Source organism: Camelus bactrianus, chromosome 8 (assembly GCF_048773025.1).
Source record: "Camelus bactrianus isolate YW-2024 breed Bactrian camel chromosome 8, ASM4877302v1, whole genome shotgun sequence".
Classification (NCBI taxonomy): Eukaryota; Metazoa; Chordata; class Mammalia; order Artiodactyla; family Camelidae; genus Camelus; species Camelus bactrianus.
The window spans coordinates 82,282,831-82,354,919 of NC_133546.1; the positions used below are offsets into that span (position 1 = coordinate 82,282,831).

At 38.3% G+C, this 72,089-nt stretch overlaps 2 long non-coding RNA genes across 5 annotated transcripts; both read left to right on the forward strand.

Annotated features, from left to right (window-relative positions):
- The first annotated feature begins 28,222 nt into the window (after positions 1–28,222).
- Positions 28,223–34,161, forward strand: LOC141578407 (uncharacterized). 2 transcript variants are annotated; one of them, XR_012508790.1, is made up of 7 exons: positions 28,223–28,363; positions 29,842–29,927; positions 30,214–30,329; positions 30,435–30,513; positions 31,814–31,879; positions 32,681–32,744; positions 34,108–34,161. It is a non-coding gene; the product is annotated as an uncharacterized LOC141578407 (long non-coding RNA). The 2 variants fall into 2 exon arrangements; XR_012508789.1 differs by lacking the exon at positions 34,108–34,161 and having other exon boundaries at positions 32,681–32,934.
- A 995-nt stretch (positions 34,162–35,156) lies between these two features.
- LOC141578408 (uncharacterized) lies at positions 35,157–43,381 on the forward strand. Of its 3 annotated transcripts, none has more exons than XR_012508793.1 (4): positions 35,157–36,319; positions 37,649–37,756; positions 39,616–39,730; positions 42,406–43,381. It is a non-coding gene; the product is annotated as an uncharacterized LOC141578408 (long non-coding RNA). The 3 variants fall into 3 exon arrangements; XR_012508792.1 differs by having other exon boundaries at positions 35,158–36,357; positions 42,406–43,380; XR_012508791.1 differs by lacking the exon at positions 35,157–36,319 and having other exon boundaries at positions 36,801–37,756; positions 42,406–43,375.
- The last annotated feature ends 28,708 nt before the right edge of the window (positions 43,382–72,089 follow it).

Here is a 72,089-nt window from a genome sequence, read left to right on the forward strand (position 1 = left end):
AAATCACTAACTCAGCTTGTTTTGCTCCTTTCACTAAGTAATAAATAAAGAAGGTACAAAAATTAGAGGAGCACTTCTCAGTACTGAAAATTTTGCTGTTTGAAAATAAAAGTTAGAATATATTAAGGTACAGATTTTAAGCCATAGGCCATAGTTTATAAAATTCAAGTGTTAGATACAAACCTTCTACATCCCAGAAACAACATTGTAAGGCAATAAAGTCCATCAGGAAATTTTCTAGAGAATCAAGCACAACAGGCTGGTACATATTGTTAGATTTCAAATAACAGAAGACTCCAAAACAACTTGCATTTAACTGTATGTATATTATTTGTATACAAGACATTTAGAGACAGGACATTATGAAACTGTATTTGTTGACATGCAGTGACATCAACAAAGACCCAGTTCTTCTCATCTTTCTTCTCTGCCATTCTCAGAGTGTTTGATTTGTCCAGCCCTCAGATGAGGCTAATGGCTGATGAACAGGAAGGAAGTTGCTGCATACTGATGTAGCCAAGGTGGGTAAATTCATCCTGCAGTAAGAATTTCTTTTTCTGAAGACAAAGTCAATGAATTTACCTAGAACAAAGTCCACAAGCTGGGATTAATAGCCCAGTGGCCTGCATTATCAAAAACTCATGAAAATGATCCCATAGTGCATTTCACAGCCAAATAAGCATATGAAAAACTGGACTAGACTAAGAATTTCAATGAGATTTGTGTCTTGAATGGATGAATTTTTTTTTCCCCAACAGGGATTCCTACAGAATTGAGTATTTTCTTAACAAATCTGAATAAGAATAATCAGCTTTCTCATCTAGTGTGATACTGGAGGCCATGAATGTGGTCATTCTTTGATTCTTATGTTTTCAATTCTGCTTTACAGATTTTTTGGTTGGCAAATTTTTGAAGCTGGCTTTACTTGTTTTTGTCTGGGAGTAATTTTTCAAATGTCAAATCTGTGAGTAAATTTTAATCTATTTTGCTGATAGAAAATTTTCTTATTTTATATGTCTTGATGATTTCATTAGAAATGTTGGAGACTAATCTTGTGGGGGGGGAACACATCCGATTTCAATATGTTTTAATCTTTACATGATACCATGTGAGCATTTCTATTTTATGCATATGGACATTAATACATTAAAAATATTTTGCATCATTATGAACATTTTGATCAGCTGTTTTATCTTAAATTACTTTATAGAAAAAAATGAACTGTCATTGATGGCAGTACTATAGGATAGGTAATTATTGCTATTCATATAATTCATTAACAGGAAAAGATAACAAATTAGTTTAATGAGTCTCCCAGACATAAATTTGTTTCAATCTACAAACTCATTTATGGTTTTGTGGTATATCCAAATTAAATTGTCACTCTCTGATATTCTCAGAATTGTTCTTTCTTGTAAAGTAATAAACATAGAATATAGATCAAAACATTTTCTTTACTCAAGTGTTATAGCACTTCCAGAAAATTATTAACACTTCTGGCAAACCTTCTACTTATGATTTTAAAAAACAATATCATTTTCCATTCAATATGTTAAACTCAGACATCACTATATGATTAAGTGCAGTAGAACCATGAACAGCCACTTATATAAAGAATCTTATTTAAAATATTTCTAAATTATTTTATCCAAACAATTGCAGCTATCACTACATAAATGTACAAATGTTTAAAATAGTAAACTCTAGAGTAAACTGCGTGGATTGGAATTCTGGCTCAGGCATGTTCTAGATATAATCAAGTAACTTAAAGCCTTTATGCTTTAGTTTCCTTATCTGTAAAACTAAGGATTAAAATAGTACTTTCCAAATGAGTGATTATGGCAATTGATACTACAATATAAGTAAAATGCTCATTGAAGGCATATTATTTTAATTATTAAATATATTTTCTTATCTTGAATATATGAATATATGTGAAACATAGGATATATATTTGGTCTCTGCCACCAATTTCTGACACAGAGCTTCTAAATCTCTTGTAACTTCCTGGATGATGAGAATATCTTTTGTTCTAATGAGTAAATTCTTGGTGGGCTTTTGGATAGCTTCAGCATCAGAGCTGGTCACCAGGCCAAGCCATTATCAGAAGTTTGGAACTTTCAGCCTCATCCCCTGTTCTCCAGGGAGGAGAGAGAGGCCAAAAATTGAGTTAATAATCAGTGATTTCTACCTGTACCTCAGCACCTCCCTGTGTCTCAGGGCTGACAGCTTTTCCTTTTCTATGTGAAAAGAAGTGTTTCCTATGTTCTGTGCATTCTCTGAAAGGCAGAGAAGGGCTTCTTGTTTCCTTTTTTCTGGACCACTACTTATCATCTGCTTCTAAGCAAAGATAACTCATGCTATTTAAACTTGAAAAGATTCAGTTCTACTATCTTTAAGATGTTAATAAGAAAGAAAAAAAAAGAAAAAAGACAAAGATGGAGAGGACAAAAGAGAAATAAGCAAAGAGAAGAAAAGGAAGGAAAGGAAAGGAAAGGAAGGAAGGAAGAATGATATATGGAAAATGATAGGCAACAAAAATAACATTTAACATTGTTTTGTTAGCTAAACTATAGAATATAGGATGCAATAGAAACATCAGAATTCTTTGATATGACCCTTTAACATCAGATGAGAAAACTGAAGAACTGCTGTGCTTGGTATCCTTGAGTTCATTCATCAGTGTTTATTTAGTGCTAATGAAAGTCAGGCTTTGGTCTAGATGCTAGAACACCGCAGTAAATAAAAGAAAGTCTGGGGATTTTCTTAGCAGAATTAAGGTTCTTGTTCTGATTTCCCAATTCCTAATTACTCTGCCTACCTCATTTCACCCATGCCCTATTGAAAGTGACCTCACTGATGCCATGAGCCTGGTGTGTATTTTTGGAAGAACTGGCTACATTTAGCATTTTAACATGCTAAGAATCTCTGGTCCTAAAAGTAATTATTTAAAACACCAAATTATTAATTAGAAAATTATTTCCATAACATGTATTCTACTGAATGTGTGCTGGCCTCACTAAAAAAAGAATAAATGACATGTGGTTGGTAGATAAAAACAGCAAAGGGATCATTCTTAGAAAGTTACTTTATTCTTTGTTTATGTTTCCAGGCTTTTAGTGTGCCAGTTATTCTGGCAAACAAACAAGCAGCCCTTAAATATTTTTACAACACAGAAAACATGCTTAGGAAAAGATAAAGGCTATATTAGAGAGGATTTAAAAATACTTGGAAATATTGCATGTGCAAAACAGATAGAGGAGTTGCAGAAAATGCTACATTTTTACTTGTCTTGATTGGCATAGGTAGGGGAATGTAAATTGCTTGGGGTCCATCAAAACATGGCAGGTGACTCAAAATGCCCCATGTGACATTGTACAAGCTAGACAATTTGTCACTAGAAACCTCTTTTCATTTTTGGGTGTGTCTTTGTTTGGAATCATATTGTTGAGTTATCACATTTTATAGTGCATTCAGTATGCATTTATGTAAAAAATAAACATTATTCTGCAAAAAATGTTTTCTGAGAAGAGATAAAAAAATGTTTAAGAGCTTTGTAGCAGGAAAGCATAAGCTGAACAGTCCTATGTCAGGGAGGTCTACAACCTTCTCCTGGTTTTACCTTCTTTTCTTCTTTATCAAAGTCTCTGCCTTTTCTTTTCATTTTTTACCCCCATGGGGAAATGTCTGTCTCTTTATCAAGGTCAAATTTAAATGTCAGCACATTGTGAGGCTGGTCTCACCTCCAGTTCTGTCTTTCTTTTATCAATCTCTTCCTTTTCTGCCATTCTGAATCCTTCACATTTACTTCCTTTATAGTAGTTTAGAAAGATCAGTCCTGCAGTGTTGATAGGATTAGAGTAATGAGATGAGGAGGCAGGAACACTAGTTAAAAATCTGATTGCATAATCCAAGTAAGAATTGATGCTGACCTGATATAAAATAATGTGGTGGAGATGAACAGAAAACAATAAGACAGGTATTAGGAAATATAAAATAAAAATATGAAATTAAACAAAGTAAAGCACAAAACCAAAAAACAAAATAAAAGCAAAAACAGAAAACCAGATGAAATAAACTAATAAAAAAAAACCCCTTGATTCATCAGACTAAAGAAAAACAGTAGAATAATTTGGGTGAATATATAATTTATCATCTGAATAAGGAAAGAGTTTAGGGTGAAAAGGAGCACTATTGATAATTAAATCAAACAAGAAACTTCTAACTAAAGCAGGCTGTGAAAACCTGGGCATCTGGTCACCCTGAGGATAATGGAATCATTGCTGAATTATACATTGAAATGTATTTAAATCCTAATCTTAATTAATCACTACTTTTCTGGGAAAATTTTTGAAAATTAGCTAAATGATTTGATGGTTAGTTTTATCTTGCCAAAATTTGTCTAGATGTACTGAAAATTGTGGGTGAAAAGGACTGAAATCTAAGCATCTAGCTATTTTTCTAAGATTGTATGAAAACAAAGAGGATAAAAGCTCTCATTCCTCTCCCTTCCTTCCTCACCCATCCTCCAACTCCTGAACACAAATAAGCAAACCAGACCTCCTCTGAAGAAGCCAGGTGCTCACCATGGTCACATTGTCAACCCATAGGAAGATGTTACTCCTTGCTAACCAAACACACTCTTTAATCAAATCATTAATTTCCAAAGCTTCAACACCATGTTTTTACTGATGCTTTCAAAATGCGTATCTCCAATCTCAATATCTCTAATGAGTGGAAGACAATATATTTAATGGGGTACTCACCTCAAATCTTTGAAAACTAGCATGTATTTTACACTTAAAAGATATCCCAATTCAGATACTAGATTTTCATCAATTACTTGATCTGTATTTGGATTTTATAAAATTTGCAATTCAGAAAGTAGAGTCACAAGCTAAGTTGATCCAAATACAAGGAAAATTTTTCAGTGAGTTGAGTAGCAGCTTTAAATTTAAGTTTAACTTCAGTAGATTAAATAAAATGTAAAATTTGTTCTCTGCTAAATACCAGAGGCTACCATATAAAACAATGTAGGAAAAAGAGGTGTCTCAAAGTTACAGATTCACAAATTGCATGTTTACCCTACCCTCAAATCTGCTTCTCTCCTAGGCTTCCCGACTACAGTACCTGGCACTGTCATTTGCCTGTGGGCTAAGGTCAAAAAACTTGAAGTCAGACTTAACTCTAGGCTATTTCCACCCCTCATATCCAGTGTCCAGGAAATTGTGATACAAATGTAAAAAAAAAAAAAACAACTGACCACCATTCACCACCTCTGCTGTTAAAGCTCAAATATTTATTGATTCTTCTTCTTTCACTTTTAGTGCCTATATGGTATTTCCCAGGCTAACTAATCCTTTTCATCTGAATGTGCTGCTTAGTTGCTCAGAGTTCCTCAAAATGTTTTCATTAATCATAAAAAACATACTGCAATCAAAAGTCTGACATGATCTGGTCATTTCTCGCTCTGTTGACTCATCCGCCATCTGCAGATCATCCAAGGTGTTTTCTTGATTATGCCCTGACCACAGGAAGCACATCCCACAGTAAGGCTTTACCTTTGCAGACCCCTTTGAAGTTCCTTCTCATCTAGTTACTTGGCTAACTCCCTTATCTTCTCATTGAGGCTCTCCTATTATTTTTTTATTTTATTTCATTTTTTTAATTGAAGTATAGTCAGTTACAATGTATCAGTTTCTGGTGTACAGCATCATGTCCCAGTCATGCATATATACATACCTATATTCATTTTCATATTCTTTTCCATTAAAGGTTATTGCAAAATATTGACTATAGTTCCTTGTGCTATATAGAAGAAATTTGTTTTTAATCTATCTTTATATATAATTGTTAACATTTGCAAGTCTCAAACTTCCAAATATATCCCTTCCTAACCCATTTCCCCCAGTAATCATAAGATTGTTTACTATGTCTGAGAATCTGTTTCTGTTTTGTAGATGAGTCCATTAGTGCCCTCTTTTTCTTTTCTTTTCTTTTCTTTTCTTTTTTTTTTTAGATTCCTCATATGAGTAATATCATATGGTATTTTTCTTTCTCTTTCTGGCTTACTTCACTTAGAATGACAACCTCCAGATCCATCCATGTTGCTGCAAATGGTATTATTTTATTCTTTATTTTTAATCACTGAGTAGCATTCCATTGTGTAAATATACCACAACTTCTTTATCTAGTCATCTATCAATGGACATTTAGGTTGCTTCCATGTCTTGACTGTTGTATATATTGCTGCTATGTACATTGGGGTGCATTTATCTATTTCCTTAACTAAAAACTCTCTCATCTTTCACACATTCATGCTATTTTCTCTTAACAAGTTACACTCTAATTTGTTTTCAGAACTCTTCTTACATGGAGAACTGTCATAGCATAGTGATTAAGAGTACAGATTTTGGAGCCATATTTCCTCGGTTTTACTTCTTAGTAGTTATGTGACCTTGAGCAATTTTACCTACCACTCTGTGCTCTGGTTTCCATAACCCTAAAAATGAGGCTAATAATAGTACCTTGATAGTGATAATGTTACTTTATCTAAGGGGCTAAAAACAGTGCCTGGCACATGGAAAATACCCAATGTTAGGTTATATATTTGTTTGTTATTATTTATTTCTCACATTAGAGTGAAAGATACGTGAGAAGGGGCAATTTGTCAGATTATTTACACAATCTTTCTAGATCCTAGAAAAAATGCCTGGCCTATACATGAATAGAAAGACCAGAGTTAAAAAATATACATACAGATGCAAGAAGATATCAACAAATAATTATAATTAAATAAGATAATGTCCAGAAGAAATATTCAAACAGGGGAATTGGGAGAAGAGAGGATTAAAAAGAAAATCTATCTGTACTGTTTTGAATTAAATTAAATTGTTCTTTTAGCTTCACTCTTGTTAGCTCATTTCTGCATCCATCCTTCATTTAATATTTTACATAGGTAAGGCTAACTTGCCTTGGCTTATCAACAGGGCAAATCATGTGACATCCAAGATGCTCCATTTGAAAGCATGCCATGTAATGCAATTAAGAGAGGATCATGTCAGTAAATAGGAACCTGGATTCATTTCTTGACTATACCACCACAAGGGATTGATACTGCTTTGTGTCTCTCATCTTAGTTTTATCATGAATGGAACTGGATTAAGTAGTTACTATTAACCTTCTAGCTTTCTAATTTGTTGCATTTTTGTGGTATGCTCTGACTTTTTCCTGAATGTTTTCTATTTTTGCCCTCTCTCTGTCCTCAATTGGATATCATGGTAAACAGAGCATAATTGCAAAGATAAACATAAGGCACAAAATTATATGCTATACATGTGTACTCACTGATAGTTGAATGTTATGCTATTTGGATTAGCATGGGTAATAATTTCTTATCTTGCCCAACCAAATATGGTAATATGAATTGATGTCAATTGATAGGATAAAGCACATGAAAATGAAGCAGTAAAAGTAAGTGAAATAGAGAAAAGAAGGGTACCAGATAAAATTACAAGTGGACAAAATGAGGGCAAGCAGATTCTATAGCCATCATAATTTATATATTTCCTATGGCTTCAAATTCCTTCTGGTTTCACAAATTAACCAAAACTGCTTCCTAGTGGAATAAGAGAATGGAGAAAATCAACAAATATGTGTAATCCTGAATCTGATTTCCAAGTCGGCATCTGATTCAGTGAGGATGTGTTGTCTTCAAGTTGCAGAAAATCTGAATAATTTTGGCTTCTACTGTAGGCACTTGTGTGCTTTCCTTTAATAGAAATTCTAGAAAAAGAGAATATCAAAAACGGTGTTCCAGTGATGGAATGATGGAATCCTTTTCAAGCATTCTGCTGAGTATTCGGTCTACTCCCCCATTCATCAGATGGTGCTGGGGTTTCAGTATCACATCCTCAGTTAACAACATCTGAAAGCAGCAAGGAAGAAGTGTGTGGAGGAGATCTTTCTTACTACGCTCCCTTTTCATCAGGAAGAAATAATGTTCCCTGAAACACCAAGTATTTTCTCTTATGTTCTCTTTGAAGACAATCCCTGACAAACTAAGCCAATTGGGCTGAATATTGGTCATTTCCTGAGTTTAAGGTGTCATCTGAAAACACTGATAACCTTATTAAGTTTATTGGTGGTTTTTAACAGAGACGTGGGAAGGAAAGACAGGCTTTTGGGATCAAAGGGTGTTTGTTTATCTGTAGTTGTTCTTGCTTTTCACACGTCCTTTAATAGGTAATAGTTCTAAACAAGGTCTATATTATTTTTGGCCTTGTATAAGGTTGTGCTCCATTTCTTTACCTTTTATTTTAATATGATTGGCCCCTCAGGCTGAATATCCCCACCGCCTTCCCAGGAGCAGGAGGTGAAAAGATGGAGTCCTTCTTTGGAGTTTTGCTGTAGGCTTTTGTATAAGTAAAGCTGATAAACACACATGGGAACATTCCTGGACCTACTATGTGGTGGTGCACTTAATGCTTTTTAGATTTGTAAGTATCATAACTGCTGACTTCCATTGATCTTCACAAAATGAAAAATAGAAATAAGTTGTGAACAAATCACTCATAAACTCTTTAGCCACAGTTGAATCAGTCATTTCCTTGTGATGGCATTTTGGGGAGAGAGGGTTACCAATAAAGCAAAGTCCCGACTGGGAGAGTTTCAACCACCAAAACAACAAATCAAGTGTTAGATATGACACTTTCTTCTTAAGAAGGTGCCCTTAATATTGGCCAGTATATGATTTTTGTGTGTTAGTGTCAGTGTATGTGTGTCTGCATGTGAGTGTATGGACTAAATTATTAAATATCAGGGCTGCTGTTAATTCTTAGAATTATTTGTATTACTAGGAATAAAGAAGTATTCCATAAGGGCAAAGCATTTGCTATAATTTTTTGTGTCCTTTATTATAGTATTTTAATAATTTGTCAGAAAACTATATACCTATATATTTTTATTAATTATATAATTTATTGTAACTTCATAAAGAGTAACTATATAATTTATTACAATAATATTTATAATAACATTAGAACAGTTTAAGGTGCTCAAATATTTTATTATTTTGATATATAACAGAAATATGTGAGAAATTATCATTTAATATATTAAAAAATCAAATAAGGATAAAAATTAAAATAAATTCTTAAATGCTAAGTAGTACACACATTTCATGTTGTCGTGGCAACCTAAATATCAGCGATCAACTGGAGCATCAGGCAGAATGGCAGACAGCTTTAATGCATTTGTTTTAGAATCTTTGCCTCCTGTAGTGATAGTTTATGCATTTAACTACGATTTCATTCATGTATTATCATCTAATGAGTAGTATAAATGACTGTCAATGAACCAGATATGTTACTGTAGAAAATATATTTTTAAAAGACATGAAATCAAAGTGAATATTGTACAAGTACCATAAATGCAGACTTCCTTCTCATCACACATTAATTACAATATTATTATTAAAATTCTCTCAGTACAATGATTTTCAAACAGAATAACGTATATTCAGCTCTTAAAATCATCTTTATATGAGTGTCCTGTTTTCCTGTGGAGTTTCAAGTTAAGTGACCATTTCTTCCTCTTTTGCTGTTGTCAATCAGCCGCATATTCATAACATAGAGCTTACACAGTCATTGTCAAATGAAGGGCCAATCCGAAGGAAAATAAAGAAAAATAATTATCACGGACATCCTTTGAAAGCAGAATCTAAATAGCCAAAACTAATGCCAAGTAAATGCAAGGGGTTTTTTTATTTTTTTCTCTCTCTCATTACTGCTGTGTTTCCTCTGAGAGTAAAATTCTTTTTAAAACTGCTATATAATTTTAGTTTTATTGAAAAGTCTCCAATTGATTCTAAATACATGAGAATTTACATCAACCTATCTGAGACTGGCCTTTGGGGGCAGGAAAATGGATATTTCAGCCTCTTGAGGTCTTCAGGATTTTTACGAGTGACAAGATGACAAATGCTAATGTCATTGTCCTGGATGAGCATATCAGTGATTTGATATATGACATTCTGTTTTGAACCACTTGTTTGGGATATTGAGATTGAATGCTATTGCATCTATGTGATTGAAATTTTATTAAACTTTATTCTCCACCCCCCATATTCACAATCAAATAACAGGGGAAATATTAAATCCGTGGTTATAGACTATTTCATTATGATTCTTTGATGGATTTCAGACAAACACATAATCCTGATACTTATCACAATTAAGTCTCGATAAATGCTCTATCCTTGGTCACACTTTGGGGAAAAAATATCAAAGTATTGTGAGAGAAGTCCTTAGTGTTTATGAATACTAGCTTTACAATTGGTAGCCTCCACTCCAGTGTTTGTGTTTTGGTGCCAGTCTAGCAGTTGTACATTCTTAAATAATGTGCTAGGATTTAAATTTCCTAATGTCCAAAATTACTAATTTTTTGGCTTCAATCACCAAATATGTACTGATGCATCTCTCATCTTTATTTCCAGATTAAAGAATCTTTGCATTCATCTTAATTTAATGTTAAAATAAATAGCAAGGTGAGTTTTTAGATTTACCAAATTCTCTGTAACTTACAGGTTACTATTTTAGTGGGTCATTTTAGGATAAAGAATAAGAGACTTTGTTCCATTCTAAAGAATGTGTTACTAACCCTTTAAAATAATAGAAAAATTTCAGTCTTTTCTCTTTAGAGCTTGAACTGAATGTAGGCATTAAGAAATAAAGAAATTGTGGTAACAATAGAAGTTACATATAGAAAAGTAAAGAAAATGATCACTTTTAATTCCTAATTTTAATGACTTTGATAATGATAATAACATAAAACTATAGTATAAAAGTCTAGATGTTCTAATAATTTAATGTATTTTATCCTTTAAAGCCTCCCTGATAATTCCATGAGCTAGGTTTCATTATTAATCCAATATTACAATCAAGAAAACAGATATTAAGAATTTAAGTTACTTGTCCAAGATCACACTACTTAGAAATGACAAACTTAGTATTAGAGCCAAAGGAGACCCGGCTTTTTACACTAGGTTGATACTTCTTTCTCATAAATTTCAGACATCTTTGGTGTCCAAACATCACAAATTTCTCCCTGTTTCTTCTTAGTCTATACATTGCTTTTATCCTGCTACCTTTTGAATATATATGAACCAGAGTTTAGTTCTAAGATTTTATATTCTCACCTTGTACCTAGTTAACTTGTTAATGTAACTAGAGTAATTTACTTCACAAGGCAGCAATCTTTTGGAGATTAAGACATTTTTACTCCATATTATTCAGTGGCTGCTGGAGGCGTATTTCCAATGATATTAAATCTTAAATGCGATTGAGCTCTGCAGTCATCACATAAGGTAATACAGGCAGACTTCCAAGTTTTCATGCTGTTGGGTTTAAGCCTCCTGGGAACCATGTGATAGCTCTGCCCTGTTTGCCATCAAGTAGAATCTCATACAAATCAAACCCTTCTTGCATTTCATCCAAGAAAATTTGCAAAGACTTGTATACAAAAATTTTTCCCTTTAATGCATCAAGCTTGTAAATATCTTGTGAACTTGTTTGATGGCAAGTTGTTTTCCAAGGCAGGGCAAACTTCTTCCATGAGGAAAATTCATTTTTCAAAAAAAAAAGCATAAAGCAATAAAAAAGATCAACTTATATCACCTTTAACAAATGGAACTAGGGGACTTAAAGTTTTTCCTGAATGTTTTTCCTTTGATGAATGTGGTTAAATTGTATGTCACATATCTAATTACAAAATGATGAGTTTTCATTCTTTGATTTACAAAGGCCTCTCATCTACTTCTGCTCTTCAACACACATGCCACTTTCCCCTTCATAGGACAGTAGGGAAGAGAGTTCTGGATTTAGAAATAAGAGATCATGGAGTAATAGTCCTATTTAAAAAAAAGATCAACAATCGCTTAGGCTCCTACATATGGATATGTGTAATGCAGTCTTTCTTATACGCATAATGTGTTTTAAAAATAAGATACCAAGTGCATAGTTCACACATAAAAAAGGAAGTCCTCTATATAAGTTTACAAATATATATAATGGATATTTTGTATGTTTGCTTGTGGGTGTGTGGATGTGAAACTAAGTAAATGTATTCATATACACATATATATATATATATATACACATACATATATATACACATATACATATATATATTTATTTACACACATATACATATATATATTCAGTGCTGTTCCAGAAGGTAGATTATTACCTACATTTTTCAGACATACTGGAGGTACAAATACACTAATAAACATTTTTCAAAGACATTAATCCATGCATAAAGTCTCTACCAGTTTAGCTATTTGCTTAGTTTCATCATTTATATTATAGTGGGCCTCATGATGTTAGATGTGAATGCAATATGGTCTATTATGTCAGGCCCCAGGTTGTTAAACACTCCCAGTGAGCTGGTAACCTTTTCAGAAAATTGCATTGTCATAATACTTGTCAACCACAAGCAAATATTAAGAACTTACTTCTTCATTGTGCATTGCTAATTGCAGGATAATTATTTGAAGGGTTTTGTGACTTACAGAAGCAAAGTCCGTGATCTCTCTGGTATCATAGACACAGTTACATAACAGCCTTAGGAAATAGAGATAGGAAATGTTAATTAAAAATGAATATTTGGATAAGTACTAGAACAATATAAAACAGACATCCAGGAAGCTTTTCATATAGAAACACCAGAGAAGAATGCCATAGAGGTTTGAAAGATTTGGAAAAAATTTGTAAAGTGAGCTGGAAATTAGACATATGTTTTTAAAGGAGGAAGGGATATTGATTTGGAATTGGATCAAACATCTACCTTCTTTATGTGATTTAAAGGACTTTTCAAACATTTCTTCTTCAATGATTTGATGAACTTAACAACCACAAGACAAGTTTTCAGTAATTCCTGTTAATCCACTGAAGAACTTCATTCTAACTCAACTATCCACATATATATGAGTTTTATGTTGTTATTAGCTTGTACTAGCAACCATCACCCATAGCTGAATAAATAATTGTACAACTATTTTGATGTCACAATTTACAATATTCTCACTCTTACATTTGAACCTGAATATAATGTGAGTTAAGGAGGACATGGTATATATTTTTTCAATTTTGCAGATGAGAAAAATGAGCATGGCATCTTGAATCAGATATACTTGATTTCAAATTGTGGCTTTATAACTTACCATCAATTTGCATTCCCATGCATTCTTCAGTATTTTTTAAATAAAATTGTTTTGAACAGTTAAATTAAATAGGGGAGGTAAAGCTGTTAGTACAGTCTAACAGATTAAGAAATGGTAGTTATTTTGTTTTAAATTTAAAGCGAACATTTTCTCACTCTGTCAAGTTGAATGCTAAATCTCAATCATTGATGTATTTTAGAATTTTTGTATTCTAGACAGTGTATTCATAAATATTCATGCAATTTAACTTTTAAACCCTGAGCTGTATGTTTTGGCACATATTCTATTCCCTATGTAATGACAAAGACATGTGAGTCCCAGTCATTAAGTGGAGTTAGGTGAGGCAGAAAGAAGAAATGACACTGATAAATAATTCCAGGCCATTTCTGTGAACCACAGATGTTTACATCAAGCTGATTAATATTTTCATAATTCACAATAGATTAATTTATTGTGGGTTGCCACCTCCAGCTCTTTTATAAATCAAATTATTAAAATTGTATTTAATAAATCATTTTCATTTTCTAAAAATATGTAAAAAATTTAGCTGTCATATTAACATATATTGTGAGTCCACAAAGGAAGATTTTTTGAACTCTAACTCTCATAATACAGAAAGAGATTTCATATATTGAAATACAGACAGCCTTTGAAAATATTTGTACATCATTATTAGATAATAAGTTTAAGGCAGGTGTCATCTTTTCATCTTTATCAATCTGATCAAGTTTGTCCAAATATTGGTCAAAAGAAGAATCTGAGTCTATAATCTTATTCCTGTCTCCTGCCCTGACAAAGGTTTAGTTTAGTTTCTTTAGAGACCTCTGTTGGAGGTACATATTTCTTGTTAACAACCTTCTTTCATCTCTCTATATATTTTCTTCTCTCACATTTTATGATTATAGTTTTCATATTATCTTTAAAATTATAAGCAGATTATTCAGAATGAATTTGTAATCAAGTAAGTTAACTATTCATACTTGACCCTAACTAGAAGCAAATCTATAAACTAAAAATACTATTAAATAATTGATTTCCTGTCTTGTTTTAAGCGACCTGTTCAAACTGTGATTGTTAATTTTGCTGGAAATTTCAATTTAATCTCCTCTAAGATAGCATGAAGTTATTTTACTAGTTTCTTCTCTCCCCATCATGTTTTTAAAACAATTTTCTAAATGTATTATTGATGAACTTTACCTACCTATCTATCCATCTATCCCTTCCCTTCCTCAGGATTTAACTCATTTCTCATCTCCACCCTTCTGCTTATCTGTTGTGGACTGAATTGTGTCTTTCTAAAATTCATATGATGTCATATGATGTCCTAACCCCCAATGTGATTGTGGCCATACATAGGACACTTATGAGGTAATTAGTTAAATTAAGTCATTAGGGTAGGACCCTAATACCACAGGACTTCTGTCTTTATCAAAAGAGGAAAAGATACAGGTTCTCTCTCCATGTACATACAAAAAAGGGGACATATGAAGACACAGAGAGCAGATCATCATCTACAAGGCAGAAAGAGAGGTCTCCCAGAGACCAACCTGTTGGCAGCTATATATCAGACTGCCAGCCTTCAGAATGGTATGGAAATAAGTGTGCCTGTTGTTTAATCCACCCAGTCTGTGGTATCTTGTTATAGCAGCCTGAGCAGTCTCAACCTAAGCAACCAATTTCTATCACCCTTTCAGATTTCTGTGTAAATATCACCTTTTCCAAAGCCCTTTCTATCACATCCATTTTCATCAACACCACATTACTAGGCTTGCTGCATTTTTATATGTTCTAGCTAATACTGTTTTGGATTTCTGTCACCTGTGACTGGTTTAGAAGCTTCTTCAGTTTAGAGACTGTTTCCCACCAATTAAACATCCTTAAGACCTATCACAGTGAGTGGTGAATGTTAGGCTACAAGAAATATTTGTTGAAGTGCATTTTTGGAGACATATCAGTACCTGGAAGGCTAGCTATCATAAAGTTGTCAAACAATTGCACATGTTCAATTTAACTTGAATTGAAATTCTAAAGACCTTTTTTATGTGATAAAATCATGGGGTTCTTCCCTCCAGTGAAGTAAAATAGCTACCAATGAGACTATTAATTATATTATGCTATATCAACTCAATATACATTTAAGTGGCCTCTAAAAATAATGATTATGAACTCTGTGTAGCATTGTGGAAACATTATAATAAAATGTATGTGAATTGCATGTAACATAATAGAAACATTATAATAAAATGGAAAAGACAGGAGGTGAAATTGCTCATGAACTATGATTCCAAGTGTTAACAGATTGAAACATGAGAATATTTAGAGAATAATAGTTATAACATGGTGTCAATATGAATATTTTCTCCATTTTCCAAATTTCTGTGTTGTTTTCTATTTTCACCATTAAAATATTAAATTTACTTAAAAACGCAAGGAAACATGTGAGTAGCATAGATAATACGTATTAGAAGAATATGTGTTAAAAAGGTGAAATAGCATGGCAGCTGGACTCGTGGGCATGGGCAAACTGGATGGGGTTAAATCTCATATTTAATGCTTACTAGCTTGATGATCTTGAAGAAGTGATTTGCATGCTCTGAGACTTCATCTCCTTGTCCTTTGAATGAGAAATGATATTAACATAATGCCCACCAAAGAACTAAGACTGCTGGAGTATCAGGAGTGCTCTTAAACGCCAGCTAATAATTTCCAATACAGTGTAAACTCTGTGAGGCTAGGGACCTGTGAATTCACTACTATAGATTACTGCCTGGCATTTGGTAATTTTATAATACAACTTTACTTATAGATAAATGAATAAAAGGGTGAATGTAATGAAGCTAATAGAAAAGACTTCATAGAAAGTCTAGGAATTTTGAAGAAAAGAAGAGCAGGACTTTATATACATATACGTGCATATCTATCTATAATTTCATTATATGCCTGATGTCTAAGCAGATAACTAAATAAACACTTTTTGCTTCCTGAAGAGAATTAATCCAATTTTCCTTTAAGTTGTTTCCTGAGTAAGATAGTTTTTTTCATAAACTGCTTTAACACATAGCTTGTGATAATTTACTGTGTCTCTGTTCAGAATGATTTTCTTGTGATAGGTTAACTCAGGTTCTAGTAGAATCAGCCATGGTAAATATGTAAAATAAAATTACTGTAAGAAAGATGAATAACATTGGTAAGATCATTTAATATTTTTGGAAGAGAAAAAAAGCAGAAACTGCCTAAAACTTAGAATGCCCCTAGGAACAAGCTGCATTCCCTGCTTTCAAAATCCTTCTTGCTATTTCTGCTCAGTGATGGCACTGAAATTCACTGATGCCTCTGCACACAGTTTTCTTTTTTCAACCTCAGGTCATATCACATTTACAGTTTACTGTCTTAAAAACACATCTGGAATGATCCCAGTGTATTGATTATCTCTCATATTTAAATTGAAAAATATAATGGACTTGGAAGGGAATAAACCAAGCGGTGGCCAGCTTTCTCTATCACTTTTTCTGTGTGTAGCACAGCAGATATATCTAAACATTTTCAGGATAAAAGGAGATTCAAGTGAGCCACTCAGTGATGTCATAATAAACTTCCTCCCCACGCACACATAGGAGTGTAACACTGACTTACATGTGTTCCAGGAGATAAACCACTCACCCATTCTTTATGAAATAATTATGAATGGAGTAAGTCAAAGTGTGTCTCCCTGTCCCCTCTCCAGCCCTTATTAATATATTCATACATCTATTGATTCAAAAGGTTAGTCATTCAAATATATATACTATGTATTCATCACACATTTTCTCTATACTAAAGGCCTGTGGAATTTTTGCATTCCAAGAACTTACATTCTAACTGGGAGAGAGACACTGTAAATGAAAAAAAAATAAGTAAAGTAATTTCAGAATGCAAAAAATAAAAATGTAAAGAAGAAATAAGGGGGGAGAGGTATAGAGTGAGGATGTTTTCATGTCTATTTTAGAGCTAGTGTTCTGAATGTCTTCTCTTAGGGAGTTACATTTCAAGCTGGGGTGTGACAAATGGACACTCAACCACAACAGGATATTGGGAGAAGAGAATGTCAGGCTTAATTTCCAAGGAGGATAGTGGCTTGAGGTTTCCAAAAATTGAAGAAGAAAGGGAAGGTAGGAAGAGGGAGAGAGAGAGAGAAAGAGAGAAAAAGATGAGAAAATGTTAGTGGGATTGAAGAAAACCATGACAAGTTTTATGGGGTGGATGTGAAGGAATAATATGGGCTCAATTTGGCCATGAAAAAGTCTTAGGTATTCTTCTAATTTCAATTGATCTTCAGTGGAGCATTTTCTCTAAGGCAGTGATATTATCTATTAGATAATTTCTTAAAAAATTTACACACACACACACACACACACACACACTAGTCCAACATCTTTTGTCTTATGAAAAAGTTGTCTAGACACAGAGATAGGACACCATGTACTGAAACATGTCCAAAGGAATCAATGTGAGAAATGAATTGTGAAAGCTTTGAGTTCCAGTCCAGATGAACAAGAGGATAAAAGCACTCTTTAAGTATTTAAGTATTGGTGAATCAACTTTACACTAACATTTTTTAAACCCTTGATTTTGTCAAGAAACATAAATATCAGCAAGATGCAACTGAAATTTTTTGACATCCCTAAAATTTTAAACAGTCTAGACGTGTTTGCTTAAAGGTTGAGCAAAGGTTGAGAGGTTGACTTCTCAAGTATCTGCATATATTTTATTTACTACAAATATAAAAATTTCTTGTATAACAGAAACAGAATAGAAAGTGGTTCCTCAAAAATATGTTGGTGTATATTTGTAAAATATCTACCATTTATTGGACTATTACACTGTTCTGCACATATTTTAATTTTTCAAGAATTCAGATTTGAGGAGGAAGTTAGAGTTCAGTGGTAGAGTGCATGCCTACCATGCACGAGGTCCTACGTTCAATCCCGGACCTCCATTATACAAACAAACAAACAGACCAAATTACCTTGGCCCCCACTCACCTCAAAAAAAGATTGTGTTAAAAAAAATTCAAAATTTACATTGACACTAACAGGGAACTATTATCATGTTCAATTTCCTGTTGAAGAAAATGAGTTTCAGGGAGGCTTCCCCAGCTCATTTCAGATGGCAAATGTCAGGGTAGGACTAGATCTGAGCTCAGGTCCACCGAATTATTCTGCTGTCCCACACAGTTTAAACCATGGCTTCTTTCAAAGCATGCTTGAGTATTCAGCAGTAGAATGTGGGTTTCTTTTACTGTGTGGCTTACTCTGAAAACAGTAAAAGCACATAAAATTATGAAAAAGAGGAAAGAAAACATACATTGCTTTTTTGTAATTTTTTTAAACTACTCTATATCATTCTCCTCCTCATCCTCTTTTCTATTGTCCTTTCTTACTTAATGGCTTCAAACTTTCTTATGTCCCTTCTTCATGTCCTTTTTTGTACTGTGCTTTTTTTGTGGCATAAGCCTTTATTCTTAGATCTACAGTCTTATAGTACATTTGTGAATATATCTTATCTTTTTAAGAGAAAAATATGTAATATATATATGATCATAGAATAGCAAACTTTATAGGACTCCTAAATCTATAATTTTATACAAATATTTTTGTCATTTTTAAGCTTATAAGCAAAATCTCCATGTGAATAGTATGTTTGCAAATACACAGACACCAAATATAAAATGATATAATTTGTAATTTTTATATATTAAAAGCTATGGAAATAAGCCAGAAGCAAAGTGCTTATAATTGTTGTCATGGCAGAGAGAAAGTTATGTAGTTTACATAGCCTCAGAGCATCTGTTATCTGAATATGAACCAAAAACACTCTTTAAAAGATCCTGGGCACATTAATGGAATCATGATTTCCCCTAAATTAAATAAACCTATAGATTAATATTACAGGAAACTGTGTAAGAGGATATAGTAAAATATTTATTCAATGTTATTTAAAAAAATACTACTTCTTTTCTACCACGTGAGGACATCCAAGTATCAAGAATTTGAGTGGAAAGAACAAAGTAAGAAAAAGAAATAAGTAGAAAAAAGGCTTGCAGTCAATTTTCCTAGAAGCAGTACCTTCTTCCTGGGCTTGGCACTTTATAAAATAGAATTGTCTATGCCTGCTCTTCAAATAGAATCATTTATAAACATTGTGCAAATCTATATTATAAATTTCATAGCTCCTGCCAAAATTAAGGATATTTTCTTACTTTGAAAAACACCTCATTTAATTGTTTTAACTGCAAAATTAATGAAATTCAGAACATCTAAGAAAAATTACAAAACAAATGACTAACATATTTCATAGCACCTCCTATTCAAGAGATGGAATCTGCATCTCAGTTCTGTGAATCTGGGCTTGTCTATGACTAGCTTTGACCCAGAGAACCTGACAGAAGTAATGGTTATCTTTTTAAGTTGTTAAGTTTCCAGGTGTTTCTTTCATTCAACACAAAATAACTGATACAACACTGACCAACAGGAATTGGACAAAATTATTTCAATAAATTTTCCCTGACAAATTAAATATCAAGTGATATCTAGATATTAAGTTCACTATTCATGCCCCCTGCCAGAATGTGGCTTTCTTCACCTGTCTAGAAATTCTAGAGACCCTGAGCTGTGGTTGCTTCTTTCTTAGAAAGGATGGATGAGAGTGGACTAGCCTGCTTATTGGCCTTGTCCTCTGTCAGCCACATCTGAAGGTAGCTGCTCATCTAAAGGTGGGATTCTGCACTGTTCCTATTTATTATTTTCTCCAGAGCAGAAACTGTGGACCTATGGTTACATGTGATCACAATCCAAGGAAGGACACATCACCATGGTCTTTTAAATAGATATAAAATGTCAACAGGCCTGGCTTATTAACACATACATGTCCTTAATAAAGGCTTAGGTAAAGATTGATCTTTGAGCTTCAAAAATGAAACAAAGAGCTATTGGAGTTCATCAATGAGAGGATGTGACTTCAGCTGACTCATGAGCTGGACCCACCAATCAGAGGCTCCTCAACCCCTCCCCTGCCCTTGCCATGTACCTTCTGACCACCTTTCCCACAGCTGGAGCTGTTTTCAAGGACACAGCCTTGAGAGAGCAATGTTTGATGCAGACCATCTGGAAAGTACATGTGACTGAATCCAGTAAAGGCCTCCAAATAAACTTTTAAGATTCTGGTGGGCAGGTTCAGAAGTCTATTTGTCTCACAGCCACCCAAGACAAACCTCATATGTAACTTCCCATGCTTATTAAACCTGCCACATACCAGTCTGGAGTGGTTTGCCTCTTTCTTCAGTCTCTCTTTGCACTCTATGTATGGGGTCTGTTTTTGAACCAACAAGAGCAGCTTCATTTCTCTAATGTGGCTATTGGCAGAAACCATAGATTGAATAAAGCACATCTGGTTACTACCTCCATCTACCTTAGAGGGTGGAGGAAGAGGGTAAAGGATAAAGGGCTCCTGACTTGAGTCCATGATGTTTGTAGAGAGGAGATTGCTCACTGCTTGGTAGTGAGTTCTTGAGTTCAGTATCTCAGCTTTACTACTTCAGACAAAGGCAGTGATTTTCGTAGGGAATGGGTGACAGCTTCGGCACTGATTCCACCAGGTATCCAAGGAAGAGAGGCTGAAGGATTATGCTTTTTAGTGGCCAGGTGGGTTGCTCAGAGTTTTTTATTTATTTATTTATTTATTTATTTAAGCAGTAGGTCTCCACCTGGAGTAATTCTTCCCTGAGACATTTGGTAAGATCTGCAAAGATTTTTGATTGTGATACTAGGAGTGCAATGCTATTGCGATCTCATCTAAGATGCTGCTAAATGTCATAAAATGTACAAGTCAGCATCCCTCCTCACTCCCCCCACCACAGACACACACACAAGCACAATCCCGTTCAAAATGGCAATAATGCCAAAGTCCAGAAACCCTGGTCTAGAGGAGCCAGGCCTTCCTTCCCAGATCAGGAGCACACAGGTAGTTTTTGCTCTCAGTCTTTCAAATTGTGTAATTAAATCCCAATGACACTTCTGTAATTGAAACAGAATGATTGTGCTTAAATTTAAACTACTCTATTATAACGAAATAATGTTATCCTATTTAAAATTTACAGGGAACAGATTTCAAATGATTTAGGGAAGAATCTGTTATTCAAAGGGAAACAATAGGCCCAGGTCCCCAGTGTGGGATTCCATGAAACAATTTACATAATACATTTACCATTTACTAAATGGTATTATTTATTATTATTATACAATTTTAGTTTTATAAAGAAGCTTTCATGTACCTTGTTATTAACAATAGCCCCAAATCACTGCTTAAAAAACTCATCTGTTACCGAAGTTGTAAATGAATCATTTCCTTGTGATGTCAGGGATCTTGGGGCCCATAAAAGGAATTTTTTTAGTGTCTATCAGAATACACTACAAAACAGATATCATTAAGCATATGAAAAGCAATATAATGCCCTTGCTTTTTGAGAAGACTTAGAAGAAATCACTTATTTAATGAGATCATCACACTGAACATTATACAAAGAAATGTGCAGCTTAATTAGGATTAAATTTAAGCCTTGTTTAAGTTGTAATTTAAATTATGCTTTTATGTTAACATTTTTAAAAATCTGTTTATGTGCATTTCTGAAATTTATTTGGATGGATATTTAGTTTTATCATATTTACTCCTCTCATTCTTTCTAAAATAGAATCTAAAATAGATTGAGGGTCGTTTATCATCTGAAAGTTAACACTCAAACTATAGATGATTTTTAGCTCCTTACGCCGTTCATTTTTCCCTCCATTGTGAACTGGCCATATGCTGTAGTTATTTAGAAGTCTTTCCCATTGTCTCCTGGAGAGAGTGAAAAGAAACAGAAATGGGATAGGAGAAATTAGCCTAATGCATTGACTTTAGAAGAAATAAATGTGAAAACTGTTATTGTACAGTTTTGCAGTTGGATAACTATTGTATAAAATGACAGAAAACCAATTTTTATACAAGTTTTATACCATTAAATGTATACTTAATTTTTTTTGAAATTCTTGTTTTTCCCTTTGTTACTTACAGATCAAAATTTATAATGAGTGCTTTTTGTTATTTTTTCTTCTCCATGAAAGTCATTTTGATAATTAGTCAGTTTATTACTGTGTTCCTTGATTTTAAGTTATTTCTGCTTCTTCATTACCTTGATTACATTATCTTATACAGTGACCCAAAAAACTGCTGTTACCCCTTTTATTTACTGATTGATAAGGCAGTGAATATAGTTAGCAGAAATTATGTAAAAACTGAAGTGTGTCATGCATGTGGAAGAATTTAATTTTATTTTTCTTGAATCTATATCCTGATATTGATGTTGTCATTCAAAACTTCTTTAAGCATTGCTTTCTAAATTCTTACATTTATTCAACAAATATTGAATACATATAACACATCAGAATGTCCTTAGACAAAGGGATATAATGATTAAAACAAAATATGCCTGCCTCTACGAAGCTTGCATTATAGCATCCTCTATCCTTCTGATTATGGTGTTTCTCTTGATTCTTTCTCAATCTATGCATTCATCTTTTTAACAAATATTTATGGTGTTCTTATGTGCTTGGCTTTGTTCTACATGTTTGGTACATAATGGTGAGATGATTACTATCTTCGTGGTTTTTAAATTAGAATGGGGAAATGAATATTATATAATAAAGGCAGACATGAATACAAAATAATGACATTTTAAGTACTAAGAAAGAGACAAGTGCTTTGTAAGAAAACAATCTGGGTAGCAGATTCTTGTATAGAATATGCAGCCCAATATTGTCCTTAAAGAAGTAAATCAACCTGAGAGCTGAGTGAAGAGAAGGAAATAGCCATGCCCAAGAATTCAAATTCATGTTTTTCTGATAGAATATCATCACATTTAAGTACTGAGATGGGTAAAAGTCACAGTCTTCAGTACACCAGAGTCCAGTGCAACTGAAATTCAGTGAATAAAAGGAGAGAAAGATATTAGAAGATGCTGGGTGGTGGCCCTGATGCTGAAGATCAAGAAGGTGTTTTTTGGAAATATAATTATCAGGAATTGTTGATTTTTTGTATGTGAGGACTAAGGAATACAGAAGTATCAAGGATGGCCCCTAATATCTGAGCTTAAGCAGCAAAATAGGGGACATAGTTTATGGAAGGAGGGAGATGAGTTTGCAAAATGTGTTAGAGACACCCTTTCTGGCACTAAAGCAGAGATGTCAGGTGGAAAGCTGAGTATAGGTCAAACTTCAGAGGAGGTGATCAGATTGAAGTTAGAGGTATAATGAGAGATATCTTGGGCTGCAATTATGTCATAAAGACAGGTTCCCCAAAGAGTGTCTAGAGAAGATACTTCCAGTATAGATTCAATAGTAAGGTTTGAGTAGAGGAATAAAATCTGGGAGCATGCACTAGGAAATGGAGATACAGAAATAATAGAACAAAGCTTTGACTTCTGGGGGATTAAGGTCAAGCTGAAGAGATATACAAGTGTCTGAATAGTTATATGATAAAGGTATGTACTAGCTACTAATGGAGCACAATGGAGGAAACATTTAATTCTACTGAGGGTAGTTCAGAGGAGTTACAGAAGGATAATATGGAGCAATTCTGAAAAATCTTCAAAATAAATAACAAGCTAATAGGACACAGGGAAGAACATTCTGAGCAAAGGATTTGAGATTAAAAAATTCAAAGCATTTGAACAATTGTAAATAGTTCAGCTTAATTACACGGTTATAGCTTGTTGCACAATTCAAGATTTAGGTTAACCTTCACTGATGTACCTTTCCACCTTTATTTTACATTCCTGTAGTAATTAACAAATCATATTGCTTTTGCCCTCTCATTGTCTGCATTAATATTTTCTCTCCTGGCTTGTCTTTAATCTGCACACTAAAAAGAGGAGCGTAATTCCTTTTTATAAGCAAATGCTCATGCAGTTCTATGCAAAGAGTAGATGGTCTACAAATGTATCATTTTCTAAACAACTGTATTCTTGTCCCTTTGTCCTTGGTGGAGATGGAGGTAAAACTTTTAATTAGTGTGAAAACCAAAATAACTGTATCCAAAATATTACAACATATCATTCTATCCTATCTGTGATGCCCTGATGTAAATAAAACAATTCAGTGATCTGAAATTAACCTGTAATTAAAGTGTTGAGAATCAATCAGTACAATTTAAGTTTCATTAAATTCAAACACACTCAAAATTGAATCAATTTATTAAGCTTACTTATTTCCCAGCCCCCAACAGACACAATAATACCAACATGTAACAAGTTCACATATAAACAGCTTCACTATTCCACTTACAGAAGTGAGACTACAACTTCCCAACTAGAATAAGGTACACTCTAAATGCAAATTAAAAGCAAGACAAGACACTCTAAATTGGAGATCTGCTTGCTGTTGGTGAGAATGCCTTGAAGTATTGTTTTTGATCTATATGCAAAAGTATAGGGACACACACTTGTCAAAAGAGAATACAAAGTTCAATGTAACTGATCCATATTGTGCAGATTTTCCCTTCATTCAGTGCAAATTTCAAATGTATAAATTATTTTGATCAGAATTCAGCAACAAAATCTTAACTCAAAAACAAAAACAACAGAAGTGTCTTGTTCACACAATGCCTGTGTGTCTTTGAAAAAAGAAAACTACCTGGAAGCAATCGTCTCTGTACCTCTCTGCCAATTTTGATTAACAGATTCCCTCTTCTTGACTTGGAGCAACTCTCTTAGAATCATAAATTGTGAAAATGAATTGCACATTAAAGGTTCTGGCACCCGAGGACCTTGAGTTTTCCAAATTATGTTTTTCAAGACATTTAACTAAATGCAACTATTGTGTAAGGAGACGGTAGTTGTCAATATGAACACTTCAATAGAGTAGAAGTAGCCATGTTGAATTTTTTGCATTCAATTATTCATTCTATTTTATGTGATAACACATAATCTATGAATTATTTGTTAACTATCACAATTAAATTTGTCAGTTTTTTTTTTGGTAAAACCACTACCAAAAACAGCAATGACTAAACATGCTTTTATAAAGATAAATCAACCAATGCAGTTTAACACATGATCCATTAGAACCTCTCTTTTCAAAGCCTGGAGTTCTTTGACAGGTGGAAAAAATGTACATACTGTATACATTACAGAAGAGATCTTACAAAATTCTATCAATAAATATCCACAAAACTATTGCATGTCACTGCTAAAATTCAGTTTCACTATTCTGTTGAAAAAATTCCATTGGTTATATATCTCATTTAAGTGTTGGAAAGAATACTCCATGACTTCTAAGAAATGATGGACAATCTGAATTAAATAGCTAACTAACTTAAAATCAAAACTATAAGTTACATATTTGATAAAAGTAATATATATGTGTGCTTATCACACTAATATAATGTAGAATAAGATGGCTATAATTGTGGAAGACTAGATCTACAGAGGTAGTAAAATGGTCCTGCTAGCTAGTAAATTTGATTATTAAAATCAGGAAGGAATAAGAAGAAAGTAGGGAAGAGAGGGAGAAAGGAAGATGAGAGGGAGTGAAAGAGAAAAAGGAGGGAAGGAAGGAAGGAAGGATTTGTAGTCAAACTGTTACAGGTCAGGCCCTAAAATAAATTCTTTCCTTAATTCCATGAATTCACTTATTACACAATATTAACAAATTACTTAAAGAATGAATCAAAACCATATAAGATATTATTTCTCATGTAATGGAAAAAATAATACGATGAAGCAAATTAAATCTAATAGTGTTAAAATATTCAAAGACTTTCTAATGATAAAAACTTTAAATATAAAGTATTCTACTTCAAAAATGCTTTCAGAGATGTTATCAATGGTGAGAGGATGTATATATCATATATAGTTTTCTGTTTATGAATTTGATTATATTATAGCAATGGAACAGTGTAATATTAAATTTAAAAAATGCATATCAATTGAAGATATAAATTAACCTCAAATTTGGGTTGTAAATAATTTTATATTTAGCTTTCAGTTTTCTTTATGTGTTTATATAATTTTAGGAAAATAATTATCATACATAAATGTACAGATCTCAGTCTTTATCTAATATGTCTCAATCTCAAGAGTTCTAAAACCCCTCAATTTCCTTCTTTCCTTTCTTCTTTTCTCCCTTCTTTCCTATTCCTTTATTGGTAATTTGGTGTATAAAAGTTAATTGTTGGCAATATTTTATCAGAACTTATAATGTGAATGAAGGATGAAAGATATATACATATATACACACACACATATAGTGATGATCCAACTTGGAATAAATATTTCCATATTTCTATGAAAAATTGTGAATGAATTTAACGATAGTATGTTATTCCTTAACATTTTTCATAATATACAGTATATGTACTTACAACTTTATAATGTGAACTTAATTGTTTAATATCTACCTTCATGCATGGAAGAGTTTATATGTTATTATAAAGCATACTTTAATAATGTGATAAAGGAGAATTACATGGTGTTAAGAAATTATGTTAATGTAATGGGCTTTATGAATTCACAAATTAGCTGAGCACTAAGAGTGATTGGAATTAGATAGGCAAATCTCTTGAGGGGAGTAGGGCATTGATGTGTAAAAGATTATTTCTGAGAGTGAGAATAGCATGTGTATGGCCCTGTAGCATGAGGGAACATAGTAAGTACGAGGATTGTAAGACGTATATCTATGGTAATGATCATGAAGGTGAACAAGGAGTGATTTGAGGCAACTAAAAAGGGTAAGGCCAAATATATAACAGTCAGCATATTACAGCAGGCTGTCCGGCGAGCCGGCCCTCCGCCCGCGCCGCGGGGTGGGCTAGCGCCCCGCGGGGGTCTCGGGCTCCCAGCCCACTGCCCCGCCTCCCCGCCACCAGCTAGGCGTCGTCCGGGGACGCCCCTCGCCGAGAGAGACCCTCAATCACAAGTCACCCCGCCCTCCCCACCCTCCTCGCAGTGCCACGCAACCCCGCCCCCGAACCCCCCTCCCCATCTCCCTGCAGTACCCCTCGCCCCTCGCCGTGAAGAAGTGACTCCAGCAGCCGTGGCGGCTCTTTGGGCCTAAGGGGCGGGCGCGGCAGCCATTGGCGGAGGCCGCTGCCTCTGGCTGTCAATCCCGCGGCCCGGCCCTGCCCCACCGGCGGAGCGTGGCAGGACGCAGGGCCGCGGGGGCTGTCGGGACGGCTCCAAGATGGCCGCGCGCTTGGGGTCCGCACCTGCTGGCGGCCTCGAGCCCCGTTAACTGCCACCGCTGCTGACCGGAGCCGCCAGTCGTCCTGGAGACTCCGTGGGCTGTCCCCGCGGGGCGGGAGGCCGCCATGGCGACCCTGGAAAAGCTGGCGAAGGCCTTCGAGTCCCTCAAGTCCTTCCAGCGGCCGCCGCCTCAGTCCCCTCAGCCGGCACCGCAGCCGCCGCCGCCTCACCCGGTACCGCCGCCGCCTCAGCCCCCTCAGCCGGTACCGCCGCCGCCTCAGCCCCGTCAGCCAGCACCGCAGCCGCCGTCTCCTCAGCCGGCACCGCCGCCGCCGCCTCAGCTCCCTCAGCTGGCACCGCAGCCTCAACCGCCGCCGCCGCCGCCTCAGCCCCCTCAGCCGGCACCGCAGCCGCCGCCGCCGCCGCCGCCGCCGCCGCCTCAGCCCCCTCAGCCGGCACCGCAGCCGCCGTCGCCTCAGCCGGCACCGCAGCCGCCGCCGCCTCAGCCCCCTCAGCCGGTACCGCCGCCGCCTCAGCCCCCTCAGCCGGCACCGCAGACGCCGTCGCCTCAGCCGGCACCGCAGCCGCCGCCGCCTCAGCCCCCTCAGCCGGCACCGAAGCCGCCGCCGCCTCAGCCGGTACCGCCGCCGCCTCAGCCCCCTCAGCTGGCACCGAAGCCGCCGCCGCCTCAGCCGGTACCGCCGCCGCCTCAGCCCCCTCAGCTGGCACCGCAGCCGCCGCCGCCGCCGCCGCCGCCGCCGCCGCCGCCTCAGCCCCCTCAGCCGGCACCGCAGCCGCCGCCGCCGCCGCCTCAGCCCCCTCAGCCGGCACCGCAGCCTCAACCGCCACCGCCGCCCGTCCACCGTGGGTCAGGAGCCGCTGCACAGACGGTGAGTCCTTGCGGGTCCCTCCCCAGCCCTGCGAGGGTCTCCGTCCCTCCCTCGGCCTCCCCCGAAGGCCCCGAGGCGGTCCGGGCCCCAGGCCTCTGCTTTCCCGGCTGCGAAACTCGGGAAGGAACGGGGCTGTGTTGTGATCCGAGGCCGCGCGTCCCGTTCGGCTTCCTCAGGGCCACTCCCCACCCCTCTCCTTCTCCGGGCCAGGTGTAACATTTTGTCTTCCCTTTTCAACTGAGGGTTTAAAACAGTGTTTCAGATAACTGTCAAAACGCTATGCATGCAAAACCCTAGGTTAACTTAAGGGAAGGAGTAGGAGAGAAGAGGGGAAGGAGCGAAGTTCACTGGTCACTTCTGTGGGGGTGGGTTAGATGGTCACAGTGGTGAACGCTTAACTGCTACATGGCCCCGTGCGCTTACCAGCATAGTCGTTACTGTTACTAACCCCGGACAGCACTGGTGTTAAGGAGGCATGACCACGGACCGTGTGCTCATTGAGCTTAATTTTACACAAACTAAGATTTCCACAGAATCAAGACAGGCAGTAAACGCCAGCTGCAGAGGACAGCTTGTGCAGGGTTGGGGAACAGCATGGCATGATCAGAACTTTAGTTTGACTGGCTTGAAATGTAGAGGGAAAGGGAAACTTCACACTGATGAATCAGAGAGGAGATAGCTGTTTTTATTAAACTAAAATGGTTAAATGAGCCTTGTTGGTTAATGATTTGCCTTAGCAATGTGAATTTGGATTCTGCAAGTATTTTATAAGTTCTGTAAGAAGCTTGTTTTAAAATTTCAAAACTCTTAAGATACTAGAAGTTCAGTTTTATTTTATAAGAATTTTTTAAAAAGTGTTTATTTAACTCAATTAGAACTGAGTTCCTTTAACATAGACTTTATTATCTCATGTATTAATACCCTCTAGAGGTACACAATGAAAAATGTGATTTATAAACAGACACATACAGACACAAGGAAAACAGAGTATGTAGCTTCAGTAACAGTTTAAGAGAAAAGTCAGAAACAAATTTTCCCTGGTCAAAATATCAAAAAAAGCACCTGGGGCTTATATCCTTTAATTGATTTGAGCTCTAAATGGACAAATACACAATTTTTTTTTTTTTAAATTGCTAAGAACAAGATCCTTTTTCACGTTGAATAATGATTTTGAAGTTTAAATAAATACCAACAATAGAGCTATGAGGGAGGAAAAATATAAAATACTGATTTTTTTTTAATCTCACCGTAAGGTGCATTCTTAAATACATAGGAGAGAACTGTCATGATTTGCACAACTCGCTTGCAAATAGTTCAACAGTATTAACAATGATTGAATTTAGATGGTGGGCATATGGGAATTTATCATCCTATTAAACAGTTTTCTGTAATTCTGAGACTTAGAATAAAACATTGGAAGGAACCTGTTAGACATAATGCTCTATGTGAAGTAATTTGTTCCCTTTGTGAAATTCTAGGAAGGTTAAAATGCATGTTCATAACATCAAGAAAATCACAAGCATTTACGATGTAATCAGAACTACCTGAGGATCTGTGAAACTTGGTGAGTTGGTGGATTTTTTAAAATGTCTTAAAACATTTTGTTTTTACAAAGATTACAGGAGTAAGAGAAGATAAATTTTAATCAACTCTTAATATTTTTTTTTCCTGGTTGATGTGATATAATTAAATGTGGGGAAAAAAGGTAAATTCTAAAAGGAGACACTACCTTGATGGTTTTCTATGGAGGAAACTCAAGCAGGAGGAAGTTTAATTTAAAAACATGAATTACTGCTCTTTATAATACATTCTAAGTTGTCATTCTTTTGAATGCCTTCCTTTCCAAACAGGTGTGTTATTCTGGGAGATCATCAGGACTTCTGGGTATTTGGAGGTACTGACCTAACCAGTGGAACTGCTGATTTATAAGAAGTTGTCCAGAATTTTGGAAAACTGATTAGTAGAGGTAAATAATGTTTCCTTGGCAAGTGATGACAGAAAGTGACTTGAGTGAATTTTCCTTTGTTTTTAGGCAGATGTACCTAACCATGTATGTTAACAATGATTACAGGCTGGAGACCGAGAACTACCATTTTTGCCAGCTGGGATGCAGAAAAGTTTGGACTTCTGGGTTCCACAAATGGGCTGAGGTAACTAAGACAGAAAACGTATCTTCTTGGTCAACATGTATCTCAGGGTAATCACAGATGTGTTCCATTACCTGATATTGTTTTAATTTGGATAAATACTCAAGAAAATTTAAGAAATAGAGTTTGCTTTTGCTTTTACATCAGTTTGGTAAAACAGAACAACCTCTTAATTACTAAGTACAAACCAAATTTTTCATTATTTTTAAAATATTTTAGTTTCTATTTGTATTTGTTTTGTGATAAGTAAGTAAAATCTGTAAGCTCAGAAAATAGTCAAACCTAGGAAGCTGCTTCTGACAAGTGAATTAGCTTATTGAAAATCTGATATAGATCCTTGGCATTAATTTTCAAGTTTTTACAGTTTCCTTGGATTTCTTCTATCTAGGAAAACAACATGCTATTTTAAGATAACTATACTCTGATTATAGTCTCTCCTTTATGGATTCCGTACTAAATTGTAACCATAGGTATATTTTACCATTTACAAAAGTGCCTGATTAGGAAGTATAATACAATGATTTTGTAAATTGAATTACTCTAAAATTTCAAGGATTTATTTTTAATTCAATTTTGATTAATTTTCATTTGTCACTGGCTCTTAATGCTTTATTTTAAAGTGTCTTTCATAGGCCCCCTTCTTTCATCTTCTTCCCTTAGGCTCTCTGTCCAGTAACTCTAAGTTCTTACATGTTCATGGTAGGCTTGTGTGTTTTTTTTAAAGGCAGGTGCACCAAAAAGCACTTTCCTGTGACTATCCTCTGTTTTGTTCATCATTTATGAGTCCAAATTTTATAGAATTGATTTGAAGAATGTCATATCTTTCTTATCATTGTATCTGGTTTTTAAAATGCTTTCCTTCTGACTCATTTCTGCATAGTTTAAAATAATAATATGAATCAAATAAGTATGGGAATAAAATCACAGTTACTTGTATCACATTTGATTCCATGTATATTGCAAAGTCTTATTATTATGTTGGTGTTATGAACATGCATTTCATAATACACTTATTTACATGAATCAGATTTTATTCATTAAGGTCATTTACTTTTAGAAATATGTAATTTCTTGTGAATACATGTATATAGAAATACATGTGTCTTTCTATAATTTAAGCAGCTTAGAATACAGATAAAATAAATCCAAGATACAAGATAATATGCCTTACATTAATTTAAATTCATGTGAGTTAAAAGACAATTTGAATATTGTTTCCCATTTTCTACTAGCTTCTTGATCATATTCAGCAGCACATTTACCTTTACATATATTTAAGGAATCTTTTTTATTTCTTCTGTAGCTCTGTCATAATGGAAACTCTGCAGCAGAATCAGCTGTCATCTATCCCGTGTGGCCAAGTGCAGAGGTGAGAATTCTTATTTGTGGGATGACCACTCACAGCTTTAAATGTTTTTACTGTAACTGCTCTTATAAGGTAGCAAGCTAGAGAGAGAGAGAGAAACAGAGAGAAGAAAAGAATTCTCTCTGCATATTCCCATGTGTGTGATGGCATTAGTCTTCTTCTGCTGTATTTTTCTAGAATGTGTGTGCATGTGTGCATGTATGTGTGAGAGAGAAATGTCTTCTCTTTGTCCTAATAGCCACTCTTCTCTCCCTCTAGTTTTTTCTCTATCCTCCCCTCCTTTCTTTTTCTTTTTCATCAATATCTTCTCTTTCAAAAAATTCTTCATAAATCAAGTTTCCAACTTCCTCACTTTTAATATTGTAAAGTTACTTGGATCCCCAACGTCAAGGGATCTCATACATTAATGTCTGTAAGGATTGCCAGGGACACCTTTTAACAGTACAGATTTCCAGGCCTTACCTTGAGCAGTTCTCTTCCAGTAGATCCAGGGTGAGGCTGAGCATCTCTGAGCCTTCCCCCTTCATATTATGGTGCAGGGGATCAGGGGCAGTTTTCCTCTGGGTCTCCGTGCTGTTGCTATGAAAAGTGGCTACAGCATCACTAATATTTTTCTTTCTTGTTTTAATTGCATTAATATTATCAAGCAGTTAATAGCATTTTCTTAAAATTATGGTCAAAGGCATAGGCATTTGATTTATAATGGTATCTGCAAACCACTCTTTTACTGAATTAATTTGTTTTGCTTGTATTTCCACAATTGTAAATGCCGTGAGTTAAGTGACTGCTTTGCTTCAACTACAGGAGAATGTGAAAACACTCCAGGAGAGAGAGGTTGCATATATCAATGCAGACTCATACACAGAAGGTAAATTTTATTTCAGATTGTCATTAAATAGTATACCAGTATTTAAGTCTGTCAACTCCAACTCATAAACTAGGATTATCCTCTTTCTATGAGATGCCTCAATAATACCTCCATTTCTCCATTTTACCAGAGAGAACATTATTATGATTCAAATGAATCAATATGATTCATAACTAAGCTATTGATCCTAATTTCTTTAGTATATTTACCATTTGCCTATGTTGGATTACTACTTAAAACTTTAGTACTTTTGACATTCTTCCTGTGGAGCTATTTTTAAAAGTTGGGCTAAAGTATTTCATACAGAAATAGTTCCTGTATGTATTGGAACAACTCTGAAATAAGCACCCACTACAGACTTCCTTTTGACCCTGACATGTGGCATGTGCATCTGTAGGCTTTCATCGTGTTATGGTTATTTCTAGGTAAGTGTCACAGGACACGTTAGTTACTGACACGCTCTAGTCTAACGTCTTGATATTGAATTGAATGAATGAATAAAAACGTGAACATTATGGCCTTACCACTTCCTTTGCCAAAGACCCCTAGGTACTGCTGCCATAATGAGCAATGGCCCTTACTGTTACTGCAGGAGCTGCGGCCTTAGCAGCAGAGTCTGCCTCTGCAGTCTCCTATCCTGAGTGTGTGCTGCAGCCTCTCTGGCTCCTGAAGAGTTATTTCCACCTTGTGTTTTAGTTTTAGCCAGACTGTCTGTCTGTCTATTTATCTACCTACCTATCTATCTATTCTTAAATTTTATTTATTTGTTTTTACTGAAGTACATTTGATTTGTAATATTAGTTTCAGGTGTACAGCGAAGTTACACAGTTATATACATATACATATACATATACATATACATATACATATACATATACATATACATATACATTGTTTTTTAGATTCTTTTCCATTATAGGTTATTATAAGATACTGAGTATAATTCCCTGTGCTATACAGTAGGTCCTTGTTGTTTATCTGTTTCATATATAATAGTGTATATCTGTTAGTCCTGAACTCCTAACATCTCTCTTCCCTTCCCCCTTTCCCCTTGGGTAACCATAGTTTCTTTTCTATGTCGTGAATGTATTTCTGGTTTGTAAATAAGTTCATTTGTATCATTTTTTTGTTTGTTTACATTCCACATATAAGTGATATAATTTGATATTTGTCTTTCTCTGTCTGACATACTTCACTGAATATGATAATCTGTAGGGTCCACCCTATTTTTAATTCTCCAGGAATGATGCCTTCAATTTGAAATCTGTTATATCTTGTTTATAATTAGAAAATAAAGTTAGAATTAAATACAGGTTTGAAGTCCATTTGGAGGTATTAAAATACTCTCTATTTTATTTTGCAGGCAATTATACTCTCAGAGTTGACTGTACACCCCTTCTTTTCCAGTTGGTATATATATACTGACAAAAGAGGTATGTAAGTAGATCTGTCATAATGTTTTTTGATGAGTGGATAAATCAATAACTTTTGTTTTCTAAATTACTAATATTTAAAATGGTGACAGACATAGCTGATTTGTATAAATAACAAATCAGAATGAGCTTTAATACACTACTTATGTGACATAACTATGAGAACAGTAGTGCTAGTCTCTGTTCTAATAATAGTTCCTAATAATTGTACACATTTGTTAAAATGTGCAGGGTCTATTGTTTCATGGGGCAGAGTCTCTTTGATATAACAGAAAGAATACTGAGCTGGGATGGGGAAGCCTTGGCTGTGAAGATTGCCTTGGCTATTCATTCATTCATTCATTCATTCATTCATTCATTCAGCAAGTATTTATTGTGTGGTTACTATGTATCAGGTCCTATGAAATGAATTCTAGCAGCTACAGTGATAAAAGCACAAGGTTTCTGAATCCAAATACTTTATAATCTAGAGAGGCCACAGACCTGTAAATGAGGACTCATACTTCACTTGAATATTGGATACTATATACAGTGGAGGACATTTGTGGAGGAGAGAAGTTAAAACCCTGGGGTAGCTGGTGAGGTTGGAAAGCATTAGAAGGTGTTTACAGAAGGATTAGTGGTTAGGCTGTAAAATGGAAGGATGTGAAAGTGGGGAGAAGGTTTCTCCTCAGAGGACACAGGACCTAATAAAGACATGGATGTGTGAAAGAACATTTCCCGACCTCTGGGTAATGCAATATAACCTAAATGTAAGGTGTTGTTGAAAAAGCTGGCAAGAAATGGGGCCTGACACATAGGCCTAAGTGTTCATAAATCTGGTGATGGAGAAATTAAAGAATCTTTAACAAGGTTGTATATTATCATTTTTATTCATTAGAAAAATTACTCTGTATCAGTGCATTGAATAGGTTAAGCTGTAGTAAGTCTAAAAGCAAAATGGAAATAATTCCACATAATTATTTAGCGCACAGGAGTTTATAAATACTAGTTATTGATGTAAAAAGTACTCTGAAAATGCTAATGCACTCTGAATCTCTAAAAATTATGTGATCTACTCATTGAGTATATGTGTGCTTCATTTAAATAACCCCCCATTATAGAATTTAACTGTAAAAATATTTCTTTCAAGTAGGTATCACTTAGATGACAGTGGGAAGTAGATGTCACATCTCTGTGGTCCTGTTTCCCAATCGCCCTTCATCTTGCCCTGTCCTTTTCACTGTTAGTGTCTTTAACATCTCATCCTCCCAAGTGAGCATTCTCCCATGCCCATCACAACTCCCACCATACTGGGAAGCTTAGGTCCTTGATCCTTTTATTGAAATGTCCCATAAAAACATCTTATCTAAAAGCACGCTGTAAAGACAGCCCTTGTTGGGGAATCCTTCTCAGGAGATACACTTACACTCTGTCCTACAGAGGAGGCTCCTGCCTTTATAGGAGGGGTAGTAAGAATTTTAGGACCAAGAAGGAGAAGCTTAGGTCTATCCCCTTTGTACATTTATTTAATAAGTATTAAATGTGTAAGTGGTTACCATAATGACAGGATAAATCAAACAGAGATTCTGCTATTAGTGTGTTACCTGTGTAGCCAGGAGAGACTATGATCAAGAATTTTCAAATCCAAGATAGAGATTAATATCACCAAAGTGAATACAGATAAAAGTGTGGGAAGCAAAAAATAAATATCTTAGTTTATTATTTTACATGTTGGAATTAAACAGCCTGCTTAATGGGAAATTGCAAGTTTTTTTCCCATTTTAAAGCCTCTTTTATGTTAATTTGAATTTAATTTTCATGCCACTTTATATACAATATATTTGTCTTTCAGAGTTTTTGTTTTAGGTAGTTTTTTAACAGTTTAACTGGGAAATTAAAATGTATCTTTAGAAGTTACATTATCAGGATGAACTAATTAATTGTCCAGAAGAGAAGAGTGAGATTTTATAATCTTTTTTGATTTGATTGTCAGTGGAGGAATCAGACATCATTCATCTGGAGAAATGCTGTTGGTTGCTGAGGGCTCAATCCCGAACTGGATGATTTGATTTAGAGACATTTGGCCCATTGGCTTCACCACCAATTTGTCCATCTCTGAGTGAAGATGGGAATCCTTCTATTTTGTACAAATGTTCTTTGGTAAATACGTGAGCCTTGTTCCACCTTTGGAGCCTTGTGTAAGTCGGTTTACCTTTCTGCACCTGAATATTCTCATATATAAAATCAGTTTGACCAAGACAATCATTATGAAACTGTGCTCCAGTGCGGTGCCTCAGCATCTGGTGCAAGGTCAGGGTGGTGGACACTGAATAGGCAAAGCTCTAGCTTCCACACGTGACCTCACCTCTTCCTCAGCTGAGTAGTGTCTATTGTATTTCTTTTATATAGAAGAAGGTTCCACTGCTGTATCCTTCTCCCACCCTTAAAAAATTAAGAAACCACTGGACTAGACCATCTCTAAGGTCCCCACTTAGCTCTAAACTTTTCACTACTATATATATATATATATATATAGTATATATATATATTAAATGAGGTTTACAAGGAGTAGTTGTGGCTGATAATCACAAAAACTGTATTTGAAATCTGAAAGCTTGGGTTCTGCTTCTGATTCAGACCTTTTTAAAAAAATTTCTTACTTTTAGCAAGTCATTTAACTACTTCTTAGCTTCAATTTTCTGCTCTTTGAGGGCACAGAATTAGATTCTTGAAATAGTCTGTATTCTTCAGGTTTCTAGTGTGTTTTAGAAATATTTGTTAGGGGAGCTAGAACAGACAGGGCTTCCACTTCAGCAGTGCAGTTATGTTTTTACCTTTTTAGAATTAGAGATTGAGAAATCATTTCATTTGAAAACAATGATTCCATTTATTTTTTATGAAAAGTTTAAAATCCACAGGATTAGATTATAAATTGCCCTTTATTTCTGAAATTTAATATATTTATGTATACAGATTAAGTGGTACAATGAAGACTGCAGTACAGAATTTCTTTCTCTTATAATATAGTGTGTTAGTTTTCTTTGCTTCATGAAGGAGCTGTATGAAGCTTGTTAATAACAACACAGTATATCTTTGATAGAGTTCAACTTTTCTTCTTCTTTTTTCCTTTTTCTTCTTAGTCTTTCCAAATTAGGATAATTGTGGTCTCTGACTTTTTTCCAGTTACATTTTTAAAATATACTTTTATTTTTTACATTCTACAATCACTTTAGACTTTTGGAATTAATATAAGATAGAGACAGGTAGGCAGACAAAACCAAACACTAAATGATAGTATTTTCTTCTAGGAAGTTAAATTTTGGTTATAATTATTCCAGGGGGGAAAAAAAAACTTCCTAAGACAGTGGAAACTACTGATAACTTTTAAAAACTAAGTCAGTTTATGCGAGTCATGCCTCCTTTCATAAGCATGTCATTATTAACAGGAAGTTTGTTGGCTGTGATTTATTCTGTGTTCCTATTTTACAGGTTTATTTAACGCTTTTGGTGAAAATCATGACAGCCACATAGATTTTAAGGAGATATCCTGTGGGTTATCAGCTTGTTGCAGAGGACCTCTGGCTGAAAGACAGAAATGTAAGTGTGTTAAACATCACAAAATTTGGAAGCTATACAGAGAAAAAAATTAGCATCCATTCATGTAAAAAATCATCTGATTAAAGCTTGAATTTTCATCCCTTTGGCAAATAGCAATCTCTTGCTGAGGTTTTACTGCGGTCAGTGTAAAGTTCAGTCATCTGTTCTTTTTTACTGTGGAGTAATTTAAGATCTTTGTATTAATAATGGTTGATTTTCCAGATGAATGTACAATTCATGATAAATGAACTACATCATTCATGATGTGTTTGAAAATGTTAAGCATATAGAAAATATTTTCTGGTAGTCTATATAGAAAATTTGTCTTGCTTAACTTGAATTCCAACTTATTTTCTAGCACTGTGTATATTGATATTTTATTAGCAAAATTAAATTTATGATAAAACAATTTTATTAAATACTAAATTTATCTTTTAAACCTAGCTAAAATATTATAGCATAATTTATAAGCATATTACATTAATAAATCTTAAACATATTTGGTTAGGAAAATGCAGCAGTTTACATTTAATTGGAACCTAATTCTTATATATTCACTAGGGTCATTATCTCTGCATCTTTGTAAAATACAGCTTCACAAATACTGCATATTTTGGGTATGATACTTAATAGTTCAATATTCTTTAGTAATGTTGTACTGTGATGCACTCAATTTAATAGCATAATTGTTACACGGGTGTGTGAAGTAGATAATTATTTAATCTTAAAACTTTAGATTTCTTTTATCTTCCCTGATAGTATACCATTACTCTAACCTAGCTTTGTGATAGATTATTTGTTCACATTAAATTTCTGGTATTAAAGAGGCTGAAGTCTTTTTTTCTCAATTGAGGTTAATTATTGTCTTAAATTTTTTTTAATTTATTTTTTGCCAGTGGACTAGTGGAAGTTAACCAACTAGACTAACTAGCAATTTTGCTGATATTGATGTTAATTAGCAAAGTGCTGATATTTCGGATTTTTAGCTTGTTGTATATAAACTTCATTGAAGATTTGAAATTGTTCTTAGGCAAAAATATTGGGTGCACATTAATTACATTGGAGAGGCAAAATCTTTATACAGTCATCTCTCATTATCTGCTGAGGATTGGTTCTGAGACCCCCTCAGATACCAAATCCATGGATGCTTAATTCCTTATGTAAAATGGCATAGTATTTGCATATAACCTATGAACATCATCCTGTGTACTTTAAATCATCTCTAGGTTACTTGTAATACCTAATATAATGTAATTATTTGTAAATACAATGTAAATGATATGTAAATAGTTGTCAGTGCATAGCAAATTCATGTTTTGCTTTTGAGAACTTTCTGGGAAAGTTATATATATATATTTTATATATATATATATTTTTTTTGATCTATTGTTTATACCTGTGAATGCAGAACCAATGGATACAGGGGGCTTACTGTACCAGCTTTTTGTTGATTCTTAATGTAGATGGAATATTTTCAGCATTGTAAGAATCAACTCTGAAGTGATCACTTTTAAATATTAGAAATTAATTTAAAAGCTTGAATTACCTTCTCAAAATCTGTGAGATATTGTATAGTAACTTGGCCCTTTTTCAGTTTGCAAGAAATTTAACTTTAGATTTAGGTGAAGGATAGAGTTCTCTAAGCTGGCTAATGATATAAGGAGAGAGACTTGTGAAGTTTACAGGAATTCCTACAAGTTCAAAGGACTTTAAGGACACAGTGTCCTCCAAATAAGAACTTAATCCAGAATGTAGTTGTTTGAGGAAGTAAGTAATTTTACTAGGGCAGCTTGTAATAAAATGTATTATACTTCAGAATATGAAAGTAATTTCCCTCCATAAGGGTTTCTTTTCTTTAGTTTGCTTCAAGGTATTTGATGTTGACGGTGACGGAGTTCTTTCTAGGGTTGAACTGAGAGACACGTGGTTGCACATTTAGAGGTCTGGAAGGACAACTGCACCGATGATATCCTGGTAAAGTCTGATTGCATACATCTTCTTGCATGTAAACTTCCAACAGGAACATAGAGTGAAGAATTTTTTAAAGGAGGTTGAGAAAAAGATTTCTTACTACTTCTAGGTTCTATATTATGCTACTCAAAATATTCATAGCCAAAGATGCAAAATTGGGAAGAGAATTTGCCTTAGAAAATTTAATAAACTGAATGTATTATGTAAAAAAAAATTAAACCACTGGAAAATTGTCATAAATTTTTAAGGTACACAAGCAATCTATTTCTGTAATTAAAAAAAAAAAAAAAGAAAAACCTTGACCGAAAATACTTTATACTTCAGCTACTGGCTAATAAAAATGATACCTTCTCCTTCCTAACTACTGATTTGTGTTTCTGGATTGAAAGAAATTACACGTGGATGTATCCAACATTGTAGAAGACCCATAGAATGCGCATGATACCACAAAGGTGAGTCTAGCAGAGACTAATTTATTCTTTTCTAAAAATACATTATATTCTGAATTGGTGTACATACCTTATATATACATACTTGAATCTCTTCTACATCATCCCTGCTAAATGCTTATTTGGACCTGTCGTTAAAATACCTCCAAGTTGTCCCTAAGGAAAGCCCATTCCACCTTCAAACAACTCCATTAAGTGTTATTTACATAAAAACATTATATTTTATAAGCTAGGCATTTTATAAAAATTAAGTAGAGACAGCCCTTGCCATTTGTAGTTTATAATCTTTACTTCTCCCATTTTAATACATTATGGTAAGACAAAACTTATATTGAGCAAAAGAAGCCACAGAATAAAAGAACACATTGTACAATTCAATTTATATGAAGTTCTAGAACAGAGACAGAACTAATGTTAATAAGTGTTACAATAGTGATTTTGGAGATGGGTGATTTAACTGGGAAGGACCACAGGATATCTGGGATGATGGAAATTATTTTTTATCTCAATCTGGGTGGTGTATATTGTTTAAAAAAATTTTTTTTCAATAATATTGGTGAGGGTCTGTCCTAAGTTCTTTAATAGCAGCCAGAATAATTGTATAATAGCAGAAACGAGCATGTACTTTACAAAGAATAAAGCCTTGAATTTTTTTAGTTTCACAACATTTATTAAAGATATTATAATAGGTTTGCCTTAATGTCTATGTATCCCTGTGAAACTGAAGATAATCCATATATGTGAGACACATATGAGTTAATTTGACCCTTTCTATTCAAATGTTGACATGTACCAAGTAGTAGATGGTAGGATGTAGACCATAGTGGTCTTATACAGGCTTAGAAAAATAAGTAACATTTTTTTTTAATCACAAATCCAGAAGAAATCATCATAGTCTTATTAACTGACACTCAATAGAAATAAATAATAGAAATGAATTTTTCAGGGCTTGATCTTTGTTTGGCAATTCAGATAACCATCTTCATTTACTTTTCTGCCCAAAACTAAGGTAGCCATTTCTATTTGGTATATATGAAAACAGAAACATAGGAAAGTTTCTTTTAGGAAATACCTTATGTAGAGATACAATTTCCATTGCCTTTTTTCTGGGTGTTTGATAAGTATGGAGGTTATCATTGCTGTCTATTTTTGTGTAAGACCGAGTTTCTTCTTATGACTGTACTTTTGAACATTAAAAAAAAAGATCATTTAGCTGCTCCATCTCCGTGTAACCATAATAATGAAATGGTAAAAATTTAGAATAGAATTTGGACCTTTCAACCAAACCTATTACCCATATTCACTGGTGACTAGACTGTGACAATATTACCCATTATTTTGTACCATTACATTGGTATTAATATACTTTAATGGAAGTTGCATCATGAAAGCCAATAAGTACCATCACAGTGCTTTAAAATCTTTTCTTATAATAAATGGTATTATATATTGAATGAATACATGAATATCATTAATAATAAATAATATTAAGTATCATTAAATAATAAATCATTAAATAATAAAAATATAATTAAGTAATAAAAGCTAAGAACATTATTATTCATCTAGGATTGTTAAGGTGATTGTTCAAAGCATGAAGTAAGAGGCATTTGGTTATATTTTTGCCTCCCAAGAAATAGTCTACTGTATATAAATGTAATTTTTGGTACACTTTGACACCAAAAAAAAAAAAATTACTGCTTTACTCAACTTGTGAAAGTAATGTTAAATTTTATTTTGAGGAAATTTTAATATAGATACTCATTTATTATATATATTTAGTTCTTTTAAATCTCTTAAGAAGTCTAATAATGCCAGATGTTTTAAAGAAGATCTTAGAAAATTGTTAGGGTCAAAGGGCATAATCCAGAGAGTTTGGAAAAATGCTTTCAAAGTTAGTAAATAATCCTTTTTCTCTACCCAGAACCTTTTGTGGGTTCTGTTAGTAAACTTCACCTTGAACCAGAAGATACTGTGAGTTATTTCCCAGGTCTTACTGGAGGAAGATTTTTGGTGATAAATTGCCCAAGTTATGACTCACTACTTCAGAGTTTGGTTACTTTTGAACTTATTTTTGCTGGCCTACTTTTAGATGAACACATAGCATCTACATTAAATCATTAGTTTTCTTTCAGGCAAATGACCATTGCAAGTTTAATAAAATATTTTATTCAAATAATATAAGAAAATGAAGATTTAAGATGTTCTTAAATATTGTTTCTCTTTCAGAATGGCCATCTTAACTCTAGAAGAATATCAGATCTGGAGTGTGAAAAATGTTCTTGCCAATGAGTTTTTGAATCTACTTTTCCAGGTATGTTTAAGGTAAATGACAGAGACCGAGGGCAGTGGTACCAGTAGTTCTACATCTTTTCCATTATGTAGTAGTTAGACAACTAGACTACAAACCATATATTGTCAAAAGAACTGCATTAACTTGTACACCACCTGCAGATGGTAAGTTAGAGCATGAGTGCTTCTCAGAGTCACAATGTGCATGATAGGAAAGTAGAGTATAGCTGATAATGTTTATCTTAATAACTCATGATAGAGCAGATTATAAACACATAGAAAAGAATTTAAAATATAAAAGCCATTATAATTTGCTATTTTTCTTTACTTTTTTTTTTTTAAGACCCTTCCTAACAAGTAACGCAGTGTGGACAGAGACATAGATCATAAGTTGGCAGCTGTAAATTTTTCACAAAGTATACAATCTTTCCAGTTAGGAGGTTATTTTAGATGCAAAGCTGTTTCTTAATTTTCTTTTTTTTCTTTCTTTCTTTCTTTTTTTTCTTTTTTTTAATTTAATTCTTTAGAAGGCCCAAAAAAGATTGAAGGAGAAAGGAGGAAAGAAAAGCTGTCAGGGGTGAACATGAAATCATAAAACTTGCCAGATTTTAACTATTTTCCCAGTTAAAGTAGTTCTCTTTGCTCCAATTTAAAGAAACAACTTATAGTTTCCCATTTTTCATAGTTCTTCATAAATATATGTTGATTTAATAGTATTTTACAGGGTGTGAGTAGGGACAGACTGGAAGTTCAAGATTTGTAAATACTGACAGTATATATAGAATAGATAAACAAGTTTATACTGTATAGCACAGGGAAATATATTCAAGATTTTGTAGTAGCTCATGGTGAAAAAATATGAAAACAAATATATGTATATTCATAAAGGACTGAAAAATTGTGCTGTACACCGGAAATTGACACAACATTGTAAACGGACTATAACTCAGTAAAAAAATAAAAATAAAGGTAAAATTGTTAGAACACTATAAAAAAAGTAGTATTTTAGATTTTTCTTATTTTATTCTCCTTTTCTTATAAAAGCACCCCTATGAAGATCAATAAGACTTGATATCTTTATATCTATCATGATCCTCCATTGTAAATACAGAGTAACCTGCCTGTGACACAGCTATGTTAGAATAAATGAAAATTGAACTCTTCCTGACAGCTAATAACTAATGTATATTTAAAGCATATGAAATCTGTTAAGCCTATGATACCCGTTTAAATCAATCAGTTGCTCTACTGTCAGTTATCAGCCAGGATCTAAGTTGATGTCTTTATAAAACATAAGTACATATAAAAATAATATAAACCTACTGTAAACAGAAATGACTTGCTTAGTAATATGAAAATGGTGCAGCTATTTTAATCTCATTTAAAATGATGTCCTCAATTACTTTAAGTTATCATTAATTATATAAACATTTTGACCACTTAAGTTTGTGTCTGAGTCATCTTGCAGCTCTTACATAGCAAAGCATTTTGAACTTTTATATTGCCTTTCCTATTTTCTCATGCTTATCAGGGACTTGCATAGGCACTATTTTTTCTATGACTCTATAAACAGATGTATGCCTGAGATTTTCTTTTGTGTCTCAGTGTCTCTAGCATTATATTACTGACAGATTTTTTGTTGGTTATCAATCTAATTTTTTTCTTGGTATATATAGTCCTTTCAAATATATATATATATATATGTAGTCAGTTTACACTGTTGTGTCAATTTCTGGTGTACAGCACAATGCTTCACTCATACATGAACATACATATATTCATTTTATACTCTTTTTCAACATAAGTTACTACAAAACAATATTGGATATAGTTCCCTGTGCTATACAGTATGAACTTGTTTATAAATTGGGAGTTTGATTTGCAGGTACTAAATATTAACATTATATTTTATGATGCTCACTTTATCCCATATTCAGATATGCTTTTAAAACTTTATGTTCACTTAATATATAAGTAAGCAGACTTACTCTAAATTGTTTTATTTTCTGTCTGTTTCTAAAATAGAATTAGCTAGTAAATTCAGTGATAAAAGCTTGAATTATACTTTTATTTTATTTGCCACGATCCCACTCCTGGCTGACCATTTTGGGTATTTAAGTATAAAGTAAGTAAATGTCAGTAGAATTAGGAAACCATTCCTGTGGTAATATTATTTTCAGTCCTTTCAAATAAACTCAGTGCCCAATATTTTGCAGAGGAAGCATTCTAAACATGATCAGGGTCTTCTATCTTGTACGTTAGTCAGAAAGTGTCAAATGTTAAACAGTTTGATAAACAGAATAGTGCACCACACTGACCCCTACCTATATCCATGCTCTAATCCTGAAATCTGTGAATATGTTATTTTACATGGCAAAGGGGATTTTGCAGATGTATCAGGTTAAGGACTCTGAGACAGGGAGATTAGCCTGGATTATCTACATGGGCCTAGTCTAACAACAGGAGTCCTTAAAAATTGAAAATCTTTCCCAGCTGTGGTCAGAAAGATATGACTTTGGAAGAGGGATTAGAAAGCTGTAAAGCTGTCAGCTTTGAAGATAGAGGAAGGGCCATGGGTAAAGAAGTGTGGGTGAACTCTAGAAGCTGAAAAAGACAAGGAAATACATTCTTCCTTTGACCTACAGAAGGGCATAGTGCTGCTGACATCTTGATTTTTAGCCAAGTGATACCTGTTCCTGACGACCTACAGAACCATAAAACAATAAGTTTGTGTTGCTTTAAGCTGCAAAATTTGTGATAATTTGTTACAGCAGTGATAAAAATAAGTATAGGGGAGATAATCCATATTTATGGATTGGAGGGCTCAACATTTTAAAGATGTCAGTTCCCCTTCAACTGATTCAAAGATTTATATGTGCACATCAAAATCCCCAAAAGTTAATTGTTGTTACTGTTTTTTTGTAGAACTTGACAAGCTGATTCTAAATACATAGAGAAGCGTGAAGGGCCAATAGCCAAGATGATATTAAAGAACAATGTTAAAGGACTTATTATAAAACAATATTAAGTCTATGTGATAACTACCTAAAGTTAGATATATAGACCAATGGAACAGTATTGAATTAAACCCTGTACCATACATGAACAGTAATTTTAGATAGATTATAAATCTAATAAATTTGAAACATAAAGCAAAGCATCTGGGGGAGAGTAAAGCTCAGGTGGAATGTGTGCTTAGCATGCATAAGGTCTTGGGTTCAACTCCCAGTACCTCCATTAAAATAAATAACCTAATCCCCCACCAAAATAAAGCATCTAGAAAATAGTGTAGGAGATATTTTAATGACTTTGAAGTGGCAAAGAGTTCTTAAACAGGACACAGCACTAAACATAAAAGAAGAGTTTTAAGTTGGACTTCAGTAAAATTAAGAATTATTTTTATCGAGATACCATTAAGAAAGTGAGAAGCTAAGCCACACGGTGGGAAAATATATTTGCTATACCTATATCCAACAAAAGACTTGTATCTAGGGCATATAAAGAACAAAAACCAGTGGAGAAAAAGGCAGAACCTTAATATTAAAATGTGGAAAAAAATTGAACAGGTGCTTCTCACACAAAAAAAAAAATCCACATAAGCTATGAAAAGGGGCTGACCTCTTTAGTAGTAATGGAAATACGTACTAAACCCACACTTGGAACACCATTAGACATCCACTAGAATAGTTAGTTGTTAAGTGATATGAAGCATTGGTGAGGGCAACAAGCAATGGGGACTCTTACACATGGCCAGTGGGAATATAAATTCTTATAAATACTTTGGAAATAGGCTTTTTGAATGAAAGTCATATATGTATATGTGTGTGTGTATATGTGTAGACACACACACACACACCCTATTACCAAGGGTAACCCATGTGTGTACCCTTCAGAAACTTCTACATCTGAGCACCAAAGGACATCCAGAAAATTCTCATAATCACTATTTGTTATACCCCCAAATAGAAAATGACCCAAATACTTTTCAACAATACATGACCATAAGTGGTGGCACATGCATACAAGTTGTATACTTTAAAGCAATAAAAATAAATATACTAGTTTACAGAAAACACTAGTGGATGAATCTTACATAATTTTGAGTGGAAAGTATGGGACCAAAAATTTCAAAAGCAAAAAAGCCAATCCATTGTGGCTGAATTTAGGATGGTGAGTCCATCAAAGAGGTGCCGTAGTATCTGGGAAGAAACCCAAAGTGGAACAGCAATGTTCTGTTTCTTGACTGGATGAAGGTTACATAGATGTGTTTACTTTGTGAAAAATCACTGAGCTGCATACTTAAGATGTGTTCACATTTAAGCATGTATATTATATTTGCATTTTTTTAAAAAATGTTTGCTTGCAAAAAAAGATATCCAAAGCCTAAGTATTTATTAGTAGGAGGATGGATAAAACAAATGATAGTATATTCAAATAATGGAATACTATTCAACAATAAAAATGAATCAACTACTGATACAAGGATGAACCTCAAAAGCCTAATTTATACATCTCATTGTCAGGTAAATTTTAACTCAGAAGGTAAACAAAACTGTAAACAGGCATGTGCCCTGGGGGGAGGGGTGCTTTAGCCTTTGTCTCCTCAGACCTGTGCCATTACTGGCACATCCCGCAAGAAGAGAGGCAGGGCTCAGCCACAGCTACCATCTCCTCCTGTGCATAGTGCCCGGGCGGGGGCGGGGCTGAGGCCTGAATCTGCACGTGGGGGCTCCACAACCTCCTAGGCAGGACTGAGACTTGTTTATAGCCTGAGGCAGAGAGGATCTTTCTACCCTGACACCTCAGAGAACTTGGGCTGCCAAGAGAAACAAGGAGCTCAGATTTGGCACAGAGCGTAGGCGGGGCTGTTCCGTGGTCTTCCCCGAGCCCACCTACAGACCGCCTACCCGAGGCAGAGCAGGCAGCTGCACAGAGCAGCGGAGTGACCAGCACCAGGAGAGGGCACAGCACCTGACCACGGTGCTGGGATGGGGTGTGATCTGCCCACCTGCCTCCCCTTGAGCACAGCATCTGACTGTGGCATCAGGAGGGGGAGTGACCTGCCTGCCCACTGGGTAAGAGCTCAGCTCCTGACCTAGTGTTAGGAGGGGGCACAATCTGCTAGCCAACAGCCACTGAGAGCAGCACAGATGAGGGCGCCAACAGAAGGCCTATGAAACAGCAAGCTGAGTTCGCGAAGCAGGGCGAAGACACAAAGACCTCTCGATCAAATCATTAAGGACACACCATCTCCAGGTTAAGTAGGTAACTGATACTCCTTAAGCCACGGTGCCAGAGAGATATGAGCAATGTGAAGAAGCAGAGAAACCACTCCCAATTAAAAGATCAAGAGAAATCCCCTAAAAGCATGATCAAGGAAATAGACATTGATGGCCTACTAGATCAAGATTTCAAGAAAAGAGTGATCAAAGTACTGAAGGAACTAAAAGAAATAGGGTTTAGGGATATAAAATACGTCAAAAATGAAATAGAAACTATAGAGAAGAACCAAGTAGAATTAGTAAACTCATTGGCTGAGATGAGAGCTGACCTAAAGGCTGTGCAAAGCAGACTAGAAAATACAGAAGAACAAATATGTGATCTAGAAGACAGGACAACAGGAAGCACCCAATCAGAACAGCTGAGAGAAAAACAAATAAAAAAACAATGAAAACAATATATGGGACCTATGGGGTAATATAAAGTGTGCCAATCTATGCATAATAGGAGTTCTAGAAGGGGAAAAAGAACAAAGGGGATTGAAAAGGTATGGGAAGGACTCATGACTGAAAACTTCCCAAACCTAAAGAAGGAATCATATCCAAGCACAGGAGGCTCAGAGGGTCCCAAACAGGAAGAACCCAAACAGACCCACACCAAGGCACATCCTAATCAAGATAGCCAGAGTCAAGGATAAAGAAATGATCCTAAAGGAAGCAAGAGAAAAACAGAGTGAGTTACAAGGGAACCCCCATAAGGTTTTCAGCTGATTTCTCTACACTGTTTACAACAGCTAAGACATGGAAACAGCGTAAAATGTCCATCAACAGATGACTGGATAAAGATGTGGGATATTTATATGATGGGATACTATTCAGCCACAAAAACTGACAACATAACGCCATTTGCAGAGACACGGATGCTCCTGGAGAATGTTATTCTAGGTGGAGCAGAACAGAAAGAGAAAGAGGAATACCATATGAGATCACTCATGTGTGGAATCTTAAATATATGCAAGATCTTGTGGTAACTCACAGCAAAAAAAAAAAGTGACAATGAATATATGTACGTTCATGTATAACTGAAAAATTGTGCTCTACACTGGAATTTGTCATAACATTGTAAAATGACTATTACTCAATAAAGAATGTTTAAAAATAAGTAAAATAAAATGTAACCTTTAAAATACTGTATAATGAGAGGTGTGATGTTCTAGTATCTGTTCTAAGAAGTACGTTAGACACACATAAGAATAGCCAATGTTCAGAAAGATCACATGTTATCAGCTACCACCCCATGCAAATTAATGGCATTTAGTAGATATTCATATATGTGTGTACATATACAAAATGTGTATTAGTATATATGTAAATCAAATAAAATAATTATATTATAATCTAATGTAAAATCATATCAGCAAGCACACTGTGCTGACATAAGTGTCTTGGTGTAAACAGATTACAATTTTTCATTGAGTTTTCATAATGGGATAATATTGTGAACCAAGTGGAAATTGTAAAAAAATGTTATCCAAAAAAAAAAATCCTGACTACATGAAAAGATGCACAGTTACTATAAGGGCTCTCCCCTTATTTACTATCAGTGTCAGAAAGTCTCTTGGAATAAGTTAGCAGAATTAAAAACTCTAAAAAGACACAAGAATGCACTCTCTGTTAAAGAAACCAAAAGAAAAAACAAATGAATGGACAATTAAGATCCTACAGATAAAAATACCAATTTTTATGGGAAATAGCCTTAATATAAAAAATAAGGAGATTATATTCTAATTTCACTTTGTGAATAAAGATATACAAAATTTAGCTGAATACTTTCCTATTTTGCACTTATGAAGAAAAAATGTATTTGCAATGAAAAAGCAGCCATTATCCTGCCTTTTGAGTATTCTAAAGTTTTAGGTTTGAATATATTTCATCTTAAATGGTCTTAAGCACTATGCACTGGTTGGTGTTTTAAAAATACCACTGTGTGTGGAACTTCTAAAAGTGATTCAAAAAAATTTATATTTTTGTAATAATTTAGTAACGGCCCGGATATTATTTTTAACAAGACTACTCACCATGGAATGCTGCAAGATTTTTTCAATGAGTTTATATTCACACATGTTGAAGATTGTCACTATATTATGAGAAAATGTCAACCATGGCAGTATTTTGACTTGAAAACGAGATAAGATGAGAAGCATATTTTAAGTATAAAATAAATGATTGCATGCCTTTAAAGACAAGAAAGTAAAAGCATGATAAACTCTGACTTTGACACACTTAAAATATAAAAATTAACATAATGTGAATTACACATTTCTCTTTAACTCTTTCAGTACTTTCTCAGCCCCTTTCCCATTACACCTGCGTCCCCGCTCCTGACCCGCGCGGTGTACACACCTCCAATCACACGGGGTAGCGGGGACCCGGGCAGTGAGGACCAGGGGCACGGACACTCCAGCGGCCCGGATGGACGCGGACACTCACCCGCTCCCGGCGGGCAAGGAGAATAGTCGAAGCGGGCCCGCCAGCGCACCCGTCCCCTCCTGCCCAGCCGGCCAGGGCCCCAGCTCGGTCAGGTCCACACACACCCCGGCAGGAAGCGGGCTCAGGCCTTGGGAAACCGGCGTAACTTCAGACAGCGGGTGGGGAGCGTCCTCCTCCCGCGGACACGCAGGCAGCGCTGTCCCGGAGCTTCCATGGCAACGCCCGCTCAGTCCTGAGGAAAACAAGCTCCGCCCCCAGGGAAGACGCTGGCTGCTTACGCGAACTGCGCATGCGCACCGCCACCTAAGACACGCTGGCTTCGCGCGCCCCCTGCAGGTCCTTGAGGGCAGTGCAGGATACTCGGAACTCACTGTAGAACACATGACCCCTCCCAGCCAGGATGCTAAATCACTGGAAATCTCAGTGCCCTGGCCTCTTTGTTGATGGCACTGGCGATGCTCTCATCCAGCCATGCCTGCTCTCTTGCCTGACACATGCCTCAATCCTTGGAATCCCGCCTGAATCAGATTCTGTTCTGGAGGAAGGACAGGTGCAGAAGAATCTCAAACTTCCAAACTTAGAAGATGATCAGGAACCCAAACTCAACTCTGTCAACTCCCTGGGGTCCCCTGAGGAGTGTGGTTTTCTCAGACCATCTCCCCTGTGTCAGGAGCAGACCAAGCCTCAGGTAGCTTAGAGAGACTATCATGCAGCACATGCTTTGGACGGTTCTCAGTTCTGACCTGCATGATCTTGAGACCCTTTTGTAACTCCTAACACTGTTTTCTCATACCTATAGTGATGGTTATTGATGACTGAGTTAATCCTCTTACAATGCTGAGGTGCTGTTGTTCCTTGGATAACCGAATATTTTGAAGGGATCAACTGTTTATCACTTCCCCCTAATTAAGTATGTTTTTAAAACTAGAAATGTTTCAGGGAGCACTCAGGTCCTCCTCTTGCACCAGTTCCTGGTGTTGGCAGTTTCTGCTCTGAGCTCCAGATCCTGATCCTGCCAGTGGTCTATGGTGATGCCAGTGTGTACATGCTCTTCCTTGTGCACCGGTGTGGAAAGGAGGCAGCCCTTCCCCTACATGAGGCTGCAACATGCTGACACTCAAAGCAGGCACAATGAAGAATCAGCTAGAGTTCCCGGTACCAGCTGTCCCAGGTAGAATCATCACCTTCACCACAGTGTTCCTGTGCTCCTATCAGGCCTTCACTACTCCCAGCAGGCCATGCATGAGCAGTGTGACAGGTGACTGCCTGTCCCAGCACAGCATGGTGGTGATGATCCCACCTTATCTGTTTGTCTTTGGAGTGTCCCCACACCTCTCTGAGCTTCACTTTGCTCTTCTCACAGGCAGGCTTGTACAGGCATGAACCTCACAGGATTATGGTAGGTAGTCATGGTAGCTGCTCACCCAGTGGCAGGCTCTGCCGAGAGGGCTGCTGGGAGTGCTGTGTGTCTTCACACTTGTCCTTCACTCTCCCCAATGAAAACACTCTTGGCCTTATCCTTCCCTGGCCTGTGGCCTTTCTGTGTTTGCAAAAGAACATGGAAACAATCTGCAAATAAGTTTTGAGGTTCTGTACATCTGGTCCAGGAAATGCTGACTCTGCTAGATGTGCTGTTGGGTGGGCTCTCATGGGAGAGGCTTGGGCAGGATTTCCCTTGGCAATAAGCTGCCCCACCCAGGCCTTTCCATGATCCAGACTCCTGGGACCAGGGTGCAAATCCCCAGCTCCCCACTTGTCAACAATGTGACCTGGGCAACTTTCTCAAACCCAAGCTTTGTCCACCCAAGGTCATCAGAGATGGGGGATAACAGGATGTCCTGCACAGAGTGTCTGTGCAGATTAAGTGAGGTAGAACAGACAGAACAGTGGTGGGGCCTGGCCCATTGGTTGGCAGAAGGGAGCTCACCATGTGCAGCAATTTCCGCGGGTCACCCAGCAATCTGCCCAGAAGCTTAGCCACTCCATCACTATCATGTATCTGAAGTCCACTTAACCACATGGGAGAGAAACAAACACATATTCTGAGTGTAGCTGCCACAGGAAAAAGTGCATCTGAGCGGGGAGTAATACCAGAGGGTGATCAGGATGGTGGAAGATGCCCCCTTGGGTTGAGCAGAGTGGAGCTGCCCTCTGGAGCCTGGGGTTAGAGAGGATGGGCTTGTAGAAATGCCCCTCTCCTTTACCCATCAATGCTGGGTCCTGCTGGTACTGAGTCCCACAATCGGTGTGCTGCTAGTGCCCTCAGCACAGAGAAAAACCCAGGGGTTCCCACAAGGCTTCGGCCACGTCCTCTGCTTCCTGAACTCCCATTCTGGTGACCCCACCTGGGATGCAGAGATGAGGTGAGGCAGGGGCTTGTGCTGTCAACACCACTGCTCTACCCTGGGAATCTGACACACAGTAGGTGCTCGGTAAGTCATTGTTGAATGAACAGCAATACTGGGTCAAGTTTCTGTGGGTGTCTGTGCCCCCAGATCAGGGACCCCTCAGGGCCCACCTCACAAGTGACATGAAAATAATAATGCCACCAGGAGCAATAACAGTTCCTCAGAATAAGTGGGCTTTTCCAAGCACTCTCCACCTGTTGCAAAGGCCTCCCAGCAGGGAAGTGGGCTGTCAGGGGCCACACTGCACTCTCCACTGTAACAAGGAGAAAGCCAAGGGCCACAGAGAGGAGTGCCTTTCCAGTGTCACTGCTCACTTTCCCACCTTTTGGGAGACTGGGAGGCTTTTCTAATACATTCTGGCTCTGAAGCCCCAGTATTGTTTGGACATGCCTCCCTCCCTGGAGCAGGGAACCACTAAGTGACCTGTCACTTGTCACCAAGCAGACAGGCTCATTTCAGCTCATTGTGCCACCTGCAGTTTGTGCTAGTAGCAGGATCCTCTGGGAGACATCACACTCTCCCAACCTGAAAACAGGTGAAAAGCTCACAGGTTTCCTGGAGAGGATGGTCACATGGCCTTGATCTGGCCAATCAGCATTTTCCATCCTCCCTGGCCACTGTGATTGGCTCAGCGCTGGGCACCAGCCCAATCAGGCTCCACGGAGGTCAGGCCTAGTTACTGGAATCCTGGGAGAAGAGAAGTTCTATTTCAGTTGGGAGTTGAGGGGTGATGATGTCAGCCTGTGGCAGTTGGTGACTATCTTGCTCTCGTAAAGGCAGAGCCATGTGAAGATGACACCAGTGGCAGAGCCCAGAGGTGGGGAAGAATGACTTCTGCTGATGTCACTGAGCACCAGGTACAGCCCTGCCTGAAGCAATCTCCCTGTGGATGTCTCAGTTAGGTAAGTCATTCTCTCCTGCCCTGTTTGCTTCTTTAAGCCACTTTGGTTTTCTGTCACTGGTTTTAAGAAAAAGTTTGACTATTCCTTCAAGCTGGCTAAATGGAGACCCTGGAACTGCAACAGTGTGGTGACAGGCAACAATGTGGCTAATAGACTCCAGAGGCCTCTGTTCAAACAGGGGATTGTAAATGACAAGGGAGAGTACACATGGCCTCAGTGAACAGATTTGCTAGTGGTAGCTCGAAGTTCCTGGATATTAGAGTGCATGCACTCAGCCAAGTCTCAGCTCTGCTCTCACACCTGCTAACTCATACATCTCCTCTCCCACCTGCCCGGCCTAGGGGGGCTGGACACCCCCCGGCACCTGAAACAGCCCAGGGCTTTGTGTTGTAATTTACACAGGCTGCCCCCACTTCTGAGGGTGAGGGTGACTGGGTTCCAGTTTACAGAGAAAACAGACTAGACGGTCTCACTGGTGAGCTGTGGGGGTGGGATCCCAATCTACCATCTGACCTATGACTTCAGAGTGGACAGCCTCCCCACCCTCAGCCAGGATGCTTGCTAAGCCTAGGGGCTCAGGAGTCCTGCTCCCTCCAGCACCCCTCCTGGAGGTGAGAGTGGGGGGTGGCTCTTCCCTATACAACATTCACCCCTGCAGGGGCACACGTGTGACCTCACAGTCTGTCATCCCTTCCTTATGAACTGGACCTCCTTGGCAGGGCATGAGGGGTGCCTTGATGTGTGAGAACTGCAGTTCATGGGTGCATACGTGGGCAGGTGCACCATGACTGAGAGGACAGCACCCCAATTTAAGCCCTCTCCTTTCTCAGATGATTACATCCTGGAATTGAGGGGTTCCCAGGGGTCAGGCGGCCAATTCTGGCCTTAGGGGCAAATTCTTATCACCCAGGGGGCTAATTTTTAAATTAAATTACACATTTACAATTCAATAGTCAAGCCCCCTTCTCAGCAGCCTTGTAGCCTCTCAGCTTTTACCCCTCGTTGTGACCATGTTCTTAGCTTCAAATTGAGTGCCATTATGGACATGAACATGTCCCTGTCATGTGTCACCTTCAGAGTAAGGGGCCACCCAAAACTCCCCTCCCTTCCCCTTGTCGATACCTCCACACAGGGAGTAGGGCCCTTTCGATGCAGTTGTGCAAATTTGTGAGCTAAGGGTTTAGAATGACCAGGCTAGGAGGGGCCTGCCCCACATAGCAGGGCAGGTGGGTTGGCAGGGGGTGATGGTTCACTTGTAAAACTCAGCTGGTGTCAGGCAGCGACAACAGACTGGCAGCCAAGGGCTCAGCTGGTGCAGAGTAAGCGGATTAAATGTGTTCACCCAGACGCCTCGGGGATGGCAGCCCTAGAGTAAAACTACAAGTGAGGAAGGTGGAGGGTCCCCAGTGCCTGGACCTCCACCTTCTAAAAATCAGGACTGAGATGTGGCTTTGAAATCAGAACACTGGGGTTCAAAGCTTCCCCCACCACTTGGTCAATAATTCAAAGCAAATGAGCCTCAGTTTTCTCATGTGTAAAATCGGAACATTGAAGCCTCTCCCTCTGAGGGTGTGGAGGGAAGTAAATGCGGTGACAGCAGAGCACAGGAGATGTCTGGGCTGAGCCTGCACACAGGCAGGCCGTTGTTGCTGCCATGACCACCGTCTTCCAGGGCAGGGTCTGCACACTCTCCCTGTGAAGGTCCAGACAGTAAACATTCTAGGCTTTGAGGGACCTACAGTCCCTGTCACAACTACCACCCTCTGCTGTTGGAGGACAAAGGCAGCTCCTGCAGTATGTAATCCAGGCTCGCACCCCCGCTTCCTGGGATAAGTATTCCTGAGATACAATTGTCACATAAATTTGTTGGCTTTAGGTGTGCAGCATAATGACTTGTTACATGTGCATATTGTGAAATGATAACTGCATTAAGTTTACTTGACGTCTGTCTTCAGTCTTCACCCATAGTCACACACTATTTTCCTTGTGATCAGAAATTTTAAGAGGTACTCTCTTAACAACTATCAAATGCACAGCACAGTATTGTTAACTACAGTCACCTTGCAGTACATTATGTCCCCAGGACTTGTTTATCTTCTAACTGGAAGTTTGTACATTTTGATTATCTTCCCGAATTTCAATCACCCCCTGACTCACCTCTGGCAATCACCAACCTGATCTCTGTTTCTATGGGTTTCGGTTTATTTTGTAGATTCCACATATAAATGAGATCATAGGTATTTGTCTTTCTCTGTCTTATTTATTTCACTTAGCATAATACCCTGAAGGTCCATCCAAGTTGTCACAAATGGCAGGATTTCATTTTTTTAATGTCTGAATAAGATTCCATTATATATACATATATATGCGTCACGTTTTCTGTATCCATTCATCTGTTGATGGACACTTAGGTTGTTTACATATCTTGGTTATTGTAAATAATGATACAGTGAACGTGAGGGTGCAGTTGTCTCATTGACATAGTGATTTCATTTCCTTTGGATATATTCCCAGCAGTGGACTTGCTGGATCATACGGAAGTTCTAATTTTAAATTTTGGGGGAGCCTTCTTACTCTTTTCCAGAGTGATGGCACCAATTTACATTCCCACCAACATTGCAGAAGTTTCCCTTTTCTTCACACCACCACCATCACTTGTTATCTCTTGTATTTTGATGACACCCACCCTGACAGGTGGGAGGGGATATCTCATTGTGGTTTTGATTTGCATTTCCCTGATGCTGAGTGATGTTGAGCACCTTTTCATGTACCTGTTAGACATCTGTGTGCCTTCTTTGGAAAAATGTCTATTCAGTTCCTCTGCCCACTTTTTAAATCAGATTGCTTGTTTTTTTGCTGTTGAATTATAAGAGTTATTTATATGTTTTGGGTGTTAACCCCTTATCAGATACATAGTATGAAAGTACTTTCTCCCCTTCTGTCTGTTACCCTAACCTCTGCTTTCTGGATGACAGGGGTCCAGGCACTTGGGAATCTCTGCTTCTCACATGTTTCCAATGGTGGGTGGGTGAGGGCTGTGTTGTGATAAAACTGTGCACAACCGTGGGTCACTACCCCTACTTTTAGAAGGTGGGCTCTGAAGAGTGCAGTGTGGGCAGGGATGTTTCCCTGAAGTCATCATTTGGATGGTCATGTGCCCTGGAACTCACATCTTCTAGCCCGGATATGATGGGGGAATTTGCAAAGGGAGGACCTTGCAGCTAAGAGACTGACCAGGTGTTCTTGTGTCTTGTTGGAAGCACCTGGAAAAAAAGTTTTGTGGAACAGGGACTCCTCCAGATCACAAGGCTCAGTTAAGGCTTCTGGGATGCAGAGACCTGCTCTGAGCTACTGTCACTGAGGAGGGAAGGGCCTCAGGCAGGAGGGAGGGGTTGCTGGATTTCACTTGCCCTGTTTGTCAAGTATCAGCTCTGGTGATGTGTGGCACATGGGCTTAGCTTTGGGCATGTAAGAGGAGAGGTTCCTGGGGAAGGGCTGGCTTTTTCCTCTGATTGAGGTCCTACTGTGTGCCAAGCACAGCAGTCCTCTGAGTCAGAGCTGGAAAGCCAGGCACAGAGAGGTCAGGGAGTTTCCAGGTCACACAACATTAGGGGCATCATTAGGGTCTGATGCAGACCTGACGCCCAGCCTACATTCTCTCTCCTTTCCCAGGACCATCATGATCCCACATGTCAGCATCACCCAGAGAGGCCCAGGTATGGGCGCTGGGACCTTTCCTGCCTAACATGCCAGGAGCCTTAAGAGGGAGGACAAGACACTTCCTGAGTCCATGATGCCCAGAGGCTGCTCTCAGCGAGAGGCCCAGCACACACTCTTGGATGAATCCTAGCTCTGTCCTGAGTCACTCTGTCCTCCCTGCCTCAGTCCTTCTGCCCACATGGGGCTGGAAACAGCAGGCACTTCACAAACGTCTAAGGAAACTCCAGGATCCTGGAAGCAGCGCCTTCACACAGGGAGCACGGTGGGGTCAGCCTCCATTGTCTCCTTAACTTTTCCTCACCTCTTTGCTGGATGAGGAGTCCTAGCGGGGCCCTGGCTTGTCCCAATTCTCACCCCAGATCAGGGTCCAGCAGGTGGTGGTGTCCAGGCTGGACTCTGTCCTCTGCCCCTTCTGGGCACCCTCATTCCCCACACCTTGGCTGCCTGGACACTGTCTTCCAGGGGCCACTCTGTGCCTCCCACACCTACCTAGCATCCACCCACCCTGGGTTACTCCATCGCCCTCTGGCCCTTGGACACACACCTCCGTGTTGAGTGGAAATGAGGTGACGGACATGCTGGGCCTCCTGGACAGTCTGGGGGAGCCTGATATCCCCATCCTGCCCACCGCCCCAAGAGCCCAAGTTGGGGAGAGGGTGTGCCTCTATTCACACTCTGATTTGCTCAGATTCTCAGCACCTACTTTGCTGGGTGGATATGGGGGCAGAGGGATGATGTAAAAGCAGGAGACCTGGACAGCAGAGCATGAGAAGGGGGCTAGCCCAGGCTGTTCTCATAACCCCCTTAGCCTTGGCTTTCTCATCTTTAAAGTGGGACAGACTATTGTGAGGTGAGCAGGATCCTGACCCATAGCCAGGCACTGTCCTACACGCATAAGAGATCACTGACTCCTCATGAAACTCTGTGGGGCAGGGACAGGCGTTATCACCCATTTCTGCAGAAGTAACTGAGGCACAGAGAGAACAGGGGAGGTGACCACCCCAGATTACAGAGCCCAGGCCACCTGTTTCCAGTGTCCAGGCTCATGGTCAGTGCCCAATCTGGGTTTCCTTCCTCCCTTCACCCTCCACTGGGACCCATGGCTGCAGCCTCATCTCAGTGTGATTGTTCATGGGGAGCAAGATGGGGGCTCTGAGGGCCCGTTTCTCCGAGCACTGCTTTCCCAGAAGGCTCAAGGGGTTGACTGTATTCACTACAGGACACCCAGGCCTGGGCCCAGGCCAGCCACACTGCAAGGCCTGAATCAATGATTGTTGAGTGAATACCTGAACCTCTGCATGTACCTGCATGTTGCTCCCATTTCCTCATCTCCACAGCTGGCTACCCGACCAACACCTCGTGTCATCAGGCCTCTGCCAGGGACAGTCAAGGGGACCAGAGCTGCTCATCTGGGGACAGGGAGCCTCAGGGGCCCTGTGTCTGTCCCAAGCATCTCCTGGGCCAATTTACAGGGAAGCCCAGCCAGCTTCCAGGAACAGCAATCAGGTCCCAATCCCAGGGGTGTAGAGTAGGTCTTGAGGGGTGTTTCCTGAGACTGACTTTGTGTATGAAGGGGTCCTGGGGGTCAGGCTGCTTTCAACCTCCATTCCAGGCCCACACACCTGCTGGCAGCATTGAGGTAGTAATAAAGGACACAGGCCGTGGGGCCAAGGCTATAGCAGGGCTCTGCTCCCTCTCTGTGGCTCAGTGTCCTCATCTGTAACAGAGAACAAGTAACAGGGCCAAGGGAGGGCTCACTGAGACCCTCCTTTGTAGCTTTGGTTAGACACTGCCCTCTCTCTGCTCAGTGCCCTTCTCTGTAATAGAGAACTAGTAACATTTTTCTTAGCCCCTTTTGGCCCCATTTTTCTGAGTCTCTTTCCACATTGGGCCCAGGGCTTTCACAGAGATCACAGACTTGGGAGGTAATCAGAGTGTGGTCTCATCCCTAGTGGTCCCAACTGAGGCCAGAGGAACTTCAGGAGGGGTGGGAATCCAGAAGTGCTTCATGGAGGAGGTGAGATCTGAGCTGTGTCCCCAAGGATGAGCTGTCATCCAGCTGAGGCCTGGCACTGAGCAGGACCCATGTACATGGTGAATGAGGGTGTGAATGAATGAATGGGCACCCCTCTAACAGAGAGTGAGGGGGGAAGTCCCCCAGGCCAAAGCAGGAAACACAGGGCACCCTGGGGGAGCAGAGGGCGGGGCTGCAGTGTGATGCCTGCCTCACCATTTATGGGTGTCTTGCCCCCACTTTAGCCTGTGTTCTGGTGGATTGGGAGCCCTTGCCTCTCCTCTGCTACAGTATCCTTCTCTTCATTCCCAGCAACACCCGCCTGTGTCACCTCAGTGTCCCCAAGTGGACCTGGACCTCTCTTGTGGGAAATTGTGAAGAGGGATTTGGTGTGCAGCCCAAGACTGAAGTGGGAGGGAGAGGATAATTGGGACCTCCAGAGGGGATCATGTTCTGGGGGAAATCGGAGGGGTGGGGAAGGCAGAGACTCAGGGCTGAAGGATCCTGCTAGTGGTGGCTCCTTCACAAGGGGCTTCACAGGAAGGAAGCATTCATGGGGTAAAGGCAGGGCTCAGTTTGGGGCTCGCTGACATGAAACAGCTCATCACAGAGACGTCCAGAGGAGCTGGATATAGGGAACAAAGGTGCCACTGATATCAGGGTCAGAGCCTGAGACCCAGATGAGGTGGGGTGGTGGTGCAGGGAAAGGGGCTTGAGGATGTCAAGATGTTCATTCATTGGGGTCCTCAGGGTGGGGACCTTCATGTTCATTTCACAGCCACCTGGTGCCTGACAGAGCTAGGCTTAGGGATGTCACTGAGTAGACACGTGCTGACAACCTAGATTCTCCTGTTTTCACATAAAGTCCCTGGTGTGAAGCCAGGTGGCACTCTTTAGAGTCATACACCCTCACCCCTGGGCTCTCTGTGTGCCTAGAGCCCAGTGGCACCTTACCTCCCACTCCCCACTGTAGGACCCTTTGCACACCTGCATTTCCACAAGCTATAAAACATCTTCTCTTGCTGTGTGTTTACCCTATGAAAACTCATTGCCCCAGGAAGAGAGGCCTCACATCCTGCCCTTATTAAAGTGGTAAACCTGTTGTTCAGAGAAGCCCCTGACAGATCTCACAACCAACCAGGTACCTGTGCATGAATTGATCATGCAGCCCCCTCCTCCTTGTGTGAAGAGCACCCCCCCAATAACAGACCCCACACACTCAACCTTGGCGCTCGTGTAGGCACCTCTTGCCTGTGTGGCCTGATGTTGCCTATAGCAGTGTCCCTATTAAACTTTCCTAGACCCTTCTCAGACGCTGGTAATTCTTTACCAACCCAAGTAACTAGCCCGCCATTGTGCCCACAACACCTGAAACAGAATTGGCTAATTTATGCAGATTGATGATGCAGTTTAATTTGCTTTAAAGGTGAAATCAAGGTTTACAAATTAAAGCAACATACGTACTCAAGGCAGGACTAAGAACTCACACGGATAACTAAGACCCTCCACGCGCATCCCACTGTGGCCTCAGGGCCTTTGCACTGGCTGCTCTTTCAGCCAGGATCTCTCTCCGCCTGCTTCTTGAACACCTCCAGGAATCTGCTCAAATGTCCTCCCTGACCTTATTTTTCTCCATGGAACATATCACCACCCGACATTTTGTATATTATACTTAATTTTCTCTGTGTCCCCCACCAGGCTGTCTGCTGCATGAGAATGGAGACCTGCCTGCTTCACTCCCTGCTGTGCCCGGTATATGGAACCCGCCCAACACACAGTAGGACCTCAGTGAATGTGTGACGGGTGTGTGATCACTGTAGGCCACAGACAAATGTCTTCCCAGCAGTGATGGTAAGAGTCATTCATTCTCTACTTACTGAGCCCTACTGTGCACTGGATACTGACCTGGGTGGGAGGCATGCAGTGGATGAGACACAGTGAGCACACACAGCATGTTAGGAGAGACACGTGCTCTGGAGAGCACACAGGGCTGGGGGAGTGCAGGAGTGGAGGAGAAGAGGGCCAGGTGGAGACTGTGGTGGCAGAAGAGACAGAGAGGTGGGGCCCAGGTCGTGCAGGGCTTGATGGCTCCTGTGAGCGCTTTTCCTCAGGGCAGCGGAACCATGGCTGGGCGTGGAGCAGGGGCCCGGTTCCTGAATGCTAAGCAGGAGATGGAGCAGGTGTCTGCTTTGGAGATGTGCGTGGAGGAGGCTGTCCCTGTAGACTGTGCAGGCAAGGAAGGCTCCTCTGAGGGGGTGACATCTGAGCTGAGCCCTTGTATGGACCATGTTTCCACCTTCTGTAGACTGGATGCTTTCGTCTGCCCTGCAGGCCTATGCAGGACACACCCTGTTCTCAGTCACCTGGGCTTGGCCTCCTGCCTCCAATATGGGCCTTCCCACCCCAGAAGGAGTCCTTCTAGATCTAACGCACTACCCCCTCCACTGGACTTGGACTCACACTGAGCCACTGTCCACCTGCCCAACTCACCCAGAGTCAAGTCCAGACACTTGGGGAGCCCCTCCACCCCAGAGCCCATGAACTTACTCAAATGGCCAGTCCTCAGCCTGCTCACATGCCTCACCCTCCCCTCCTGCAGAAACCCTGTGACAGATCCTGTCCACAGCACCCTGCTCCTCCGATCCTGACCCCAGGCTTTCCCATGGGGTGTGACCCCGCATGGGGTGCAGTCCCCTCCTCCAGTCTGGTGAGTAGAAACTACCTTTTCTTTTCTCTTTTGTTAATATATTTATTTTTTAATTTTTATTTTATTGAGTTATAGTCAGTTTGCATTGTTGTGTCAATTTCCAGCATAGAGCATAATTTTGTCAATTGTGTTTACTCTTTCAAGAAACCATCTCTTGGCTTGATTTTTTCAAATGTTTCTAATATCTCTATTTTATTTATTTCCTCCCTGATCTTTATTATTTCCTTCCTTCTGCTTAATTTTGTTATTTTTTGCTCTTCTTTTTCTAATTCTTTTAGGTGGTAAGTTTGATTGTTTATTGCAGTTTTTCCTCTTTTTTGAGGTAGACCTGATTCTCTCGCTATAAACTTCCCTCTAAGCACTGCCTTTTCTGGATCCCATAGGTTCTGTGTGGTTGTGTTTTCATCATCATTTGTCTCACTGTGTTTTTTTATTTCTTCTTTGATTTCATCATCCACCCATTTTTTTTTAAAGTAGTATGTTGTTTAATCTCCATGCTGTCATTTATTTCTCCTTTATTTTTCTGTAGTTAATTTCTAGTTTTATGGTATTGTGTTCAGAAAAAGTTGCTTCAAATATTTTCTATCTTCTTCAAATTGTTAATGCTTCTTTTGTGACAAAGTATATGATCTATCCTAGAAAATGTGGTACGTGCTCTTGGGAAGAATGTATATTCCATTTTAGGGAAATATAATGTTCTGAAAATATTAACCAAGACAAAATGTTCTATTTTATCATTTAATTTCTATGTTGTCTTATTAATTTTATGTAAGGAAGATCTGTCCAGTGATGTTAATGGATAGTTAAAGTCTTCTACCATGACTGTATTCCGATCAAATTTTCCCTTTTTATCTGTTATGTATTTAGGTGCTCCTATGTTGGGTTCATATATGTTAATGAGTGTAATATCTTCATCTATGACTCCTTTAATCATTATAAAATGTCCTTCTTAATCTTTCTTTATAATCTTTGTTTTAAAGTCTGTTTTATTCGAAATCACTGTTGATATTCCTGCTTTCTTGTCATTTCCATTTTTGTGGAATATCTTTTTCAATCCTCTCACTTTCAATCTATGTGTGTCCTTCTCCCTAACGTGGGTCTCTTTTATACAGTGTATTGTAGATACTTGCTTTATTATCCACTCTGCACTCTATATCCTTTGATTAAAGCATTTAGTCCATTGACATTTATAATAATTATTGATAGATATGTGTTTATTATATTTTGAACTTTGTTTTGCAGTTGATTTTGTATTTCCTCTTTGTTCCTTTCATTTTCTTTTTGTGGTTTGATAATTTTCCTTTTTATTATCTTGGTGTCTTCTTAGATTTGTGACTCTATTGTAACTTTTTGGCTTGTGGTTACCCTACTTTGTACATATATTAACCCATTACTGTATCTGTTTGTTTTAAACAGATAGTAATATAAGCTCAAACTCATCCTACCAAGAACAAAAGAGAGAGAGAGAGAGAGAAACCTGTACATTTTCTTGTTCGCCTCCCCCACCCTTAATGATTTAGATGTCCTCTTTTATGACTTCATGTTTATTCTGTTGTAATTCATTGTAGCAATCACCTTTCCAATCATGGTTTTCTCCTTTTTGTACCATCCTGCTTCTTTTCTGTTTAGAGTAGGTCTTTCAATATTTCCTTTAGCATAGGTTTAGTGTTGCTAAATTCTTTTAGTTTTTGCTTGTCTGTGAAGTTCTTTATCTCTCCTTCTATTCTAAAGGATAGCCTTGCTGGATAAAGTATCGTAGGCTGCATCATTTTTTCATTCAGGACTTTGAATATTCCTTGCCCCTCCCTTCTGGCCTGTACTGTTTGTGTAGAGAAATCAGCTGAAAATCTTATGGGGGTTCCCTTGTATCTCATTCTTTGTTTTTCTCTTGCTGCCTTTAGAATCATTTCCTATTCTCAACCCTGGTCATCCTAATTGTAATATGTCTTGGTGTGGGTCTATTTGGGACCTCCTTGTTTGGGACGCTCTGTGCTTCCTGTACTTGGATATCTGATTCTTTCTTTAGGTTTGGGAAGTTTTCAGTCATGATTTCTTCAAATACCTTTTCAATCCCCTTTGTTCTTTCTTCTCCTTCTGGGACCCCCATTATGAGTAGGTTGGCATGCTTTGTTATTCCATAGGTCCCTTATATTGCTTTCATTGGTTTTTATTTGTTTTCTCTCAGCTGTTCTGTTGTCCTGTCTTCTAAGTCACATATTCATTCCTCTCAATTATCTAGCCTACATTTTACAGCCTTTAGCTCAACTCTCATCTCAGCAAATGAGTTTTCCAATTTTCACTGGCTCCTCTTTAGAGTTTCAATTTCGTTTTTTGACATATTCTCTGTCTCTATAGACAATCTCTTTTAGTTTCTTCAGTACTTTGATCACTCCTTTCTTGAAATCATCTAGTAGACTATCAATGTCTATTTCATTGATTGTTCTTTCAGGGGATTTATCTTGTTCTTTTAATTGAGAGAGGTGGCTCTGCTTCTTCATCTTGCTTATATCTCTCTGGCACTATGGCTTATGGAGTATCAGTTATCTACTGTCGTCCTTTAGGAGTTTATTTATTTATATAAAGTGGATGCAGAAATAAAACTAAGCACAAAGAAATTAGTTTTAAAAGCAGTATAATCAATAACAGAAGAACATATTGAAACAAGATAACAATTGAGTTGGGATGAATTTTTAAAACATTAAAGGAAGAAAAATATTTGAGAACAGAGTATCATCATAACAGAAGAACAAAACAAAGATAAAAATGAAATTGGACAAATTGAAAGATAATAATATTATTATTTTAAAAGAAAATTTTAAAAGGGATTAAAAATAGAAATATAAAAATTATTTAAGAAGTAACATTTAAAAAGTAAAAGAAAATGGAACAGAAAAAGAAGAGAGGATGTTCCCGTGGAGATTGTGTGCCCTTAATAATTTTATCAAGAGTTCTTTCTTAAATAAGTGTGGTTGCCAAGTCTTACTTCTGTGCCTTTTGTCTGTTATCCCTTTGGTTATGGATGTGGCCGTTAACCTGTTAACCAGAGCCTACCCTGGCTATTGAATGGGGACTCCTATTTGTTTTGTGGTTGTCACAGCTCCTGCCCCTGCCTTGTTTCATGAACTCAGCTCATTGGTTCCAGAGACCCTCTGGTCAAACCCTTGGTCTGTGCTGTTCCCAGTGCCTGTAGGTAGACATGTCACATCTCCTCCCAATGCTGCATCTTGGTGCTGCTCTCCTGCATGGTAGGTGGGCAGGGTGTGCCCCTTCCCAATGCCGTGTCCAGGTGCTGCAGTCCTGCACAGTAGTTGGGTTGGTTGCTCCCCTGTTCTGTGCTACTCCCCACTCCACATCTGTTCCACACTCTGTAGGTGGGCTTGAGGCAAATGGCCACACCAGCCCTAGTCCCTGCTCTTTGCCAGAACTCTGCTCCTTGTTCATTTGTCTTAGAGGTGCGAGTTCATAGACGCACCAGGACAGAACCTTCCTATATGTCTGGTGATGTAAACAAGTCTCAGTCCCACCTATGAGGCTGCAGAACTGCCAGGTACATATTCAGGTTTCAACACTGTATCTGCCTGGGTGGGTATGATGGCTGTGGCTGAGCCTCATCTCTCTTCTTCTGAGAAATCACCAGTTATGTTGCTGTGGGTCAGCAGAGACAAAGGACAAAACTCCCCTTCCCTCAGGCAAGCCAGCAATGTTGCTTTGCTTTATTTATTTTTCTTATTTTATGGGGGGCCCAGGCTGTTCTGATCTGTATACAATCCAATCAGTTGTCAACAGCACACTGTAGTCCCCCAGGGTTACCTCTGTACAGTCAACCAGAGTCTGCCTGGATCCAGCAGCCTGTCCCTTCCCATCCCTGATTCACTTCTATGTTTGGGGGTTGTTGACACACTTTGTGCCCATATAACTTAATTCTGTCAGTCAAGGGCGGTTCTGTACACATCTGAGCCTCAGAGGTTCCCTGTCCATCCTGCTGACCTCTCCGTTGGAAAGGAGGAGACCCAGTCAACCAGCACTATCCCTCCTTTGCTGCTCCCTCTTCAAAGGACCAACCCCAAGCCATTTTGCATTTTCTTCCTTCTTTTTTCCGTTTCTCCTACCAGATTGGTGGCACATTTCGTCTTTTGAAGATGGCAATGTTTTATCAAAGTTCAGCAGATGTTCTGAGTGGATGGGTGTGTCTGTGAATGTCAGTCTTGGTGTATTTATTGGAGAGGATATGATACAAGTATCCTTCTACTCCACTATCTTGGACTTTCTTCAAGAATATGCACTCTTAATAATTTTGTCATAAGGTTGTTTTTAATTATGGGTGGTTGCCACGTCTTCCTTCCATGCCTTTTGCCTGTTATCCCCTTTGTTGGTGGTGTGGCTGGTGTTCTGGTGGCCTGAGTCTGCCCTGGCTATTGAGCAGGAGCTCCTTTTTTTCCTGTGGTTGTCACACTCCTGCCCATATCCTGCTGTGAAATCTCCACTTGCTGGTTCCAGAGGCCCTCCAGTCGTGCTCCTGGTCTGTGTCCCAGCATCAGTTTGTGGGTGGTCTGCACCCCCACCAGATGCCTGGTCCCAGCACCACACTTGTGCAAGGTAGTTGGCAGGTAGCTCACCTGCTGCATTAGGTCCATGCTTCATAGGTGGACTCAGAGAAAACAGCTGCACTAGCCGTCACCCCTGCTCTGTTCCAGAACACTGCTTCTTGTCCATTTGTCTTAGAAAAGCCAATTCAGAGAGGCATCGCTGTGTAATGGTCCCCTCTGCTTGGGACTGTAAACAAATCTCAGTCCCACCTATGAGGTTGTGGAGCCCCTAGGTAGGGGTTCTGCTTTTGACCCCTCCTTCACCTGGGAACCATGAACCAGAAAATATGGTGGCTATGGCTGAGCCTTGACTCTCTTCTCCCAAGAAGTCTCCAATAATGGCACTGTGGGTCTGTGGACACAAAGGCTACGGATCCCCTTCCCCCCAGGGCACACCAGCAGTGTTGCTTTGCCATATTTTTCTTTTATTTTTGGATTTTATTGGGGACCCAGGCTGTTCTAATCTGTATACTCTCCCAGCCATGGCACACAGTACATTGTAGTCCCCCAAGGTTTCCTCTGTACAGTCAGCCCGAATCCTCTGCTCGACTCAGACAGCCTGTCCCATCCCACCTCTGCTGGTTCACGTCTAGGGCTGGGGATCATTGGGACTCTTTGTGCCCAATTAACTTAGTTCTGTCAGTCAAAGGCTATTCTGTACAGATCCGAGCCGCAGATGTTCCCTCTCCATCTTGCTGAACTCGCCATTGGAGTTGGGTAGACCCAGTGTATTAATGCTATTACTCCTTTGCAGCTCCCTCCTCATTGGAATGGTCCTGAACTATTTTCCTTTTTCTTCTTTTATCCTACCAGATTTGTGGAAAATTTTATCTTTTGAAGAAGGCAATATTCTGTCAAAGTTCAGCAGGTGTTCTGGGTGGTTGGTGTGTCTGTGGATGTCACTCTTGGTGAATTTGTGGGAGAGGGTGAGCTCTGAGCATCTTTTTTACTCCACCATCTTTCCTCCTCCTTCACTTTTTCTTTTGATTGGAACACTTAGTCCATTGACATTTATAGTAGTTATTTTATAGATGTGGTTTTATTGCCATTTTGAAATTTGTTTTCCAGTTGATTTGGTATTTCTTATTTGTTTCTTTCTTTTAATTTTTTTTTCATTTTTGTCATATGATAAATTTCTTTTCTATAAGCTTGGTTTCTTTTTGGGTTTTATGACTCTTTATATACTTCTGATTTGTGGTTATCTTGTCTTTCAAGTCTGGTAACCCCTTACTTCATCTGTTTGGTTTTAGTTGATATTCATGTAGGCTCAAGTGCATCCTAAAAAGAAAGAAGACAAAAAGAAAGAAGAAAAAAAAAAAGAAAGGGAACAAAATCTATATTTTCTTGCTCTCCTCTTTCACCTTTTATGATTTTGCTATTCTCTCTTTCTTTCTTGCTTTCTTTATTGACTTACTGACTTATTTATATCTTCATGTTTTCCCTTGCAATTCACTGTATTTATTGCATTTCCAATTATGGTTTCCTAATTTCTATAGCTTCCTGTTTATGTTTTATTTAGATTAGAACTTTCAATTTTTTTTTTTAGCATAGATTTAGTACTGCTGACTTCTTTTAGTTTTGCTTGTCTGTGAAATTCTTTCTCTCTCTTTCTGTTCTAAAGGAGAGTCTTTCTAGATAGAATATCCTAGTTTGCAGCCTTTTCTCATTCAGGACTTTGAATATATCTTGCCACTCCCTTCTGGCCAGAAGTTTTTATGTAGAGAAATCTGCTGAATGCTTATGGGGCTCCCTTGTAACTAACATTTTGTTTTTCTTTCACTGCCTTAAGAATATTTTCTTTATCTTTAACTTTAACCATTTCAATTATAATATGTCTTGGTGTAGGTCTGTTTGGTTTCTTCTTGTTTGGGACCCTCTGTGCCTCCTGTACTTGGATAAATCTTTCCTTCTTAAGGTTTGGAAAGTTTTCAGTCATGATTTCTTTAACTATATTTTCAATCCCCTTTTCTCTTTCTTCTCCTTCTGGGACCCACTATTATGCATAGGCTGGCGCACTTTATATTATCTTGCTTTAATTGGTTTTTATTGGCTTTTATGTCTGCTGTATTGGGTTATTTCTTTTATCTTGTCTCCTAAGTCATTTATTCATTCCTCTGCATTATCTAGTCTGTTTTTGATTGCCTGTAGTTGAATTTTCTATTTTTAACTAGCTCTTCTTTATAGTTTAAATTTTCTTTTCAAAGGTTTCTGTCTCTATTGATAGTCTCTTTTAGTTCTTTCAGTGTGTTGATCATTCCCTTTTTGAAGTCTAGTAGACTATCAGTCTATTTTACTGTTTGTTCTTTCAGGGGATTTCTCTTGTTCTTTTAATTGAAAGTGGTTCCTTGGCTTCTTTATTTACTTATATTTCTCTGGCTCTATGTATTTCTTCTAGACCCGTTTCTGAGCTGTGGTGTGTAGTAGGCAGGGTGGGAGCACTTCAGTTGTGAAGAAAAATAAGCAGGAGATTTCCACTGGGGAGTTCCCTCTGTGGTGTTTTCTGTCATTTGTTATGCAGACTTACAAAGTACTATTTGTTGATGTTGGCTTTATCCCTGCTTTAGCTATGGGAATGTAAACCACCTACTCTGGTGCCCCTCAGGTTCTGAGCCCCAGGAAACATCAGTGCAGATCCAGCAGTGTCAGTCCCTTGGACCTGCCTTAGCAAGTGTGTAGTCACAAACATGAATTTGTGGTCCACTACAGTTTCAGCTCAAACCCCAATCCCGCATTCACATATGGAACCATACACCACCCTGTTGTAAATACCCTCACTGGCCACCCTTCTTGAGTCAGAACTCCACTCACTGCCTGTAAGTCCCAGAGGTGTGGATCCACAAAGTGACCAGAGAGCAAATCCACCCTCTCTGCCTGGGGCTGTAAACAAATCTCAGTCCCGCCTGTGAAGTTGCAATGGCACAGGATATGGATTCAACATTCAGCTCTGCCTTTGTGCAGCAGTGTTGGCTATGACCAAGCCCCATTTCTCTTCTCATGAGAACACACCAACAATGGAGCCAAGTGGAGAAAGTGACTTTGGCACAGCCATGCATCATTCCTCCCCCATTATACCAACATTGGTGCTTTTTATGAGAGTTTCAGTCTGTTCTGTTCCACACACACACACACACACACACAGCCAGAGCTCACACTGCCCTCTAGTTTCCTGATGCTGCCTCTCTGCAGTGTGACCCAGCCCTCTGCCTGGGCTCTTCACTGACTCCAGTAGCCAGTCCTGGCTCATCCCTGCTAGTTCATGTCTAGGGCTGGTCATCACAGGGACCCTCTGTGTCAGTATTCCCCAGTTCTGCCTGCCATGCAGTTGCCACTGTCTCCTCCAAACCTTGGAAGCTCTGCTTCTTTCCTAGCTGATCTCCCAGCTAGAGAGGTTGTGTCCCAGTGTGAGGGTGCCTTTCTTCCTATGCTACTTTTTCCCTGCAGGATCAGTCCTGCACTGAATTTGTCTTTTTTCTTTTTATTCCTTACCATATTTTGTGAGAATCTTCCTGTATTTCAAAATGAGAGACACTGTGCCAGAGTTCAGGAGGTTTCTGTGCAATTCAATGTTTTTGTAGATGTAATTCTTTGTGTATTTGTGGGAGAGGTCAAGCTGTGAGTCTGTCTACTCTGTCAATTTGGCTCCTTCAAATTTTAAAATAGGGCTAGGTCTTTCTTAATTACTCTCAACAAGCTGTTGTAGTTTCCAGCGTACATGTCTTTTAATTTTTCCTTGCCTCTATTGGATGCTGATTCAGAACATACACAACCTTCTAGAGAAACCTGTCCCACCCTGCCATTTGCTGCCAACTAGCTGGCCTGTGTCTGAGTCACCAAAAGGTTTTGTTCTTTATCTGATTCTTAATTCTTTAGAATTTATCATTTTACTCTCATAAATGCTGATTGTACTTGTAACAAATACTTTAAAATAAAAATAATAAACTTTATGCTGTGGATTCAATATGAATGAATCTCAAGTAACATATGCTTTAAATACCTTAGAATTAGTAAAGCAATATAGATACATTATGAACACTTGAAATGTTGCGTAAAGGAAAAGTGCAGAGATTTGCAAATCCCACCCCCAGAAGTGACCGTCATGAATGGCTTGGTGAACATCTCTCAGTCTCTATCTCTCTTATTCTCTCTGCCTCTGTCTCTCACACACCACAAGATTCATTTAAATCTATGATGATTTGACACATATGTGGTCATAGATGGCATCTGGGATGTAGATGATGGATTAACAAGCATCCAAACTGAGGGCTTCCTTGACATCAGGTAAAGACCTAGCAGTCATTTTTCCAGCTGCACAACAATCATTCCTCCATGTGAACCAGAACTGATGAATCCCACCCCCTCTCCATGAACAATAGTGTTGCTTCCATTCTCCTACTAGTTAAACCAGAACTGTGATGAACATCCTTGAAAAGACATCTTTGAAAAATTGTGCAAGAATTTTAGTATGATCAACACTAAGCATCAGCACTACTCGGAAAGGGGTGAACTTGTGGAACTGTAATTCACCCTGCATACTGTTCTCCCAGAGAGGAGTGTCTGTTCACTCTTCCCTCCAGGGGATCTACTGTGGCCTCTGCCTCCTTATGTTGTCACTAGAGCTGGTTGTCACCAGGCTAAAGTCCTGCCAGTGTGATGGTGACCAATGCTGTCACCAAAGTGTGTACATCTGTGTGCATCCTCACTTGAGAGGTCAAGCACCTCTAATATACACTGGCCACCTGCATTTCCTCTTGTTGGAATTGCATGTGTTTGTTCTGTTTCTGTTTAGAACACAGTGTTTCAAGAAGTTTTTGGACCACAGGGATGTGAAACATTTCTCTGACTTTAGGTTATGAAAAATGATTTTTCCAGGTTGTGGTTTGACTTTCATGGCTTTTGAATATTATTATTTTTTATTTTGTAGGTTATGTTTTGCCACAGGAAGAGCTAAGCATCTCCCTTCTGGCTCTGGTTTCACACATAGAATAGCAGTGCCTATCTCGAGATTATGCACATAGTTACTAAAAATTTTCATTTTGTACATCTCATGTTTAATCCACCTGGGTTTCCCTTTCAAATAACCAAAATGCTACTTCAAGTAAAAAAAAAAAAAAAAAAAACACCAGTCCCTTGTTAAAATATGAGAGCAGACACAAACAGCCACCTTTTGTATGATTTCATTGATAGGGAACATCCAGGGTAGGGAAAGACACACAGAGAGAAAGAGGATTAGGGCTTGTCAGGGGCTAGGAGAGGGAGAAAAGAGAATGTGTGGTTTGGATACAGGGTTTTATTATGAGGAAAGAAACAGTCTGAAACTAGACAGTGATGATGGTTACACAGCATTGTGAATGCACTTAATATTCCTGAATTGCACAATTTAAAATGGAAAAACATCTAAATTTTATTATTGTAAACTTAAAACATAAAAATAGATGATACTCTAAATGACATGAAAGAAAACAAGGAAATTACAGAAAAAAACAAACAAAAATGATTCCAGGAGAAGGGAAGTAAAGTTCGAGTCTGGGAGTGGGTTGATTCTGAGAATTAGATGACAGTGTTAGTGTTTGCAGAG